The sequence below is a fragment of the Hylobates moloch genome, unplaced genomic scaffold (genome assembly GCF_009828535.3).
Source record: "Hylobates moloch isolate HMO894 unplaced genomic scaffold, HMol_V3 SCAFFOLD_5, whole genome shotgun sequence".
NCBI lineage: Eukaryota > Metazoa > Chordata > Mammalia > Primates > Hylobatidae > Hylobates > Hylobates moloch.
Window position 1 is genome coordinate 113,425,483 of NW_026652280.1, and position 72,089 is coordinate 113,497,571.

Here is a 72,089-nt window from a genome sequence, read left to right on the forward strand (position 1 = left end):
CTTTAATGGAAAAGTTTGCGCCATCCAATATTCCCTTTGCATTTTATGTCACTATTAACTGTCCTACTAAACCTCAGAGTCACTGATGCCCAGTTCTCAAGAATCACTTCTTGCTTTGGGAACTTCTCACAATCTGGAAAGAGCTTTGGCCATTTGGGAGAAATGCTCAGGTGGCTAATGTGCTTAGGAGGTGGAAGGATGAAACTGTCTTCATGTGATGGGCCTGCTCTCCTCCTGCCCCGCAGAACTCCGGGGAACAAATACAAGATTATTTGACGGAGTAAAGTTCTTAGGTTCCATTTTTTGTTTTCTTTTCTGTGAGCACTGAACCCATCCATTTTCTCAGAGGGAAGCTCATTTCTTCTGTGCATTGACCGTCAGTGTGGGTCTGCTGTTAGTCCAGTTGCATAGCCAAGTGGCTTTGCAGAAATCCCTAGAGCAGGTCAGTGGCTTATTTTGTGGAAGTTCTAGGCGGTCCTGGTGTCCTGGTGACCTATAATTCTTGGCGACATTGTCCTCAAAAACTCAAACTTTAAGAAGTCAGTGTCTGGCCTTAATGAAGTAAAACAAAGACATAGGCTTGGAGTAGCTGGTGGAACGCAAAGCTGGGTTATTGGTAAGGACTAATGTTATACTACCTCTTTTCATCTTCTGTGCCACTCTTAGTGTCTTTTCTTGAATATATTTTTTTCTATCCTGGGGGAATTTAAAATTTTTAAAAATCTTTTTGAGAGCCCATTATAATACCAAGCTTCCTAAAGTAAATCTAACCCAATGTGGAAAAATTATTAGCTAAGTTTCTTTTATTCACATTAGAGGGTATTTGAAACATTGATCTTCTGACCACCTTTGATAGATCACGGCCATTGATAAGTCTCCAGGGATGGATTTACTGCTAGTGAAACACATGATGTATCTGCACTTCAGCAGAGCAAAGTTGGCCCCACACATAGCTGTAATGGAAAATGAGGTAGGGGATTTATATACTTAATTAAAAATAGCAAACTCTCAAATCCAGACACACAAATTGACTTTTAGAGTTCTGGTTGCTGAAAGAGTTGCAAATCAAAGCAATTTCAGGTGAAAGTTCATTTTTCCTTCAGTCCAGTTCTTTAAAAATTGAAAGCTTTAACTTGATATTAATTTCACTGATAACAAGAACATAAATGTAGCCTGAATTATATGACTATATATAAATCTGATTTATGAAAATCTGTCAAAGAAGCTCTAAGGATCAGTAACAGACATAGCTTGAGATGGAAAATCACAGAATTGTCTAGCTTAATAGCCCCTAGAGTGTATAAGACATATAATTTAAAATTTGTTGTGTTTGGATACAATGATCAAAAATAAACAAATCTGGAAAAAATGCAGAATTCCAAACAAGGGTGGGAAGCTGAAGTTACTGGTATTATCCACATAAGGCCGCAATAAATTTGTTTTCTCTCTTATTCTGTTGTTCTGAAAACATTGTTTTGAATTGATAGCTGGTTCGCATGTCCTTGGTGTCGCTCCATTTGATTATCATTCTGGGCCTTTTGAAGGACATAACTGCTTTTAATCACACCAGCAACATAAACCATAATGACCTATTTTTTTCCTCATAAACGCCTTAAGACTGTCAGTACCTTAATATCCTGTGAGCAGTTTGAGGACAGGGACCATGCCGTTCAGCCTGTGTGTCCAGCTCCGGGCTCAGTGCAGGGCACAGAGGGGCTTGGTGACCATAATGAGTTCAACTGGATTATAGGAGCCAACACATGCAGCCTTTGGTGGCCCCTGAGCCTCAGGAAAGCAAGTGATTGGATTATTCCATTGTCTGGGAAGTATCAGAAACTGGGCTGGGGACAGATGTGGAATTTGCAGGTCTTGGATCTTCAGTAACACAGGGCCTCATTTTTTTGTGACTTGAAGAGAGGTAGATTCAGAGGCAGAGAAACTAAATAGGCAAAAACGTAGAACACAAGAAAGATTGCTAGAGAGCCTCTAAATGCCTTTGTCACGAAAAAAAAATGTGAACCTTATCATATAGCCTAAAGTCTTTAGCTGGTCTCCTTCAAGGTTGAGCGATTCTCTGCCAGAGGGAAAAGGGATGACTAGGGGGAGCTAATGGTTTCCCTGTTATCAGCTGTAAACTTAATGCTGTGTTAGTTTCCATAAATATTTGGCACGTGAGTAGTAAGCAGGGAATAATGATCAGTCCAAATTACTCATTTGTTACTCTATTAGTGGAAAATATAGTGTCAGCTGATGCAGTCAGTTTGACTCAAGTCTGTGATACAAGCAGCAGGCAGACAGACCATCAGGGGCTGCAACACAGGGTCCAAGGTAGCCTGTCTGGGTGAGAAGAACCCTCCTGAGCCTGCTGCCTTCCCTTCTGTACTATACCCCTGCGGTTAATCTTCAAACCAACTCCAAGCCCTGCCACTCACAGTTCTTTAAACCACCCCAGTCTCTTCTGTAGGACTTTAAGCTACTCCTCATGGCACTGCGACAGTGCCCTGGGGCCACTTGCTGGGGCATACCGGAGCCTTTGACCAGGGTGCCCTGGACAAACTCCACTTTCTTTTTCTCCTATACTCTAATCTGTCCTATTAATAAACTAGTTCCATACTCCAGGCAGGCTTGGATTTGGATCTGTAAGACAAGTTGGAGAAGGTAACTCATCTCTTTGAGACTCAGTGGCCTCATCTCTACAGTGTAGGGTGATCAACCGTCCAAGGTTTGTCTGGGACACAGGACTTGTAGTGTTAAAACTGGGATGGTCCCCAACAAAGAGGGATATGTGGGTCATCCTATACAAGCAGGAATACTAACACCTCATTGTGTGGATGAGCTGAAATATTGTTTGCAGAGTAGCAAACAGGAAGTAAGTGGTCAACAATGGTAGTTCCCACCCTCCTCCCTCAATTTGGTGAATTTTGAAACAAGGGTTTGTGAAACACCTCCAGGCACCGCTTTAGGTGTTGGGGGGCTGTGAGAAAGTGAAGTCTAAGACACAAAGCTTGCCTTCGAGGTGTCCCCAGTCCATTTGGGAATGTAACAGCAATACACATGAAACTGCTATTTTATTTACCTATACTTTTATGCTTCATTTTCTTCCAAAAAAGGATTGAATTGGAGGAAGCTCATAATAAACGTACATGAAAATAAGAGTTGAAAGACAACAACCATGTAATTAAGGGAGACAGTGGTGGAATAATTATACTAGAAACCCAAGGCTAAGGAAATCTACACCAATTGAACACAAAACAGCCAGAGAACAAAACAACACAGGGAAGACTAAAATGAAACAGTAAATTATACGGTGTCGGCACCACACATTCCAGATAGTGCTCTAGAAGTTCAAGGTGGTGTTTGGTGATGATTTTCCTCAAACCAGCTGCATGACTATGGGCGGGTTACCCACTCCAGGCCTCAACTTCTTAATCTAGGAAACAAGAACAATAATTTTCATGACAGGACATCACCTATTAATGCATGTGTGTATCCAAACTCTCCTCCTCCCATGCCCATTAGGTGGGTGTGCCATCCAAGTTTCTCCCACGGTGCAGGAAGAGGAACAAGGGCAAACTGCGAAAAATAATTGTTTCCTTTTAAAAAATGTCCTACTTTTATTTTAAGTTCAAGGGTACATGTGCAGGATGTGTAGGTTTGTTACACAGATAAGTGTGTGACATGGTGGTTTGCTGCACAGATCATCCTGTCACCCAGGTACTAAGCCCAGCAACCGTTAGCTATTCCTGATATTCTCCCCTTCTCTCACCCCCACCCTCCGACAGGCCGCGTGTGTTGTTCCCCCACATTTGTCTATGTGTTCTCATCATTCAGCTCCCATTTATAAGTGAGAACACATGATATTTGGTTTTCTGTTCCTGTGTTAGTTTGCTGAGTATAATGGCCTCCAGCTCCATCCATGTCCCTGTAAAGGACGTGGTCAGTTTCTTAAAAAGTTAAACTTACAAGAGAATCCAGAAATTGCCCTCCTGGGATTCTACCCAAGAGAAACAAAAATATATATCCATACAAAGAAATGTATGTGATTGTTTATAGCAGCATTATTCACAATAGCCAAAAACTTGAAACAATTCAGTTGTTTATTGGCTGGGTGAACAGATAAAATGTGATTTATCCACATAATGGAATACTATTCAGCAATTTAAAAAAAAGCTACAAATCCACAGTACAACGTGGATGAACCTTGAAAACATAACGTAGCCAGATGCAAAAGAATACACGTTGCATAATTTCATTATGTAAAATGTCCAGAAAAGGCAAATTTATAGAGACAGAAAGTAGATTAGTGGTTGCCTAGGGCTTGGGGTGGGAACAGGGATTAACTGCAAGGAGGAAACATTTTGAGGTGATGGAAATGTTTTCAAACTGAATTTTTATGATGGTTGCAGAGCTCTATAAATTTACTAAACATCATTGAATTATATACTTATAATGGGTGAATTTTATAATATATAAACTGTACCTCAATGCAGCTGTTTTTAAAAAAATTTGAGAAGCACTCTTCAAGAACACTCCTCCTGCTCACTTGATACTTAAATGACAGTTTCCCTGGAGTTTGGTCCTTAACCCTCGTGCTTCTTATTTTTGTCAATTATTCTCAGCTTGGGAGTTTGTATGTTCCCTGTGGAACCATTTCAAAATATAAACACTGAAGAGTACCTCCTCCTTCCTGTAGCTCCCTACATCCCAATTATGATAGGCCCCAGGACAGAAAAGTGGTTAACACACACATTTTGCAAATGTTCCGCCAGACCACTCTGATACAAACCATACTCCCTGGGTGAGTTAATCAAAACCAAGGGATGCTTAATTGATGGCATCCTAGGTAACTTCCTAGATAACTATTGATCCAATTATATTGGTGCATAACAAGTTTATATCCAAACTTAGTGGCTTGAAACAACAACATTTATTTTTCTCATGCATCTGTAAATTTGGCACAGCTCCGTGGGAATAGCTTGTCTCTGTTTCACTGAGCATCATCTAGGTGGCTTGAAGGCTGGGAACTGCAATTATCTGACAGCCATTCATTCTCATGTTGAGTACCTGGGCTGGAAGACTGAAAAAGCCAGGTGCAGCAACATCTGGGGCTCCTCATGTATTTCTACCTGTGGTCTCTAAGATGTGGTCTTTCCATGTAGTCTCTCCAACATGGCAGCTTCAGGTGGCCAGGCTTCTCACATGGTGACTCAGGGTTCCAAAGACACATGTTGTGAGAGAGAGAGAAAGCCCAGGTAGAAGCTGCATTGCCTTTTATGAACTAGCCTTGGAAGTCGTGTGGTGTCATTTCTGTTGCATTCTATTGTTTGAAACAGTTACAAAGTACCTCCCAGTTTCAAGGAGGTGGGAACACAGACACTTACCTCTTGATGGAGAGATCTCAACATCACGTTGTAAGAAAAGCATGTGGAATGGGATCTATACTGTTTTGAGTATCTTTGAAAAATACAATCTTCCATAGCTGTTTCAAACTCTTTTCTTTCCTCATACTTCCAACGATTCCAACTCTATCCTTGCTTTGAGTTCATGACCTTGCTTCCAATCTTACTAGAGAAGCAATCATCCTGTCTCTGCACATTTTTTCTTTCTTCCCTCCAGAAATAGTGGATGGATGACCTCTCCATGCTCAGTTAAGGCCATTGCCTGTGATATGGTTTGGCTGTGTCCCCACCCAAATCTCATCTTGAATTGTAGCTCCCATAATTCCCATGTGGTGTGGGAGGGACCTGGTGGGAGATAATTGAATCATGGGGGCAGTTTCCCCCATACTGTTCTCATGGTAGTGAATAAATCTCACAAGCTCTGATGGTTTTATAAGAGGAAAGCCCTTTCACTTTGTTCTCATTCTATCTTGCCTGCTGCCATGTAAGACATGCCTTTCACCTTCTGCCATGATTGTGAGGCCCCCCCAGCCATGTGGAACTGTGAGTCCACTAAATCTCTTTTTCTTTATGAAGTACCCAGTCTTGGGTAAGTATCAGCAGCATGAAAATGGATGAATACAGCCTGCATTTATACACTAGAGTTCACCCCACCCTGCCTCCTATCCCCTCAAGCATATTGCTTCAACATTCCTCCAGCACAATCAGATTTTCCTTTTACTGGATCATTCCCTTCTCCATGCTCCCTTCTTCCTTTATTCTCAAAACTCACTTAATCCCATTTTCCCTCTAGTCACTAGCTTCTTTCTCACCTTCCTTTTTTAGTAAAACTCCTTGGTTAAATGTGCTATCTTCAGTGTGCTCCCATTTTCTCTTGAACCTATTCCAATAAAGTTTGCTCTCTCATTCCACTAAAATCATTCTCTTGAAGGCCATCAGCGATTCCAACTATTATGTTGGAATATTCAGTGACTGCTTCTTAGTCATTGTTTTTGACCCATCAACAGCATTTTAGATTCTAAATTGTTCTCACTTGTTTGAGACGCTTTTCTTCACCTGGGTGCTGGACAACAAACTCTCCTAGCTTTTCCTTTGATTTTTCGGGCAGCCCCTTTTTTCCAGTCATTTTCCTTTTTCCTTCTCTTCTTCCTGACCTCTGAAAGTTGTGATGCCCCAGGTCAGTCTTTGGATGCTGAGGTGGTTTTTACTGTGTCATTTAATTAATCTGGGAACTGAGTTTCTCAGAGCCCTCTTTTCTGTATGATTCCAAGCTAGAGTAGGCCAAAAGAGGAACTTGTGTGATATTTGGAAGTTAGAAATAAAGCAGTAGCCATTACTGTGCAGGTCATCATAGTCAGATGTAGTTGGTCAGGAAAGGCACACAGGTGCCAAGCAGTTTCTAGCATATCCTTGCCCTCCTCTTCTCCAAGTCCAGCTCTTCTCCTCAACTGCTAGCCCTGCTGCCAAGAGTGGCCCAGGCCCACTACCAGACACTTGACTGTGGACCCACAGAAGCATTAGCTATACCAAGGCTAAAGTTTCCTGTAGACCTATCCATGAGTCCCCCCTTCATAGAGGTTGGACATGTCTGGCTTAGATTGACTGACTCCTTTCCTGATCATCCAACACCACTTGTATACCTTTCCATCCCTAGCTCCTTCCACAATTGTGAGGTCTTATTACTATAATAAATCCTTTATCCCGTAACACCCATAGCAATTCTGCTTCCCTAACTAAAGCCTTACTGATACAGTTATTGGTATCAAATGTGGTTCTAGGGGAATAGAATCTTAATAATGGGAATCTGGAATTGGTTCACTGATCCGACTAGATTTAAAGGCATGAAAGACCCCATTACCGATGATAAATTGGACAATGGCAACCCATGGCATATAATGACAAATCTTTATTTAAATGACCACCTGTAGCCATTGCAATCAAGCTCAAAGCAAGGCATTGAGTACCAAATGGCTGCTGCCATATAAGATTTTAGAGCAAATAAAAATGATGAAGAACTTGGTTGCTTCCAATTATACTGGACAGCTTGGCTAAAGAAAATAATGAGCTCAGTGCTCAACAGTCCCAGATCAAGGTCCACGTGATGAGCTAGAAAGCCCCTCTAACTTCCCTGAAAGAAACCCTTATCATCTGTAGGTTCAGGGCTAAGATCCTGAAATCCAAACCCATGGTCTAATTTTGAAGATTGCTGAATTACAGGGCAAAAAGAATTTACACCTCTGAATGTACAAAAAAAATCATTAAATTGTACATTTTAAATGGATGAATTGCACAGTGTGTAACTTGTATCTTTAAAAAGTTGTCATCAAAAAATTCACAAACTTGAAGAGTCTTATGTGAAAGTCAGAGCATTGATTGGGACAAAGAGGGATCCTGAAAATTGGGATAGGGACATATGGGCAGTTTCTGATGAAATAGAGGACCTCAATTTCCAAATTCTGCCAAGCCTTTTTTGTCAATAAAAGCAGTCCTTCTTCTTCTGTCTGGGGAAGTTAGTCTCACCTGTCTTCAGGACCCATAATAATCTCTTCTGAATGGAGTGATTTCATGGGACTGGTGAGGTCCATTAGGATGTACCTTCATCATAGACCCTGTTCTTTTCCCATTCCAATCACTGATGTAGATGGGACATCCAGTGATGTCTTATCCAATCACATGGTTTTAAGTGCCATCTCTATGCTGAAGATGAAAATTTATAGCTTCAGCTTAGACCTCTCTTTTGAACTTCAGATTTATATATTCAATTTCTTTCCTTAAATCTCCATATATTCAATTTCTTTCCTTAAATCTCCACTCAATACCTAATAGGCATCTCAAAACTGATATGTCAAAAATGAGCCCTTTTTATTTTTGCTCTTCTTATAGTGTTCCCTATTTCAATCAAAGGCAACTCCATGGCTGGCATTCTTGATGTCTTCTCCTTCTCTCACATCCACATTTAAAACTTTATCTCATCTAGCTGTACCTTCACAATATATCCAGAACTTAGCATTTCTCGCAGTCACCACTGCCATCATCCTAGTCTCTATCATCTGTCACCTGTGTTGTTGGAATGGCCTCTGAGTTATCCCCTTTTCAGTCTATGTCCAACAGAGTAGCCAGAGTGATTCTGTTAAAAAGCAAATGATTCTGTTAATATCACATTACTACTTCATTCAAAACCTTGCAATGGCTTCCAATTTCCCTTAGAGTGAAAGTTAGAGTCTTTACGATGGCTTGTGGGACCCTGGGTGACCTGTCTCCCCATGCCCCTCCCCATACCTCTGACCTCATCTCTTTCTACTTTTCCCCCTCATTGTTCCACCCAACCACACTGGCTGTTCCAGCGGTTCACTTCACAACAGGGCCTCTACTCAGAATGCCTGTCCCCCACAAGAGCCACATGCCTCACTTCTCAGCCACTTTCTCAGTAAGGCCTTCCCTGGGCACCCACTTTACATTTTAAACTCTTTCCACTCCTGATGTTCCTATTGCCTTTTTTGCCTTATGTTTCTTCCTCATTACTTATCATTTTCCTGCATACTCTATATAGGCAAGAGTTTTTACCTTTTTATTTTTCTCTCTACTGTTGTATCCCCAGTACCTGAAACTGTGCCTGGCACATAGTAGTTTCTGAAAGAAATGACTGAATGAAAGAATGAAAGCATGCAAAGCATTTAACATGGTGTATCATAAGTAGTACAGTGGGCTGTTACTATTTAGCTAATTGTTTTAACCACAAAGTTGGGAGATGTTCTCGGCTTTCTCACTTTCTCTTTCTTTCTCTCTTCCATTTTCGTATCTAACTACTCATGAAATTCTATAGAATCTACCTGGGGTTAACCTCTCATCATTTCTTACCGGGATTATTGGAACAGGTTCCACACTGACTCCTGTCCTTTTCTCCCCACTTCTTTCTTTTTTTTTTTTTTTTAAACACTCCTGCTAGAGTTTCAGAATCACAAAGCTGATCATGTCAATCCTCTGCTTAAAATTCCTCAATGGCTCAGCAGACCTGTCAGGATAAAGTTTCTAGTCTTCACTTGGCACACAAATCCTCTCCTGACGCAGCCCTCTGACCCCTTCCTGGCCTCTTTTCCTGAGATTCTTCCTCACACCCTTTGCTCAAACCAAACAGAGCCCACTGAAGTTCCCCAATGACCAATGCCAAGTTATACCTTGGTGTAACTTGGTGAGCCCATAAACACATGGCTTTTGCATATGCAGTACCTGCTGCCTGCAATGACTTTCCTCTTCCTTTCTCTCTTTTTAAAATCTCACTAATCATACTCATCTTTCATATCTCATCTCAAGCATGACAGACTCCAGAATTCTTCCTTGACCTCTCAGTTTGATTTAGAGAGCACTTTTCTCTGTATGTCCCCATAATAACACTTACAATCCTTTAGCGGAATTGATAGTTTACTGTCTGCCTCCCCCATTAGTAAAAACAAACTTGGAGGGTTGGGGGTGGAAGCTTCACACTGTACTTTGCACCTCTGTGCCAAACACGGAAAGGCAGGGGTCAGAAATGTTTGCTAAATTAGTGATGGCTGTATGATTAAGACTGCCAGCTTCTTATGGCTGCCTTGTTGAGAGGAAGAGAGGCAGGCTGGAAGGTGGGAAGCAAGACATTCATGCGAGGGACATTTAGAGTTGGACTTCTTTGGGGGTGAGTGAGTAACCATTTCAGATAGCATAGGGAAGGGTCAGGCACTGAAACAGCAGTAATAGGATAAGCATGCTGCACTTTGTACTCTTGATTTGAAAAAAGTTTCTGGTGTTTTCTTTGTGCATTGCCTTTTTATTGTCTTTTAATATTTAACATAGTCTAATGGAAAAATCCCAGCCTGCCTTAGCTGCTCTAAAATAATCCAACAGAAACAGTTTGGGTCCATGATTGAGTCGGCGTTTTAGAGGGGTAGCCACATCCCTCCTGGTGATGGCAGCAAGAGTCTTTCCCAAACAGAAAAGGATGTCTAGTGCTCATCACTTTGAAGGGGGTGAGACTTCCCTGTATGCCTTCACCAAAGGAAAGGTAAGACTTACAGCGTGCAGTTCAGATTATCTTTCCTGAGCAGACACCTCAAAGCTTCTGTGCTTTCTTTTGTCAGAGAGGCTTTGCCCATTCACAGATGCTTAATACATGTTTGGAAGAAGAGGCTTTCTGATTGGTTCCAGACATGAAGAGGCATTCTGATTGGTGGGTGCAGAGGTAGAGGTAGGTAGAGTGGGTGAGGGCAGGAGAGTGGAGATAGAAAGGTGATGGAAAGGCCCAGAAAACTCCTGCTGAGGGCAAAGCACAAAGGCACCACAGATGGTGAGCACATAAACACATGACTTGACTGTGAGGATTTCATTCTTTTGAAGGAAGTTGTCTTGGGAGAGGGACAAATATTTAAGCAACAGTTGGAGTGTTGGCAATTACATCTCCCACAGATGAATTTAAGATGGCAAAGGGGTGACAGAGGACAATTTGGCTTAGAACAGAGTGTTAAGACTACGGTAATAGAAAGCAATCTGTTCAAGGAGAGGTCTTGGAGGGCATGAAAAATAAAAATAACACCAAGCAAGTGAAATGGAGAAATAATGGAGAGAGGCAATAACGGCCACCTTATAGTCGGTGAGAAAACACCAACATTAATAAATCTTGAAAGACACATACGGGATGCTGCAGACAAAGGAGGGGACTCTCACAACAGCGGGTGACGAGGGTGGGAAAGTGGTACAAGTTACAAAAACTAACATTTGACAGAAAAAAACCAACAGGTACTAGTCTGCCATTTGTTTTATGTGGCTATAGAGCCTGTCTATGTAGTTTTCTTCCTTTAAAAATGTCAGCCATTATAAATATTCATCATCAGGTAGCTAGGAGAGAGTGATTTTAAACTCATAAAATTTTAGTGCTGGGGTTTAGAGGTCAGCTCTTCCAACTGCCATCCTTTACAGATGAGGGCACTGAGGTCCAGGGAGAGGGTGTGATTTGTGCAGGGTCACACTCCCAGGCAACATACTTGACTTCCTTCTAGTGTTCTTTCCATGACACGAGGAGTTTCCAGCTTTTGAAAGTAAGAAGATGCCCTTTATAATGTCAAACGTTGAACACCCTCACATGCGTCTTAAGTGTCCTGCATTGTATTCATCACAGTAGCCCCACAGATATTTGAAAATGCATAGTACACCTATGAGTGACACGTGATAGTTTCTGTCTCTGGGCAGCCTGGTGCTAAAATAGACCATGACCCTGGCAGCTTCCAGGTTGGCAACAGGGCCCTGCAGCAGGCAGCGTTGGCTCTTTTTAAACTAAGAATGGAAATAAATAATTCCATTCCCTTAAGAAAAAAGAAGGTATCAAACGAAATCAAGTACCTTCGTTTGGAAAGGTTACATAGGACTTTGGGTAATTTCAGACTATAGAAGACGAGGGTCCTATTCTTTGGTCTTGTCAGGACCCTTGGCAGGGGCTCTGTCAGCCAGCAGATTGAGAATAAAGCCGAGTGGAGAGGCAAAGGCTGCTTTTCTATCTACATAGTAGGAAGGAAATTCACCTGAAAGTGGGTGGGGGAGACGGAAAGTGTGTCACAGCTCAATCCAGGGAATTGAGGAAGGGTTGGAGACAGGGGTTGGAGGGAGTGTGGGTGAGGCTGTAACAGCCCCCCACCGGGAAACCACTGAGCCCAGGGACCCTGCAGGTCACCCAGGTGGGGACACTCAGAATAAGCTACTACTTATTGAGCACCTAGTATGTGCTGGTCACTCTGCTAGATGCATCATATACACCTTTTCATTTAATCTTGATAATAGCACTTCAAGATAGAGGCTTTTTTTTTTTTTTGAGACGGAGTCTCGCTCTGTCACCCAAGCTGGAGTGCAGTGGCGCAATCTCGGCTCACTGCAAGCTCCGCCTCCCGGGTTCACGCCATTCTCCTGCCTCGGCCTCCCCAGCAGCTGGGACTACAGGCGCCTGCCACCACACCCGGCTAATTTTTTGTATTTTTAGTAGAGACGGGGTTTCACCGTGTTAGCCAGGATGGTCTCGATCTCCTGACCTCGTGATCCGCCAGCCTCGGCCTCCCAAAGTGCTGGGATTACAGGCTTGAGCCACCGCGTCCAGCCGGTAGAGGCTTTTATTATCCCCATGTACAGTTGAGGAAAGGAAAGCTTACAGGGACTTTGAAACCTGTCTAAAGATCTCAGGGCTGGAACTGGAACCCAGGCAGATTCTAAAGGACCTGTTCCTAGCCACAATCATGGCAAACGAGTGTAGCAGGTCATTGTTTGGCTCAGTTGAGAAAAATCCATGTAAAGTGCTTAACATTGTGTCTAGGTACATAAAAGAGGCTCATTACATGGTGATGCTGATTATCTGTATTTTCAACATCATTACTTTGGAAGTATAAATCATGTAAGAGATTAAAAATACTAAAGAGTTGTAAGAAAATTAAAGTGTGAAATCTCCTAGGATGGGGTTTAATTTAAAAAAAAAAGGATTTGTGTCACTCTGGTTTAGGGATGGAAACCTCTTCCCACCTCCGTGTGGTGACTGTGAGCCCAGAGGTGTGGCCAGGGTACAGAGTTTCAATGTGGACATTGGTACCTGCCAGGGTGATTAGGTTGCTTCCACCAGGGCGATAATAATCGTCAGCAATGCAGGGGGCAATGTAGGGTGGGAGGCAGGCAGAACGTGGTGTGGGCCATATGGAGAAGGGTGCAAACTAGGGGAGGGGAGCCCCTGGGATTTGGAGGGTGAGGTTCTGAGACAAGATTATTTCATCACCCTTTACTCTTATTTATTATTAGCCATCTCCTTGTGTGCAGGGTGTGAAGGGGACATCTGCCAGCAAGCGACATCATAATGGAAAAGAGAGACGTGGCCAGAGTCCAGAAAAGTTGAGCTTCGGTGATAGAAGGAGTTTGAATACATGCTAAATTTAGGTAATCCGCTTACTAAATCAGGACTGGCTCTTTGAAATGTTACTCAAAATCTCTGTTTTAAAAAACATGGGGCACTTCAAAAGTAGTTCTGCCATGGTATGTAAAAAAGAGGTCATGGTTTGTAGCTTAAAATTTCAAATATTGTAAGTTTCACTTCAGAGAATTAAGATAGTATATATGCAACAAAAATGACTTCTCTTAACATTTCAAGCAGAGCCTAGAAACCTCCCACCCAATTGAGTTCATTCATTCTCCAGGGGAAAAATTTATTTTGCAAAGGACAGTTTAATCCATGAAACTGGCTGTTACGGTCCCTGTTAGGGGATAAGATTTTCTACTTAATTTGACTATATGATTGAGTATGTTTTGCAGCATTTGGCAAATTTCCCTGTAGAAGTTTTCATTTTTTTCCTTTTGTTAACTGAAAACGAGGAGGTATACGTGAGAACATCATGAAAGAAAATGCATTGTTTTCATCAATTGGTTAATTTGAGGAGGCTCAGATGGTATGTTTTCCTGAAAACTGCTCAAAAATGAGACTGATCCATCCTGAAAAGCCTGTCAAGGTGGAAAACCTCATCAGTTTGAAGGCCTCTTTGGTGCGCTGTGTTTAGAGTTTATGGTGAGAAGGAGGAAATACATTAACACATCGGTGTTTTCAGGTGATATCAACAACAGCTGTCTAGAGAATGATGAGACTCAGTGTGCCATATGAAGAGACCAGTCCTCTGATGACAGGACTCCCAAGCAGAAATGTATCATAATAGGGACAAATGGGGGTGAGTCACATAAATGGTCTAGGACAGGTCTCCATGACAAATAGGGCCATTGCAAATCCTGACCAGGATGGGAAACTCATAAGGACAGAAAATGTGTCTAATCCTAACATATGGTACCAGTGAGGGGAAGCTGGCCTGAAGAGTTTGCTGTGGAAAAGAATGTGTGTATTTCTCTCATAAGCCATGATTCTCAAACTTTGGCAGTCTGGGGTCTACTTTGCAGAACAATGGATTCCCCCATGACCTCAGCCTGAGGGCTACTGTAGACATCAAGGCAGCCTCTGTGTTGCCTAGGAGATAGTGCCCCATGCAACAAGCCCTATCCCTGCAAGCAGCTCCAGCAAGAAACTCCAGACCTCTTGAAGAATCCTGAAAGACACTGGGGTCACTTGTATGATTAATTTTATATGTCAACTTGATTGGGCCATGGCGTGCTTAGATATTTGGTCAAATATGCTTCTGGGTACTTCTATGAAATTGCTTTTGGATGAGATTAACATGTAAATGGGTAGTTAAGTAAAGCAGTTTGCCCTCTCTAATGTGGGTGGGCCTCATCCAATCAGTTGAAGGCCCAAATAGAAGAACAAAAAGGCTGACCCTCTTCCCAAAAAAATGAGAGAATGGTTCTTGCCTGACTGCCTTTGAACGGAGACATTGGCTTTCCTCTGTCTTTGGACTAAAACGGAAGCACTGGCTCTTCCTGGGTCTTGAGCCTCTTGTCTTTAGACTGGAACAAAACCAACAGTTTTCCTGGGTCTCCCGCTTGCTGACTCACCCTGCAGATCTTAGGAGTTGCTAGCCTCCATAACCATGTGAGCCAATTTTTTATAATCCACATCTTTCTGTATAGTATGTACAGGTGCAGCCTACTGGTTCTGTTTCTCTGGAGAACTCTGACTAATACTCTCCAGCATCCAATTCCTTTCTCTGGTTTTGGGAGTTTCTCAGTGTGTATCATCCCGGTGGGAGACAATGTCTCATTTCCTCCTACAGAAATCCAAGGGTCAGGTGGTCTTTCTCCCCACACCTTGGCTGCAGGGTGCAGGCACATGACCTGCACTGGGCCAGTCAGATGCCCCTGCCTGGGACTTTGAACCTGGGGAGGGGTGAACCAAGAGAAAGAGGCAATTGGAGTTCACTTCAGGAGCAGCAGAGAGTGACTGCCAAAGGATGGCTGCCTTGACTTTCTGGACATGAGTAAACTCTTGTCATTTTCTATGCCTGGTTCTCCCAATACCAGTGGATTCTGTAAGTTGCTTTTATCTTTCCAATAAATGCCCTTTTCTACTGACGATTGCAGGTTAGTCTCATGCTTGCAGCCAATAGTCTTGACTTGTGCAGAGGTGAGACCTGTCTTTAAGGTTGGACCTTGGAGCCAGGAGAGCTCTTATTTCTGTCTGTGTCATGTGTTAGAATTATACACAGATGCCACAGACTGTAATTGAACCAGTGAGTCATTGGAGGGGTGTTCATCACCAAAACCAAAGGTAATAAGAACATCAACAACAGCAGCCAAGAGCCTTTCCTATGTGCCAGTGCTTTGCTGTTTCTCTTGCATTATTCCATCTGATTATGATGACCTTCTGTGGTTGGTAGCCCCATTTTGTAAATGATGGAACAGAAAGATTAAGGAATCTGCCTCAGTTTGTATTGTATTAAGTGGCAGTTGCAATTCAAACTCAGGACAATCTGAGTCTATAGTCTGTGCCTGCAAAAGTGTAACTAGGTGGCAGGTGCAGAGAAACTGCTGAGTCCAGTTTGGAAAGATTGGAGGAGCACATAGAGGCAGGAGGTAGAGAATCAGGTAAGAAGGACAAGGGCCAGGCACATTCATAAGGGCCATCTAAGAGTCTGCTCTGGTGTTTCTTGACCAGTGCATTCAGGTAACAGAATCTACCCTCACTAGTTTAAACAGAAAGGGATTTGTTACAGGGTATTATTTAGTTTAGAGTTTCCAGAAGAGGCTCCAATCATGCTTGGATGCTACCATTTCAGGATTTATGCATCCAGGGAAAAAGCCCAAGCAGAATTCCAGAATGGTCTAGAGGAAGCCCACTGGTGCCATGACTGGTCATCCAGCGCTGATGATGCTAGGAACAGGACCATCATCCCCACTGCTCCAGAAAAGTCAAATGCTTCTGCTACTGCACTTGCTGAAAGATCCAACCTCCCTGCACATGAACACTGACAACATTGCTCACCTTTGCCTTTCAAGTCTCATGTTGATGTCTTTGCGTGGTGGACCTGTGTCACATATGGAACACTAGCTGCAAAGAATCTGGAAATGTAATTTTTAGCTTTTCAGCCTCTTTAGTTCAGGAAGGCTGTTTAGAAGCAGGTTGAAGTGGATGTTGAATGCCTGACTCAATGGCATTATCATCTTTTAACCCTATTGCCCTCACATCCATGTATGGTGGAAAATGTGTGTGAGGTTCCTATACTCCAAGTTGGTATCACACAACTTCACATCTGGAAGGGGTCTCAGAAATCACCTAGGTCAGAATTTTTCAAACTCTCGTTTGCAGGTCATGGAAGTTCCTTGAGGGGAATTAGAGACTGCCACAGTCATCAAGGAGAAAGGTCGGAGAGAGGAGCAAACACACAAGGTTTTATAACAGCTCAGCTTTAATGAGTTGTAGGTTATGTGCTTAAAAAATAGTACCAAACCACCGGCTAATCTAAGTTCTAAGAATGTTAGGTATAATTATTATGACATACAAACAATGCCTTCGAGTATTCCATTGTATGGTTAACCACAATTTATTCAACTTATCTTTATTTGTTGAACATTTATATTGTTTTCATTTTTTCCTAATATAAAGAATGCTGCAGTTATCCCACTATATACATCTTTGTCTGTCAATTGGAAAAATTCTTAATAATGTAATTGCTGGGCCAAAGTAAACATTTTAAACAAGGATCGATACTACCAACTCACTTTGCAAAGCAGTTATTCAATTTATTTCCATTAATAGTGTGTAAAATGACGTTTCTCTTCACCATCACCAGACCCAAGATTATTTTAATGGCTCCATAATGGTCTATCATAATAGGTGCCATCATTTATTTGACCAGTCCTCATTATTGAACACTTTTTTTCCCCATTATAAACAAGACTGTCATTAACATCCCTGTAGATAAATCTTTTCTCACATTCATGATTATTTCCTAAGAGTAAATTCCTAGAAGTAGAAGTTCTGAGTCACAGGATTTGCACATTTTAAAGACTTTTGAATTTATAATACTAAATTATTCCCCAGAAAAATTATACCAGATTATACTTATGTGCAACCTTTTAAAACTTTTATTTATGGGAAATTTCAAAAATATACAAAAGAACAGAGAATATAACAATGGCTCCCCACATGCAGCCATCACTCAGATTCAATAATGATTAACTTATGGCCAATCTCTTTCATCTACAACTCTCTCATCTGGCTAGATTATTTTGAATCAGCTCCAAAGCGGGCATTTTTAATATACTTTTAGTTGAATAGCTGAGCATTCAGAAGACAAATGAGAGGCTCCTTTGAGAGGGCCATGGTGAGAATCTCTTGGAATCTCATGTGATCCCACTCCAAGGTCCTAGGCCAGGAGAAGGCCTTGCTGAGGTGCCCAGGGCCCCCTGGGTAGCTCTGGTGCATTGTGTTCATTCCCTGCTTCATTGGAGCCAATGATTCTTCAGGAAAAGATTAATCCATCCCACTTCTGAGGGTTTTCAGGGCTTTTTCTGTGTCTCTGTATTCCCCAGCTGCATGTCGTTCATCATCTAAATAAAGCAGAGGTAGATAATGTAATCCATCCATGGCTCATGTAAGTGCAAATATTGTGATTTGTGTTTACAGTGATTGCTGCTGAGTGGGAGGTTCTTCTTTGGCTTCTGCGGAAATTTTCTAGGCTGATTGAATTTTGTCATACAGTTGGTCACACTGCATGAACAATGAGTTGGTGCAACCTTAGAACAGAAATACAAGTAATTTCCTTCAATGAGAAAGTACAGTAATGGTTCAGTCTCTTTCTAGCTCTTCAGGGCATATTACTAGGACTGTACCAGGAAACAAACTGCACAATAGCTGAGGTGTTGTACTTAGGGGAAAGAAAGAGGTAACTTGAAGACCTAAGGCAATTTGCAGATAAAAGAGCAGGAAGAGGTCTGTCTTCTAGACCAGAATAGTAAGTGGCGGGATGAGTACTCAAAGTTGATTTCAAAATGTCAGATTCAAAACACCCTCAAGAGTTCACTGCAGTTATTCCCAAGATACTGTATTAGTTCCAGAGGTCATCCAGCCTTGCTTTAAATAAGCCACATGATGATGCTTGTGTCATCAGAGTGCAAAGGAAAGGCCACAGGCTTTGAGACTAACAGGACTGGGTTTCAACTGCAGCTCATCATCTACAAGCTGAGCAACTTGGGGCAAGTTGCTAATTCATTTGTTCACTCATTCACTCACTCAACAAAAATGTTTTGAGCACCTGCTGTGTGCCAGATCTTGTGCCTGGCACTAAGGACTCAATGGTAAGCAAGACGTTGTTTCTAGCCTGGTGCGGTGGCTCAGGCCTGTAATCCCAGCACTTTGGGAGGCCGAGGTGGGCAGATCACGAGGTCAAGAGATGGAGGCCGTTCTAGCCAACATGGTGAAACGCCGTCCCTACTAAAAATACATAAATTAGCTGGGCGTGGTGGTGCATGCCTGTAGTCCCAGTTACTTGGGAGACTGAGGCAGGAGGATCGCTTCAACCTGGGAGGCCGAGGTTGCAGTAAGCAGAGATCATCACACCACTGCTCTCCAGCCTGGCAGCAGAGTGAGACTCCGTCTCAAAAAAAAAGAAAGACGTTGTTTCTGTCCTTAAGGAGTTTACAGTCCAGTGGGGGACAAAGTGATGCTGTGAAAAGGGTAGGAGCAGAGTGATGAGGGACACGTAAGAAAGAGGCATCTCAGCTGAAATCAGAGTCAGCAGGAGTCAGCCAACCACGGTGAGGGTTGGATCAACCCTTGGGGTGAAGGGAGGATCAACATTTGTGAGTAAGAGGATTCCAGACAGAGGGAAGGGTCTTCAAAGTTTTGGATAAAGAAATAAAAAGCACACTCTGGGCTTAAAGTCGTTACGTGCATGGATCACAGCACGCCAGGACCGAAGTGACAGGGTGACTCATTCATGAGGGAGTGGAGCTAGATCATGAGGGGACATCCATGACAGATGCGGGACAACTTGGGGAGCTGTAAAGTTTCAAGTCGGGTGGCAATAGGATCAGGTGGCTGAGAATTCCAGCTGCAATCCACAGTGGATGGGAGGAAGCAGTTGTGGCAGTGAAGTGGTCTGAGCCAGTGCAGTGGTGGGGAGTAGGTGAGCTGTGGATGGAGCCAAGTGCCTTTTCACAGGGAAACGACTGGATGTGGTGACCGTGGGATACGGTAGGTGAAGAAAGAAGGACCCAGGACAATCATGGGGGTGGGGAAGATGGGGTGTTAGTGCTGAGCTTGAGGCTGAAGAGGTTCTGTGGGCAATTGTGTAAATGTGTTGGGGGCTCAGAAGGATGACAGTGTTTGATTGTAAGTCGCTGACCCACGCAGGGTCACTGAAGCCATGTGAGTAGAGGTGACTACTAGGGAGAGCACCTAGTTAGCAAAGAGACAAAATTTCTTTATCAGTGAAACAGCTAAGGTCAGAGATTCAAAGAATAAGTGAGCTATCATATGTAAAGTGCCAAGGAGGGTGCCTGGCCTACAGCTGGGTGGCAGTCAGTGGCAGGGCCCTTGTCTTCAGCTCCCCGTGGTGCAATGGGGCAGCTTTGTCCCACACCCAGTGCCATTTTCAGACTCTTGCCTGATCTCACTGCTCTTGTCTGCCTCTCGCTTTGATTTAATAATGTTAGAAGAGCCCCTGCTTACCAGGCCTCTGGTTTAATAAAACACGACCACAGTGATTTCATCTTAAAGTGAGTAACTAGGCACTCACACAGCACCTATAAGGTTAATACTTATGGTTTGAAAATAGCCACATTCTAAGCTGGCCACCACTTATAAGTGCAGAATATTTGTGGCCATACAGAACGTCTTTCACCAAGCCCACAGAACGTCCACATGTTCTGAGTGCACCCCACTTGACTTAAAGATAATGTTAATGAGCAGGCTTAGGTTGAAAGATGAGTGGTCACTGAGAACACCAATAGCCCCTACCTTTAATGCGTACATCTGCACATTTCAAGCTTAATTATAGCTCCTTATAGTTTCTTAAAAGTAGCAACACTAACAAAGGAAGGACACGAGTTCCTCCTCCTGCTTTCCAAGGACTCTCTACACCATAATGGAGTAGTTTCCAATAATCTTACTTCTTTCACTGTGCTCCCAAGCCCTGTGACTTGGCCTGAGTTCTTTCCTGCACAAGATCCAAGAACCCTGTCTTGGGGTCTGGATTGGGACCCCTTTTTACGGCAACAATACCACCTGTGAAAATCTAAGCTTGTCCTCCCGTCTTACCTATGTCCCAGAAAATGAAAATGGGCTGCTTAAAATGCAAGCCCTGACCCAAATCCCGTAGTGTTTAGAAACAAATTCCCAACCAAGCAGGACTCGACTCAGAGACGGTGGCTGCCTGCTGCTCCAGGGATGAATCTTAAAGCCATGGTTTGCTTCATGATACTTAGGAGAGAAATCTGGTCAGGAAACTCCAGAAAATCATTTCTCAGCCATCTGTCTTCCCCTGAATGGCAGCCAGAGATGGCTCCCCAAGTCGTGTGCGGCAGCTCAGTTGGAAAGGGGCTGGGGATGGGGTGCCAGGACAGGGTGCTAGTGCACTGTGTTTGGTGAAGGCACCGGCTGACAGGTTACGCCCCGGAACAGTCAGCAGTACCAGATTATCCAAGGATGGGAAAATTAGCTTCTGAAGCCTTCCCAGATATCGTATTATTGAAATTAACTTTTCATCTGATGAGATGTAGTTGTGTGGAATCGACAGCCAAGCCCTGACTCCAGGTAATGGCAGACTCTACTGATGCTGTTTTTTCAACTTAGTACTAGTTTGAGAGAAAATGTGAACTGGATACCTAGAATAGACTCTTCCCCAGGGCTGCAGGAGTCTCAGAGAGATTCTATTATGCCCAGTTGCCCTGAGGGTCTCAAAGCAGGAGTTAACTACTCTTCCTTAGAGTCTGTTGAAAGTGGGCTGACCCAGCGAAAACCCTGAATCAATGAACTGTGCTTTCAAGCAGGTAAAAGGAAAGAAAAGAAGAAACAGGTGATGCTCTTCAGGAGAGGCAAAATGTTTGTATTATAAATAAATACTTTCTTATAAAGAAGAAAGCTTTATGGCTTCGTGCTCTCCACTCTCCCCTCCCCGCTATTCAGACTGCAGCATTGCTGACTCTGTGCTCTTCTTGGTATACACCTGCCATTGATTTAGAGCCACAGGGAGAAGGCAGACATCCTTGGTTTATCTAACTGGACTGTTTTTCATTTATGTGCCTCAGGGACAATTTTGGCTGAACTGCAACCCACTTATTGCAAGTGTTCTTGTCCCCTTCCGCTGTCACTATTTATATGCACGACACTTATGCTTTGTAATTGGGAGAGGAAGAAAGAAGGGGTTTCATGGATCTCTTCTCCACCGTCTGTCCTTGGCCTGGGCTTCATCTCTACAGGGATAAGGATCTGAATTGGATGGAATTATTTTCATGGTAGACTTGGTGATATTCTGGGCACAAGCTGGGATGCTTTAGGACCCGGGTGACAAAGTGCGGCCTGGGAGTAGGGAAAGGCCATTCTCTTCCCTCTGTACAGAACTCAGGATTGGTGGCCTTTGAAGGCTTTTTCAAGCTGCTTAACAGGTGAGTGGAAGCCAGAGGAAGAGGCACCTCAGGGCAGCTCCCTGCGGTTGGTGCTGCTAGAAGCCTGGCCTGTACCCAATGTGAAGCTTTCCTGGGGCAGTTCCCAGAATTTACTAGGGGCCCCTTGAGGGGCTCAGTTCTGGTTGGGCAAGGGGAGGGTTGCTCAGAGTCATTGAAATTGGGACATCAACATAAACGTGACCTTGTTTTATGTTCCCAAACTGAGAGGCCATGGGACCCAGGATACTTTGTGGGGAGAGTGCTGGCCTCACATCTTCTGGCCACCTCTCTGGCTCCAATTGAACTTAGCGGCGACTTTGAAGGACCTGCCCTGGAAGAGTAAGAGACATTTCCTTAAGTCACTCAAATGAGAGATTTCTCATCCAAGCACAGCCCTGCTGCTTGTGTGGGAGGTCTCATTGTGTGGGCAGGGGGTCATTGCAGAGAGGTTGGTATTGGGGGTGGAGTCAGTCTGGGGAGGAAGGAAAGAAGGAGGGAAGAAGAAATGGTCTCAGGTGATTACTTCAGGCTATAGTCGTTGCCACTGATAGAGTTTCATTTTTTTCTTTTTTTTAAATTATCCTTTATTTTTTTTAATTATCCTTTTTTTTTTTTTTTTTTGAGATGGAGTCTTGCCCTGTTGTCCAGGCTGGAGTGCAGTGGCACGATCTCGGCTCACTGCAAGCTCCGCCTCCCAGGTTCATGCCATTCTCCTGCCTCAGCCTCCCGGGTAGCAGGGACTACAGGCACCCACCACCACGACCGGCTAATTTTTGTATTTTTGCATCCTTGTCTTGTACCAGTTTTCAAAGGGAATGCTTCTCGCTTTTGCCCATTCAGTAGGATATTGGCTGTGGGTTTGTCATAAATAACTCTTATTATTTTGAGATACATTCCATCAATATCTAGTTTATTGAGAGTTTTTATCCTGAAAGGGTGTGGAATTTTATTGAAGGCCTTGTCTGCATCTATAGAGATAATCATATGGTTTTTGTCATTAGTTCTGTTTATGTGATGGATTACATTTATTGATTTGTGTATGTTGAACCAGCCTTGCATCCTAGGGATAAAACTGACTTGATCGTGGTGGATAAGCTTTTTGATGTGCTGCTGGATTCATTTGCCAATATTTTATTGAGAATTTTTGCATTGATGTTCATCATGGATATTGGCCTGAAATTTTCTTTTTTGTTGTTGTGTCTCTGCCAGGTTTTGGTATCAGGATGATGCTGGCCTCATAAAAGTGAGTTAGGGAGGTGACCCTCTTTTTCTATTGTTTGAAATCGTTTCAGAAGGAATGGTACCAGCTCTTCTTTGTACTTCTGGTAGAATTCGGCTGTGAATCCATCTGGTCCTGGGCTTTTGGTAGGCTATTAATTACTGCCTCAATTTCAGAACTTGTTATTGGTCTGTTCAGGGATTCGACTTCTTCCTGGTTTAGTTTTGGGAGGGTGTATGTGTCCAGGAATTTATCAATTTCTTCTAGATTTTCTAGAAGAGTATTTATACTCTTGCATAGAGGTATTTATAGTATTCTCTGATGGTAGTTTGTATTTCTGTGGGATCAGTGGTGATATCCCCTTTATCATTTTTTATTGTGTCTATTTGATTCTTCTTTCTTTTCTTCTTTATTAGTCTGGCAAGTGGTCTATCTATTTTGTTAATCTTTGCAAAAAACCAGCTCCTGGATTCATTGATTTTTTGAAGGGTTTTTTGTGTCTCTATCTCCTGCAGTTCTGCTCTGATCTTAGTTATTTCTTGTCTTCTGCTAGCTTTTGAATGTGTTTGCTCTTGCTTCTCTAGTTCTTTTAATTTTGATGTTAGGGTGTTGATTTTAGATCTTTCCCACTTTCTCCTGTTGGCATTTAGTGCTATAAATTTCCCTCTAAACACTACTTTAGCTGTGTCCCAGAGATCTGGTACATTGTGTCTTTGTTCTCATTGGTTTCAAGGAACTTATTTATTTCTTCCTCAATTTTGTTATTTATCTAGTAGTCATTCAGGAGCAGGTTGTTCAGTTTCCATGTAGTTGTGTGGTTTTGAGTGAGTTTCTTAATCCTGAGTTCTAATTTGATTGCACTGTGGTCTGAAAGACTGTTTGTTATGATTTCTGTTCTTTTGCATTTGCTGAGGAGTGTTTTACTTTCAATTATGTGGTCAATCTTAGAATAAGTGCAGTGTGGTGCTGAGAAGAATGTATATTCTGTTGATTTGGGGTGGAGAGTTCTGTAGATGTCTATTAGGTCTGCTTGGTCCAGAGCTGAGTTGAAGTCCTGAACATTCTTGTTAATTTTCTCTCTCATTGATCTGTCTAATACTGACAGTGGGGTGTTAAAGTCTCCCATTATTATTGTGTGGGAGTCTAAGTCTCTTTGTAGGTCTCTAAGAACTTGCTTTATGAATCTGGGTGCTCTTGTATTGGGTATCGGGGGAAATTCAGCCCCCAATATTTCACGTGGGTCCTTTTCTATTTTTCCTAAGTGTCAGCCAGTCTGAGAAATAAAGGGAAAGAGTACAAAAGAGAGAAATTTTAAAGCTGGGTGTCCGGGGGAGACATCACATGTCAGCAGGTTCTGTGATGCCCCCTGAGCCATAAAACCAGCAAGTTTTTATTAGCAATTTTCAAAGGGGAGGGACTGCATGAATAGGGTATGGGTCACAGAGACCACATGCTTCAAGGGTGACAAAAGATCACAAGGCAGAAGGTCAGGGTGAAACTAGAATCACTAATGAAATTCCATGTCCCATGGTGCATGCATTGTCAGAGTTCAAGAGCAGAGAACTGGTCTGACTAGAATTCGCCAAGCTGGAATTTCCTAATCCTAGCAAGACTGGGGGTGCTGCCGGAGACTAGGGAGTGTTTCATCCCTATCTACATCTGCATAAGGCAAACACTCCCAGGGTGGCCATTTTAGAAGCCCCACCCTGGGAATGCATTCTTTTCCCAGGGCTGTCAATTATTAATATTCCTTACTGGGGAAAGAATTCAGCGATATTTCTCTTACCCATTTTTGGTAATAAGAGAAATATGGCTCTGTCCTGCCCGGCCCACAGGCAGCCGGACTTTAAGATTATCTCCCTTGTTCCCTGAACATTGCTGCTATCCTGTTCTTTTTTCAAGGTGCCCAGATTTCATATTGTTTAAATAATTTGTGCAGTTAACACAATCATCACAGGGTCCTGAGGCAACATACATCCTCGGCTTATGAAGATGATGGGATTAAGAGATTAAAGTAAAGACAGGCATAGGAAATCACAAGAGTATTGATTGGGGAAGTGATAAATGTCCATGAAATCTTCACAATTTATGTTCTTCTACCATGGCTTCAGACGGTCCCTCCGTTCAGGGTCCCTGACTTCCCGCAACAATTGGGTACATATATATTTAGGATAGTTAGCTCTTCTTGTTGGATTGATCCCTTTACCATTATGTAATGCCTTGTCTTTTTTGATCTTGTTGGTTTAAAGTCTATTTTATCAGAGACCAAGATTGCAACCCCTGCTTTTTTTTGCTTTCCATTTGCTTGGTAAATATTCCTCCATCCCTTTATTTTGAGCCTATGTGTGTCTTTGTGTGTGAGATGGGTCTCCTGAATACAGCACACCGATGGGTGTTGACTCTTTATCCAATTTGCCAGTCTGTGTCTTTTAGTTTGGGCATTTAGCCCCATTTACATTTAAGGTTAATATGGTTATGTGTGAATTTGATCCTGTCATTATGATGCTAGCTGGTTATTTTGCCTATTAGTTGATGCAGTTTCTTCATAGTGTTGATGGTCTTTATAATTTGGTTTGTTTTTGCAGTAGCTGGTACCGGTTTTTCCTTTCCATATTTAGTGCTTCCTTCAGGAGCTCTTGTAAGGCAGGCCTGGTGGTAACAAAATCTTTAAGCATTTGCATGTCTGTAAATGATTTTATTTCTCCTTTGATTATGAAGCTTAGTTTGGCTGGATATGAAATTCTGGGTTGAAAATTCTTTTCTTTAAGAATGTTGAGGCTGGGCTTGGTGGCTCACACCTGTAATCCCAGCACTTTGGGAGGCTGAGACGGATGGATCCTGAGGTCAGGAGATCGAGACCATCCTGGCTAACATGGTGAAACCCTGTCTCTACTAAAAATACAAAAAATTAGCCAGGCGTGGTGGCAAGTGCCTGTAGTCCCAGCTACCCAGGAGGCTGAAGCAGGAGAATGGCATGAACCTGGGAGGCAGACCTTGCAGTGAGCCGAGTTCGTGCCACTGCACTCCAGCCTGGGGGACAGAGCGAGACTCAGTCTCAAAAAAAAAAATAAAAAAAGAATGTTGAATATTAACCCCTCACTCTCTTCTGGCTTGTAGGGTTTCTGCCAAAAGATCCACTGTTAGTCTGATGGGCTTCCCTTTGTGGGTAATCCGACCTTTCTCTCTGGCTGCCCTTAACATTTTTTCCCTCATTTCAACCTTGATGAATCTGCCAATTATGTGTCTTGGGGTTGCTCTTCTCAAGGAGTATCTTTGTGGTGTTCTCTGTATTTCCTGAATTTGAATGTTGGTCTGTCTTGCTAGGTTGGGGAAGTTCTCCTGGATAATATCCTGAACAGTGTTTTCCAACTTGGTTCCATTCTCCCAGTCACTTTCAGGTACACCAGGGGAGTACCTACAGTCAAATGTAGATTTGGTCTTTTCACATAGTCCCATATTTCTTGGAGGATTTGTTCATTCCTTTTCATTCTTTTTTCTCTAATCTTGCCTTCACACTTTATTTCACTAAGTTGATCTTCAATCTCTGATATCCTTTCTTCTGCTTGATTAATGTGGCTAGTGATACTTGTGTATGCTTCACAAAGTTCTTGTGCTTTGTTTTTCAGCTCCATCAGGTCATTTATGTTCTTCTCTAAACTGGTTATTCTAGTTATCAATTCCTCTAACCTTTTTTCAAGATTCTTAGCTTCCTTGCATTGGGTTAGAACATGCTTCTTTAGCTTGGAGGAGTTTGTTATTACCCATCTTCTGAAGCTTACTTCTGTTAATTTGTCAGACTCATTCTCCATCCAGTTTTGCTCCCTTGCTGGCAAGGAGTTGTGATCCTTTGGAGGAGAAGAGGCATTCTGGTTTTTGGAATTTTCAGCCTTTTTGCACTGGTTTTTCCTCATCTTTGTGGATTTATCTACCTTTGGTCTTTGATGTTTGTGACCTTCAGATGGCGTTGTTGTGTGGATGTCCTTTTTGTTGATGTCAATGCTATTCCTTTCTGTTAGTTTTCCTTCTAACAGGCCCCTCTGCTGCAGGTCTGCTGGAGTTTGCTGGAAGTCCACTCCAGACCCTATTTGCCTGGGTATCACCAGCGGAGGCTGCAGAACAGCAAAGATTGCTGCCTGTTCCTTCCTCTGGAAGCTTTGTCCCAGAGGGGCACCTGCCAGATGCCAGCCAGAGCTCTCCTGTATGAGGTGTCTGTCGACCTCTGCTGGGAGGTGTCTCCCAGTCAGGAGGCACAGGGGTGAGGGACCCACATGAGGAGGTGGTCTGTCCCTTAGCAGAGCCCAAGCCCTGTGCTGGGAGATCTGTTGCTGTCTTCAGAGCTGGCAGGCAGGAATGTTTAAGTCTGTTGAAGCTGTGCCCACAGCCGCCCCTTCCTCCAGGTGCTCTCTCCCGGGGAGATGGGAGTTTTATCTATAAGCCCCTGACTGGGGCTGCTGTTTTTCTTTCAGAGATGTCCTGCCCAGAGAGGAGGAATCTAGAGAGGCAGTCTGGCTACAGTGGCTTTGCCGAGCTGTGGTGAGCTCTGCCCAGTTCAAACTTCCCAGTGGCTTTGTTTTCACTGTGAGGGGAAAACCGCCTACTCAAGCCTTAATAATGGCAGACGCCCCTCCCACTCCAAGCTCGAGCATCCCAGGTCAACTTCAGACTGTTGTGCCAGCAGCGAGAATTTCAAGCCAGTGGATCTTAGCTTGCTGGGTTCTGTGGGGGTGGGATCCGCTGAGCTAGACCACTTGGCTCCCTGGCTTCAGCCCCCTTTCCAGAGGAGTGAACAGTTCTGTCTCGCTGGCATTCCAGGCACCACTGGGGTGTGAAAAACAACTCCTTCAGCTAGCTCTGTGTCTGCCCAAATGATCACCCAGTTTTGTGCTTGAAACTCAGGGTCCTGGTGGTATAGGCACCCAAGGGAATCTCCTGGTCTGTGGGTTGTGAAGACCGTGGGAAAGCGTAGTATCTGGGCTGGAATGTGCCATTCCTCATGGCACAGCCCCTCATGGCTTCCGTTGGCTAGGGGAGGGAATTCCCTGATCCCTTGTACTTCCCGGGTGAGGCAACGCCCCACCCTGCTTTGGCTCACCTTCCGTGAGCTGCACCCACTGTCTAACCAGTCCCAATGAGATGAGCTGGGTGCCTCAGTTGGAAATGCAGAAATCACCTGCCTTCTGCATTGATCTCGCTGGGAGCTGCAGACCAGAGCTGTGCCTATTCGGCCATCTTGCCAGCCATGGGAGTTTCATTTTCTTTATAGCAGAGAAAATTGACATGTCAATTCAGCAAAGCAAGAAAAGCTGCCTCTAGGAAGTGCTTCTTTTATTCCAGAACTTCCATAGTGGGTGTTAGGATAGGAAGTTGTAGCTTAGGGACCAAAATAATCTAAGTCAAAAAATGGCCTAAGACTGACTCCTCCAAGATACCCTAAACCCATTTAATAGCAACTCGAAATGTGGTCCAAATTTCAACCTGTATGAGAAGTTCCTGTGGTGCTGGTTCAAAATGCAAATTCCTTGGCCCCACTCATATCTACTGAATCTGAGTCCTTGGAGAGGAGCCTGGGAATCAATTTTTATGATAAGTACCCAGATCATTGCTATGCACACTAAAATTTAAGAAAACTTTGTCTATACCTGCACTGTTCAATATAGTATTAAATAGCTACTAGCCAGGTATGAGTATTTAAATTAATTAAAATTAAATAAAATTAAAAACTCACGTCCTGAGTCATACTGACCATATTTCAAGTGCTCATAGCCCCATGTGGCTGGTGGCTACTGTATTGGAAAGGGCACAACATTTCTGTCACTCCAGGAATTTCTATTGGACAAAGTGGGCTATACTATAAGGTATATTGTAAAGATGATTTAGAAAATTACAAATATTTCAATGCTAAGATGTGAAATTAAATCAATTTTTCTATACAAACTCTGCTTCTAACAAGTGAGCTTTGTATTGGTTAGCATTGATCTGTGAGGGTATTATGGTCCCTGTGAGTCATCCCTTTTCTGCCTTTTGGGTAGCCCACACAGAGCCTCTGCAGGAATTAGGTGGGTATAGCCTAACACATCTATAGGTGGGTACAGCCTTGTGGCCACCCCTAGTTGAGCATGGCAGGGTCAGTGGAGCCTTTTTGCAAAGCAAAATGCTCCCACCACTCTGGGCTGATGCAAGCCCAGGCCAAGACATGTGGCTTGGCAAGCCAGGTGTGGGTTGGACTTCAGATCCTACCTGCCTCCTCAGCCAGGTGCCTTTGAGCAATGCACAATCTATAAAACCTTATGCAGTGGCCCTGGGTGGGGAGTAGTTTTATTGGTAGTTGCAGATTTCTTTATCCGAAACTGCAAAGCTTTAGTGTCCTGTTTCAAAGTACCTGCTAAGGCTGGGCCCCATGCTGGTCACCAGGGACCCAACAGCCAAAGAGAGAAGGTCACTGCCCTCCAGCTGTTTGTGGCTGAGTGAGGAGATGTGCTAAGTGGAACATCAAATGCAGCACTGTAAGTGCAGTGGTGGAGGGGTACCAGGGAGCTTCAGTTGCTTTCAGATGGGGTGAATTAACTATCTTGGAGGAGGCAGGGAAATCTTCCTGGGTGCCTGAGATGATGCTGAAGAAAACCCAGGAGCCCAGTGAACAAGGTGGGGAAAGGCAGTGCGGGCAGAAGGACAGAAGATGGAAGGTAAGGAGAGAAACAGCATGGTGTTTAGGGGGCTACAGGTCTACACTGGTGTTGCTGAAGCTTAAGGTTTGAGTCAAAGAGAACTGGAGATGAGGCAAGGGAGGCAGGCAGGGTCTGGCTCTGGAGCACAAAGCTGCGGTTTTATCCTGCTTGCCATGTGGAGTCCAGAAAAGGCTTTTAGCTGTGGCGATTGTCATTTTAAGTAGATCCTATTGAAAAATACGTCATAAATAATAATATATTTGTATGTTATATTTTTATTTTATCTGATTGACTTTAGTCTGCATAACACCCTCTAGAAAAGCAAGATAGGCATTATTTAGCAATTTACAGAGGTGGAAAATGAGGCTCAGAGAGATAGCATTACTTTCCAAGGGTCACATGACCCCAGTGTAAGCATTTTGTTTTTTTTTAAATTTAGAAGTTATTTTAGGTGGCTCGCACCTATAGTCCCAGCTACTGGGAAGGGTGAGGTAGGAGGACTGCTTGAGTCCTCTAACATCATGCCTGTGAATAGCTACTCACTCCAGCCTGGGCAACATAGCAAGAACCTGCCTCTAAAAAAAATTATTTTAACATTATTATTTTCTAATTATAAAAGTAGAATATATTCATAAAATTTTTGGAAAAATATATAAGAATATGAAGAAAAAATTCATGCATACATCTACATTTACTATTATAATTCTATTATTAACTTTTGGTCATAGATAGATATACACATAGATATATAAAACTGTACCACAAATATAAATTTTTATATATAAATTATGTATATATTTATATGTTATGTGTACTATTTTTATGCACTTGGTTAATGGGTTTTCTTTTTTTTTGAGACAGGGTCTCCCTTTGTCACCCAGGCTGTAGTGAAGTGGTGTGATCTCAGCTCCCCACAACCTCTACCTCCCAGGCTCAAGCGATCCTCCCACCTCAGTGCCCCCAAGTAGCTGGGACCACAGGTGCGTGCTACCATGCCTGGCTAATTTTTTTTTTTTTGTATATTATGAAGAGACAGGGTTTCGCCACGTTGCCCAGGCTGGTCTCAAACTTTTGAGCTCAAGTGATCCACCAGCCTCAGCCTCCCAAGGTGCTGGGATTACAGACCTGAACCATTGCAACCAGCCGGATAATTTATAATTTTTATATACTAATTTTTTTACTTTATGAATTTATCACAAGCAATTTTCCATGTGCTTAGGTAGTCTTTGGTGATAAGATGTTAATGACCACACATATCAGATTGTATGATACTTTCTTTAATTAATTCCTTCCTGTTAGACGTGTTTTAGATTGCTTCTGACTTTTTGCTAATACAAGCCTGCTTTAAGGAACATTACTATTTACCTTTGGATAAATTCCCTTAAAAAAAACAAATTACTGTGTCAGATGTATAAGCCCATTTAAAGCTCTTGATACATGTTGCCAATGCCCTGCAGAAAGTCTGTATCAATTTGCACTCCTGCCAGCTGGGTATGACAGTGCCCTTTTTACTGAAGCTTTGCCAAGCCATAGTCACTCTATTATAACTCAGCTCAGGCAAACACTTCATGTCATTGTTACTGTAATGCTTAGAAAGAAGAGGGCAAGAGCCACAGTGCTGGTAAGTGTGTGCGTGTGTGTGCGTGCACGCATGTATGTGTGTTTATAGGGGTGTTGTTCCAACGGAGATTTGCCAGAGCAGGGTGTAGACCGGAAGTGGGAGGAGAAAGGTGACAATTAAAGCAACTTGAGCCAGTCAGGACTTTAACAGGGCACACTTGGCACTTGGTAAGAGGACACAGGACACACTGCCTTATCTTTCTGTCATTCCATGATGTTAGACTTTCTCCCCAACACGTTTCCAAAGCCAGAGTTCCTTAGCTTTTGGTACCTCATGAGGGGGGCTTTTAAAGCCTTGGATAAATATAGGAAACAGATTTCTGTTTGGAGCCAGGGATAACCTCTTTTCAACCAATAAGTCCTATGAAATGAAATCCATTCATCTGATCCTAAATCCCATCTAAAGTAATTTTCATAAAATTGAGGGCATATTTGAGTACAGTGCATCTTACTTGAATGAAGGAAAAAATATGGTTTCCAAGGGAAGGGGAAAAAATCTTGTAATCAAATGTAGAGAAAACACTCCTTGGCTTCCCATACTAGGTAGGGTCTCGTTCTAAAAGGCCCCAAAGCAAATGAACTGTGTGTCAATAGAATGACCATTGTGGGGCTCCCTTTTGCTGCTCTAGTCACTGATGCAACTACAAACCAGAGAGCATACAGATGCTCCTCCAGCGTTGCCACGAGCACCAGTGGACATGTGAGCCTTAGAGAGATCCCAAGACCTTGAGTGTCACAGGGAGCTGAGAAGGGCACTACTAGAAAGCCAATGGGGTGGGAGGGATAACTGTAGACACATCATGGCCACCTCAGGGCTTCTGGAGAAAAAGAGGTACAGTTGGGTCTTGCAGCCGTTAGAACTGAGGACTGGAAAGTCAGGGACCTAGACCCTTTTTCTGTCTCACAATAGCGGCTTATTTTTGTTTGCTCTCTCTCTCTCTTTCTTTCCACCCACCCCCAGTTTCCTCTAATCATCTTTCAAATGGTCCCCAAATAGCCACTTCAGCCCCTAAGTCAGCCTGAGTTTTCAGTTCCAAGATTCTCCATCAAATTAACAATACCCTCTGCGTCTCTCAACTTAAAATCCTGGAAGAGAGAAGCCGACTGCCCCAGAGCATTCTATGGATGACCCTGCCTCTAAGTCAAGTGACCACTCTGGTTCCTCAGTCACAGGCAGGGAACAGATGGGCCGCATGACATACAGGGCTGTGGCTGTGAGTAAAGGTGTTATGGTCAATTACAGAAATTTTGAAGTAGGAAAAGAATTTTACTTCCTCTTGGCTGGGCGCAGTGGCTCACGCTTGTAATCCCAGCACTTTGGGAGGCCAAGGCGGGCGGATCACGAGGTCAGGAGATCGAGACCATGGTGAAACCCCGTCTCTACTAAAAAGACAAAAAATTAGCCGGGCGTGGTGGCGGGCGCCTGTAGTCCCAGCTACTCCGAGAGGCTGAGGCAGGAGAATGGCGTGAACGCGGGAGGCGGAGCTTGCAGTGAGCCGAGATTGCGCCACTGCACTCCAGCCTGGGTGACAGAGCAAGACTCCGTCTCAAAAAAAAAAAAAAAAAAGAATTTTACTTCCTCTTTTAAGATAGCCTCACATTGCCCACGAGACCAAACCAGAAGAAAGAAGAGAAAGGAAAAGTTAGGGGCCAAGGCCCATTTCAGGTGCAGAGATAATGTGCATGTGAAGAGAAAGGGCTCTGGGTTTGAAGTCAGAGGACCCGGGTTCAAACCCTGCCTGTCCCACCTGGAAGTTGGCTGTGGCACCAGGTATTTTACTTCTTGAGTCTCAGTTCCTTATCTATGAAAGATTCTGCTGGCCCCTTAGAGAAGGGTTGAGAATAAAATGCTATCATCTATATGAAAGTGAATTTTAATTGCAAATCATAACCTCTACTCAGCCCCCACCTCACTGTTCCTGTTATATGGCTTTGATCTTTCTGGGCTCTCCAGAGAAGCAGAGTACAACAGGAAGGACTTGTTCTGTATCAGAGTCTTTTTTACACTCTTAAGAATTGAGTACCCCAAGCTATTTATGTATGTCACAGTTATTTACTATATTCAAAATGAAATTGAGGATTTAAAAATATGTATTTAGCAATTCATTGTAAGAAAAAATAAGCCCATTAGGTAGTCATATAAATGTATTTTTTAATTTAAAAATAACTATATTTTCCAAAGCTAAAATATCAAGTGAAAAGAGTGGTAGATACTGTTTTACATTTTTACAACTCTCTTTAATGTCTGGCTTATTACATTCAATCTGTTAGGATATATTGTTTTGGTTGAAGTATATGAAGAAAATCTGGCCTCCATACATGTACAGTAGGAGAAGAGAGAAGTATTTTAACAGCCTTCTCGGATAATTATGGATGTTCTTTGTTATCATACCCACCCCACAAGAAGTAGTTACTCTAAGTTGCAATGGAAAATCTAAAATCACATCAATGAACTTTTCATTGTGTAGTATATTAAAATTCATTAGCCTGTCTTACATGTTTGCAATGTCTTTTATCCATGCATTATTTTGTAACATGATTCATTGGTCATCTGGGAAATATTGGTTGAATAAGTTCTATAGATCATCCAAATATTGATGCGTTTCTTTATACAACATAAAAAAATTCTATTCATTAATTTCACCACCAATCTCATCAGAAAAGTCTTCAAGTACTGGGAAACTGTCAAACTTACAGTAGTGGATGCAAAGTTTTCAAAAAAACTGTTAATTTTTGCTTGAAAGCTCAAATTCTATCATTGGCAGCAAATAATGTCAGTTGGTTTCTTTGACATGACAGGCTCGCTTTGTTCATTTCAAAGAAAAATTCTGCCAAATACGTAAGTCTGAATAACCACATTTTGTCGATCAGTGATGCCTTTAAGTAAAAATGGTGTTCTATTTAAAAAACAAAACAAAACAAAACAAACGGGCTTCTTCAGCTCACAACTCAAACCCTTCCCACAGAGCTTTTCTTCAAGACAACCGCCACACCTGGGCATGCAGCAGAACTGCCTCGTGCTCACTTTCCAGTTGTCACAGAGAATTATGTGGACTCCAGGGTCATGATTAAATAACATCAGTAATTCTTGCTGCTTCATCAAGAACATTCTCAAGTGAAACTGGCCACTGTTTTAGTATATGAGGCAGACACAGTGACGATGAGTGCAGGGTGGTGCCTGAGTCGTGATGGGAGACCTCAGTTTCCCCCAGCCCTGCTTTCCACATCTGTGCAAATGGCAACACAGTAAGAAGGGTAAACAACATCTTGGTATTATTATGAAAATAGTTTGGCCTCTAGGGCCTCCTGAAAGGGTCCTGAGGACCCTTGTAGATCCATAACTTAAACTTTAAGAACCACTGTTCTAGGGCGTTTAGGTTGAAAGAAATGACACATTTCATTATTTTCTAAACAAAACTGATTGTGGCTTGAGGAAATCAACTGTGCTTAGTTTTCTGGGATTCTCTCCCCCTTGCTTGGATCAGACAAGCTTGGCGTAGGAAACAGGTGAGGGCCTTGGTCCCTGACGGTGGTTGGTGTGGACTCTGCTCTTTGCCCTGGCCCTCCTGGTCCGTTCCAGGGCAGGCAGCTCTGCTGGTAGCTCCACCACCCCAGTGCCACGCTCAGCTGTAGGGCCTTCCCCAGATCCTGCAGGCTCTGATGCTTGGTGCCCTGTCCGCAAAGACGCTTGTTCCTAGATGCCGCCTCCATGGGTGCTGCACTTGTGTTCGTTCAGGTCTTTGTCACTCTGAAACCTGCAACTCCTCCTGTCTTCCTAGTTTCTATGTCTCCAACCTCCCTAGATCAGGCCTTCCCCTTTTCCACACTGAAGTCCTAAGCCTTTAAAACCCTTCTCTTTCCTAGCATCCTGGCTTATTCACCCAGTGGACCTAAACTAGAAGTCCATGGTTCACATGCTGTGCACAAGTGACTACACAGGTTTTTGCTTTTTTTAAATTTGAATTAATTGTGTAGACTTAGAAATCTGGATATTTACAGAGAAATGTGATATCTGTCTTCTCTGGAAGCATCGGACATGCTTGAAAGCTCAAATTTTTGAGCTTTAAGCCTGCATTGTCACATGGTGGCAATTGGCTGCAGGTAAGGATGCACACTCTGTTTTGTCAAAGACCCTACCACACCCCATCATCTCACAGCAGCCCAGTTTGCTCTCTGACTTACCTGTATGGCCCCATTAATATTTGAATTTGTTATCCCTGTCCAGTCCTTTGAAGGACAAAGCCTTTTTCAGGTTTATATTCTCCTACAGGGCAACCGTACACAAATTAGTATTTTAATTACTCTGTGATAGCCAAGAAGATAGGGGTAAGCCTACCTGACAAAACTTTATGAAAGGATTGCTGTGTTGTCTCAAGGCCAGTTTAGAAGTGGAGCTTCTGTAGTTGAAGTGTGTAGGGGCTCAGAGTGCTGACTCCTCTGTGGCTCTTGAGCCACCTATATGGAACCCCTGGGGGTCCACAGAGCACCAGGTAACAATCACAGATCTAATTTATGCAAAGCTCACAAGAGGAAATCAGGAGTCCTTAATTAGCCAGGTGTGGTGGTACACACCTGTAGTCCCAACTACTTGGAAGGCTGAGGCAGGAGGATCACTTGAGCCCAGGAGTTCGAGGATTCAGTGAGCCACGGTTGCACCACTACACTCCAGCCTGGGCAACAGAGCAAGGCCCTGTCTCTTAAAAAAATATAAAATAAAAATTAAACTTAAAAAGGAGTTCTTGACTGACCTCAGCGAAAGATAGCTGAAAAAGCACTGTTGAGGAAGACCACAGCTTGATGCTTACAGGACAAGATGGGTTGAAACTAATTGCTGACTGCAGAGCTTTGCCTCACCGGCCGGGTGCCCAGATAAATCCCCCCAACTCTCCCAAAGCATGCCCTGTTTTAAGCCTCCTCAACACCAACAGTCATTCCCAGTGTATGGTGTTCTTATTCAGGTGGTACTGGGGGAGCCACTTTGGCCAGCTCCTCTTAGAGTAGAAGCAGGCCCTGTCTGGGGGGTTGTGTACTGTGTTCATGGTCTTGAGAAAACCCTGGCTCCAACCATGGTCTGTGCCTGGGTCAGGGCAGAGCTCAGGTCTCACCAACGCCATCAAGTCAAGGCAGCTTAGGGAAATGCGGGGCGGTGTGTGTGTGGGGCGTTGGGGAGTTCAAACAGCATCACTGTTCCTTTTCACCCTCCTTTTGTATAAAAAGATCAATCTCATGTCTAATTCATTTGAAAATTCTCCACTTCTCTGTGTGTGTTTTTGGTAAAAATAGAAGTCTCTGAGGATTGCAGGCTCCTGCTGAATTTTATGAGCAACTTTTCAAAGCTTAGTAACCAGGTTCTTCTAATCTTTTCTTGAGTGAATTAAGCACCAGTGGGAGGCTTGCTTTCCAGATGACTGGTTTGAATAAAAGACTTTCAGGCTTGGGGGTAGGAGGCTTTTAAGGTCATTTAATTAATCTGCAGACCACAGTAAAGCACCACTAAAAGAGTGGGCAAGTTGGCAGAAAGTTGGCCTTATGACCCCCAGCTCCCATCCCTGTCCCTCCTCTTCCCTCCCGTCCCCTCTTCCTTTCTTCCATCCCTGTCCCTTCCCTCCCCTCCCCTCCCCTCTCCTCCCCTCCCTTCCCCTCCCCTCTACCCCCCTCCACTCCCCTCCCTTCTCCTCCCCTCCCTTCCCCTCCCCTCTACCCCCCTCCACTCCCCTCCCTTCTCCTCCCCTCCCCTCCCGTCCCCTCTTCCTTTCTTCCAGTTTCACTTCCCCTTTTCTGGTCCCAGCAATCATAGTCTCTGAAACAGACTCCCAGTTTGCTTCCCAGCCTCTTTTTCTCTTCCTAGACAGAAAGTACTTTCCAAAAGACAAATATGATGATATTTCCTCTCTGCTTAAAACCTTTAGTGCTTCTTTGGTTCAAACACTTCTATGATGTTAGAAGTTGCCTTTGATGGGGAGAGTGGGGTTGGTGATAGGAAAGGGCATGAGGAGGGCTCCTGCACAGCTGGCAATGTTCTATTCCTTACCTTGGGCAGTGGTTACATGGGGAGTCATATTGTGATAATTTATTGAGCTATGCGATTATGATGCTCGCATTTTTCTGTATGCATGCTATACTAAAATAAAAAAATTTTAAGTTGGTTCAGTGCTTAACATCATCCTCCTGTGCTTTCCAAGGTGAGAGTGGGTAATGGCTTTGAATGCTGGGGAAGGGCACTGTTGGGATTCATGAAGAGGGGCCACTGAATCTTGTGGCAGCTTTGATGCAGAAGTATCAGAATCATGAGCTAATTTCAGTGACTGCTGGTGTGGCAGACTTGTAGACTGTCTGATGTATGGTGCCATGGAACTGCAGAGTGCTAAGATAAGGATGATTCCGAGGAGCCTCTAGAATCCTTTCTAGAGGTTATGCTTTGGTCCTGAGCAGGAGAATTAATCTTGGCCTTGTTTCCATCCAAGAAAGGCTGTGTTTTAGATGCAGGTTGGTTAGGCATGGGCTTGGAGAACCTCTTAGCAGGGTATGAGGTTGCTCTCTAGGAAAGCTGGCCTGAAATTTGTGTTCAGGGCTACAGGGGACAGGAGGCCACGGGACCTGGGAAAGATGCCAGGCCTTCCCCAGTGGCAGGCTGGAAAACTGTCCCTCAGAAGTGACCCTAATGGGTAGGTCAATACAGGAACCTTGGAGGAAACAGTGGAGTGGGGTGGGAGGAGGTTGCTGGCTCCCCCCAGCTGGTCCCACGGAAGAGCTGAGGAAGTCTCAAGCTAAAGAAAGAATTGGTGTTCAGTGAGTTGTGGGAACAGGCAGAGAGGGAACGGCTTCCCTTGCCAACTGAATCAGCAACTTACTGAACCTTTGCCATCATTGGACTTTTTGTTCTTTGCATTTTAGGGGAAAAAACCACTCTTGACAACCTGGGTCTATCTCTACTTAGCGCTTTGCACATCACGTTGACATTTACCTTCTCCTGAGTTGTCCTTCCTGGAGGCCTTGCCCGCCTTGATGGCAGAAATGGCCCTTTATGACATTGCACCCAACCTCAGCACAGCGTCTGGCACCTTGCAGTGTCAGTGAGTGTTTATAGAACAATCAGAGCTGTGCAGGCCATCAGAGGGAGCGCTCACAGGCTGCACAACCACCCTGAGGAACAGGACTTGTCTTCCATAAAATTGAGGGAAGTTTACTCAAGGCACACGGCTCATCAGTGGTAGAACTGTGGGTTAAACCTTGGTCTCTCACCAAAGCCCTTTTCTTGAATCTCTATAATCTGCTAAGCCTCAGTTACACTATCGTAGTTATTTCCTGCTCAGCAATCCTATGGGTTGCTGACTTTTTATTCAGGGCAACTTAATCCTCTCATCAACGGATCCCAAATATTCCGAAGACCAGGTTCCCCACAAAGTGTATGAATCTCTCTGAGACCTGGCCTCTGCCTGCACCTCTGGTCCCATCTCTAGCCACGTGGCATCCTGAACTTCATGTGTTAATCGTGCTGAAACGCCTGTCACTGCTTGCATGAATCATGTTTCTTTGATGGGTTCCTCTGTCTAGAATTATAACTTTCCCATTACTATTGGTCTGGATAATTAAAAATAGATACTATGATGTTCTTGACTGAAAGCAGAAGAAAACCTACCCTTAAATGGCATAAAGAGTATTCATCATCTCACGTAGTAAGAAATCCTGGCCAGGTGTGGTGGCTTATGCCTGTAATCCCAGCACTTTGGGAGGCCAGGGCGGGCGGATCACCTGAGATCAAGAGTTCGAGACCAGCCTGGCCAACATGGTGAAACCCTTTCTCTACTAAAAATACAAAAATTAGCTGGGCATGGTGGTGTGTGCCTGTAATCCCAGCTACTCTGGAGGCTGAGGCAGGAGAATCGCTTGAACCTGGGAGGCGGAGGTTGAGGTGAGCTGAGATCCAGCCGTTGCACTTCAGCCTGGGCAACAGAGCAAGACCCTGTCTCCAAAAAAAAAAAAAAAAAGAAAGAAAGAAATCCTGAGGGAGGAGGAGGCTGCCAGTGCAGAGTGCGAGCTCCTGTCTTCTGTGATTCTCTCTGCTCTGCCCAGCTAATTTTTGTATTTTTAGTAGAGACAGGGTTTCACCATGTTGGCCAGGCTGGTCTCGAACTCTCGATCTCAGGTGATCCACCCGCCCTGGCCTCCCAAAGTGCTGGAATGACAGGCATAAGCCACCATGGCCGGCCAGGATTTCTTATTATGTGAGATGATAAATACTCTCTAAATTGATTTTCTCCTCAGGCTAGATCACTGCAGTGGTTTCAGATCTCATATCCAGACACATCCTGCACAGGAGAAAGATGGACTATTTCTTCCCAGAACCTTTAAAACATATCACCTGTATGGCTTACTGGCTGAGACCTGATTACAGAGCCACACTCAACCAAAGGCAGTGGTATAACTGAGCTTAGTTTAAACCAGTTGGGATGTACCCCAGGAGCTGGGAATTGGTGTATGCTGGGAAAAGTTGGGCACCTGAAAGAGTGGGACTGTCTGCTAGGAGGGTCTCAGGGTTGGAGTGGATCTTAAATGGTCCCCAGCCCAGCCTTCCTAAGGAAGGCTCCTCCAGCTAGCATTTTGGCCTCCTCACTGCCCTAATTCTCATTTCTCCAGTCCTTTTCCCCATTGCCCTTCCACACAGTGTCCCTCTCACTTGACTGCCCCTCCTTGCTGTCCTTCCCACACACCTCGCCAATTCACTTGCTCTGGTGCACTGCTTGCCCCGACAGTCTTCCCTCTGACCTGTCCCCAAGCATTTTCTCTAGGAGGCCATGCCCCTGCCCCGATTAACCCCATCCCATGGGAGTCCGTCCCCTCATTCCACAATCCTCTCTCCTGTGGAAGTCTCTCCATGTGATGTATCTGCTGATGCTTCGCTTGCAAACTTTCCAAGTTCCTAAGGCACTTCTCATGCATTTCACAGGTAAGTTTTTCTCCCAAACTTGTACGAGTTCCTAGACAAGGGTGATATTTTCTGACGTCTTCTCCCACATTACACACACGCATGCACGTGCACACACACACACACACACACACATTCTTTATCTCTTCTGATTTCCACAACCACCCTGGGAGGGTAGGTAGCCAATCAACGCCACTCATTAACTAATGAGCCAGGGTGTCCTCAGCCTCCCCTCCTGCTCTTGTCCTTGCTCCTCTGAATGTTCTGAAGGTTGCTGAAAGGCACAGCTCCAGCACCGAGGGCCAGAAAATCTTAGGAACAATTGCTCTTTGGGGCTAGGGTGTTACATCTCTAGGAATAATTTAAGCTCTGTCATGAACAAACCAGGCACTGTCACTCGGCCAGGATACAACAGAAGGAAACCGGAACCCACGGAGCACCTACTCTGTGCCAAGGGCTGGTTCCCTGCTTTTGTGGCTTGTCCCTTCCAAGGGTGCATTTGCCAGGGCTGCCTCCTCTGCTCGCCCTTTTGCACCTCTGCCTGGAGGGGTTCTGCATACCCTGCACGACTAAGCTCAAATAGCACCCTTGGTGAAGCTTCACCTGAATCCCCCAGGAAAAGTTCATTTCCCACCTCCTCTGTTGTTACACTTCATGCAAACCCTTTGTGCAGCCCTAGCCCAGCATAAGAGTGTTTCTTACTTACCTGCCTGCCTCTACTGGTGTGTGACATCCTTAAGCCCAGGCACCATTTTTTTTTTCCTGAATCTTTGGGTTCCCTGAGGACAGTTCATGTCTGTCAGGTAACAGGAGCTCAATAATTTCATCCCTGTGGCATTAAATTAAATTTAATTGTTCCTTAGCACAGCAGAAAGCAAGATTATGAAAAAGTGAAGGTGCAACTTAACAAATACGATGGTTCCTAAATATGTATTCCTCCCCTTTATTATGGCTTCGGGATAAAAGAATTATAGAAAGGGAAAGAGATAGAATAAGTGGGAATCGATAAGGTTTTTCTCCCTCTTGCAATGACCTGCGTATTTAGAGCAGAAACTTTTATATCCCATGGCCCAGCCTAGTACCTAGAGAAGAGGAAGAGATCCATAAATACTTGTTGAATGAATAAATGATACATGGGTCAGGTTGTATTTGGGATTTAATTCTGAGCCTTGACTGGGGTAGGGTGTGAGGAACCTGGAATCTAAGGTGGGCTAGGGAAGCCCCCAGTAAGGGAATTATCACCTTTACCTATTTAACCATTTTGCCCAGGGCGTGCCTGCAACTCAGGCCTGTGGTTGATCAACAAGCCTCATCCTCCCTTTATGCCCTGCCCCCATCCCATCCTGGGCTCAGTGACTGCACGGTCCCATTTTAGGCCCTGGGCTGAGGCCTCAGGTCAAGTGGATGAGACCTGGTCCTCATGCATGCCAGCCCCTTGGCAAAAGATAAGCAAAGGCCCAAGGACCATATATCATAAACCAAGAGAATAAATGATTTGATGAAATATATTCTAGCTTCCTACTTTGACAAACATGCCTCAGCAAAATATACAATATGTACAAAACTAGTTTCTACGTGATTGAAATTCAGCCAAATATCAAAGGTGACTAGATTAAATTATTCTTACATGTGTCTTGGTGTTTGATTGATGGGCCAGTGATATTGGGGTGAGTAATGAAATAAATATACACATAATTCATAGACTATTACATATTCATCCATAGATTTTAGTTTTCATGTTTTTATTTTAGCAAAATCATAAATTATGTTGTTATATAATCAAGATATTCATGTCATATGTGTTCTATTGATGGTAATGATCTGGACTTTAGAGAAATGTGATTGTATTCAAAATGCCCAAAGTTTTAACATATTTTTATCATAAAGTGTAGATTAAACTAAAGGTAAACTATATGAATGTACATTTTTCGTGTTTTCAAAAAAATGAATTTTCTTTGATTGTATTAAAATGTGCCTATTAAAAATGAGTGAAAACTTTTATAATTAATGGATGTGAAAATTTTTAATCAAAATTATTTAAATAAAACTAAGTAAAATTCTAGTGTGTGAGATCCTTGTCATTGCCAGTGTGAAGAAGCAGCATCACTTTTCATGCACTTATGTCTATGAACATGTCTATGTCTAGTGGTTCTCAAAGGGTGGTTTTGCTTCCCAGGAGCATCGTCTGGGTACATCTTTGGTTGACACAACTTGCTACTGGTATCTAGTGGATGGGGACCAGCGATGCTGCTAAACATTCTAGGTCAGCCCCACAACAAAGAAGTAACCAGTCTAAAATGTCAATAGTGCTAAGGTTGAGAAACCCCAGCTACACACACACACACACACACACACACAGGTTTTATAAACTGTTTAATATTGCAAAAGGTTCCTTAACTGCTACAGAAATTGTTGTGAATTCCACACTAGTTTATGGGTAACTCCAGAATCACAAATGGGAACATGAAGAAAAGCAAGAAAATGGACATGCGACGTATACTGAATTTTGCAAGAATCGATTGCATTCTTGGCTATGTGAGAGGAAGAATTTAACATGTTAACATATTTGTGTTTTCTTTTACCCAAAAAGGGGAGGTGATCAGTCACCTCCCCTTCCCCAGCTGACACACATTCTGAAATAATGTCCATCTCCAACACTGGAAACACCACAACCCACAACTCTTCAGACACAGTCACCTTTTGTTTCAAGGACATAAGAGATGTGGAGAAGCATTGTCCTGAGGCTGGAATGGTGTCATTTCCAAGAGAGGGTGTTTAAGGTTCTGCGTCACGCTGTACCAGAGTTGAGCAGCAGATCCTGAGAGGCAGAGGCGCCCAGGTTTCCCTCCGTACATAGAGTTGGTGTTATGGGGGTGGGGCAATAAAGCGTGAGGCCCAGGGCCTTCTCTGGTTGGAGCAAAAGGCAGCGTGCTAAGAGGCCCCATGTCCCACTGTCAAACTTGGCCTCTGAGCAGGAGCCCGGGAGAGCTGGGAGGCTGTTCATATCAGATCATTAGCAGTTTCCCAGCTCCTTTGCAGAACAGCATGCTGTTTGGCTGCCAAAATATTAGGATTGAAAGCAGCTGGCAAAAGTGTTCAGTGAGGAAGTGAGCCTGCTTGGAGAAGCAAAAGGAAAAATTCCTCTTAGTCTGTGACCTGAGGGGGAAACCTTGCTCTCAGACCCTCTTTGGGATGCCTTCAGTCAGCCAGGTGGGCACTCTCTTTGACCCCAGGCCGCTGGGGCTCCTTTGAAGCAGGTGGGCTCTGGGCCCAGTGCTGAGCACAGATCCTTTCTGGGGCAGTAGAACTGAGGAGACTCTGTCACTGCCCTGCAGAAATTCATAGCCTAATAGTAAATTTATTCTCAGCATATGTTTAATGAGCTTGCAAAATAAAGAGAACTAGATGGAGAAAACCACTGCAACCTAACCTCAGTTGGTATTTCTAAAGACGTAGGCCAAAGGGGTAATTCAATGGCAGCAACTGTGCAGGTGAGCGCTGAGAGGAGAGACTGAAGACAATGGGTTCACTAATACTTCATCTTTGTGTATGTTTATGAGCCCCTTCACACGAGTCTCAGTTGATCCTCACAGCAACCTTAGCACAGGTGGGTTTCATATTTCCATTTGACAGACAGGAAACTTACCTTTGAAGATGGAGTAACTTGCCTAAAGAGGCACAGCCAGTTAGGTGGCAGAACCAAGAGTGCAATTGGGTCTTTGAACTCTAAGAACAATGCACTTTCCGGTGACATCAGCGTTTCAAGGCCTGTGGACACCGACAGTTTCAGTTATTGTAAGGAGTCTGTGAATCCAAATGCACAGTAAGCCCCATCTGTAGCCTCCATCACTAGATAAGTGACCATTATCATGTAAGAAGGGCCTAGAATGTTTTGACACTGATACAGAGTTCTGCAGAAGAGTCTGGGAAGCACTATATTGCCCCTTGTGGCATCAAAGATCTTCTGGCAGAGATGGGGCATGCTTTAGCACTGGGGACACTGGCTACAAAAATTCCTCAGAGTGAGATAACTGGGACTGCGTCACCAACATTTGGTTTATGTTTCATGGTGCGCAATAGACTTATGATTCAAAGAGAGAAACCTACACACAGTACACAGTAGGTGCTCAAAGATTTTATCAACTGACTAAGTGCTGGCTGAATCTGAGAAGAGGAGAAGCCAAGTGACATAAGGAAAACCAGCCTCCCGATGGTGATTAGAGTGGGGAAATCAGCCATCGAATCCCCTTACCCATTAGGGAAAAAGGAATGGAAACAAACAGCAAAAGCATTTAGCACATTGTTAAACACTGGAAAGCTGTTGCTTTTGAAATAATAACAACCGTGCACTCTCATTAGAGGTTGTAATGGGAACAGAAAAGAAATGCTTACGGCTAATTTTCTTTCTGTGCCTGTAATTAGTGGCATATTTTTAAAGCACTGAGTAGGCTGTTGAGTCTTTTTCAATCACTGCTAGTTCATTCATTCATTCATTCATTCATTCAACAAATGTTCACTGAGTTCCTATTTCAGGCCAGGCACTGATCCAGGTTTTAAGGGTATAACAGTGAACAAAGCAGACAAAAGACCCTGCCTCATGGAGTTTACACTCTAGACAGCAAACAAAAGGCACACTACATAGTGTATCAGATGGTGGCAAGCGTTATAGAGATAGTGAGGCAAGGAAAGGCGACGTGGGGCAAAAAGCAATTTTAAACAGGATGATCAGGGAAAGCCTCATTGAGAAGGTGACATTTGTGAAAAAATCTTGGGATATGAGAGAGCAGCCAGACACATATCTGAGGTAGAACATACCTGCTGTGTTCTAGGTCAGCCAGGAAGTCACTATGGAAAGAGTGGAGTGAGAAGGCAGAGAGAAATAGGATGAGATGCAGAAAGAAACAGAGACCCAGGTTATACAGGTTCTTATGAGCTTTTCGAAAGACATGGGCTTTTATTCTGAGTAAGATGGGAAGGAGTGACATTATCTGATTTGCATTTTAGCAGGTTGCCCTGGTTACTGTTTGAGAATAAATGCAGAGAGTCAATGGTGGGATTAAAGAGACTAGTTTGGAGGAAAAAATCCAGGAGACAGATGATGGTGGCCTGGACCAGGATGGTAGCAGTGGAGGTGGTGAGAAGTGACTGGATTTTGGATGTATTATGAAGGTGGAAGAGACAACATTTGCTAATAGATTAGATGCAGAGTGAAAGGGAAAGATTCCTCAAGCGTGATACCAAGGTTTTGAACCTTAGCAGTGGTAAGAATACCATTGCCACTAACTGATATGAGGAAGGCAGTGGTGGGAACATGGGTCTGGGAAAGAGGATAGGAAGTTTAATTTTGATTAAGTTTGATTAATTTGATATCTATCTGTCTATCAATTTATAATTTATCTATCTGAAGTTCAAGGAAGAGATTCATATTTACAGAGGAAAAGAGAACAGAGAATGGAACCCTGGGGATTAGAGCAGGTTATAATCAGCAGAAGGAGACAGCAACTATGCGGCCTTTGCGATAGCAGGAAACCAGGATTGTATAGACTCCTGAGAGTCAAGTGAAGGAAACATTTCAAGAAGTGTTGGTTATTTCAGCTGCATCAAAGGCTGCTGAGAGGTTGAGCAAGATGAGGACTGAGAATTGATTACTGGACTAGTAACATGGAGGTCAGTGATGAGCTTGATAAGAACAATTTCAATGGACTGGGGTACCGTGACAGCTGACTACTGAGGTTTAAAGAAAACAGGAGGAAATGTAATCAGTGAATATAGACAATTCTTTTGAGTTTGTTGCAAAAGCTGGTGTAGAAAGAAGGAAGTGTAGCTGGAGGGTGCTGTCACTCAAGAGATAATTTCTTTTTTTTTTTTTTTTGAGACAGAGTCTCACACTGTCGCCCAGGCTGGAGTGCAATGGCACGATCTTGGCTCACTGCAACCTCGGCCTCCCAGGTTCAAGCAATTCTCCTGCCTCAGCCTCTCAAGTAGCTGGGATTACAGACACCCGCCACCAGGCCCGGCTAATTTTTTTTTTTTTTTTTTTTTGGTATTTTTAGTAGAGACGGGGTTTCACTATGCTGGCCAGTCTGGTCTCTAACTCCTGGCCTCTTGATCTGCACGCCTCAGCTTCCCAAAGTGCTGGGATTACAGACGTGAGCCACCATGCCCAGCTGAGAATTTTTTTAAATGTGGGCAATATTATAGCATGTTTATATGCTGATGGAATGATCCAATAGCGAGGGAAATTGAAGATGTGAGATAGAGAGGGAAGACTTGTGGAGAAATGTTGAGTAGGCAAAAGGAGATTGGACTTGCAGCATGAGTGCAGAGGCTGGCCTTAGAGAGGAGCACAGGTTGAGTCATCTGTAACAATAGCAGGGGAAGCCAAATTTACAGGCACAGACGCAGATAGGAGGTTGAAGCAATAGCGGGAGAGTATGGAAGATGTCTTCTTATTGTTTTCATTTTCTCAATGAAATAGGAAGCAAGACCATGGGCTGAAAGTGAGGGGAGGGGAAAAGCATTGGAGCTATGAGAAGAGACATCCCTCCCAAGGCTATTGTGAGCCTTGTGACACAACTCCAAGACCTGGCACATAAGAGGAGGTACTTAGAAATGTGAGTGCCTTTCCCTCTAATTGAAAGAAATTCTTCTACTGTCTTTGTCATTGTTGTTCATAGGAATGTTTTATTTATTTCTTTGTTTATTTTTTGAGACAGGGTCTCACTCTGTCACCCGGGCTGAAGTGCAGTGGCACGATCACAGCTCACTGCCTCCTCAAACTCCTATACTCAAGTGATTCTCCTGCCTCAGCTTCCTGGATAGCTAGGACTACAGGCATGTGCCACCATGCCCAGCTAATTTTAAAATTTTTTGTAGGAATGGGGTCTCAGCTGTGTTGCCCAGGCTGATCTTGAACTCCTGGCCTCAAAGCAATCCTTCTGTGTTGGCCTCCCAAAGTGCTTGGATTACAGGCATGAGGCACCATATCCAGCCTCAGCCTTATTTCTTAAATTATATATGTTGCTTTTATTATTTATCATTATAATATTTATTTCCCAGTATATAAAATTATGGAAAATGCACAAAAGCATAAAGAAAAAATCACTTATGCCATTTCCACAAAGAAAACAGCTATTAAGTTTGATGTATATCTTTTCAGCCCCTTTTTCTATAAATATACATTATATATATACTTTTAAAATATTTCCTTTTTAACTTTACATTGTATTTGACTATTTTCACACCTCATTACGTAGTGTCCAAAAATATGATTTTTACTGTCAACACAGTATTTCATTACTTAGAAGGTACATTTATTTTAGGCTTTTCTATTTTGAACATCAAAGTTAATACCAATTTTTCACATGTATAACTAACACTGCAATGGACATCCTTACAGAAATCTTTGTACTCTGATGAGTTTTTAAAAATAAACTCGTAGAAATGGAATCACTGAGCCAAAGGGTAGAAACACTTTTGAGGCTTTAACGCTCTTGATAAGTGTTACCGAACTACCTCCCTTCCAATGTGTGCTTCTCCCCGCAGCATGAGACTGCCCCGACATGATTATTTTAAAGAACTTCACCAAGTCAGCGTCAATTATTGTTTTAATTTGTATTTCCTTGATGCCATGAATGTAAACTTTTTTCCATATGTTTACTTCATTTGCATTTCTCTGGAATGCCTCTCTGCCAGGGAGCTTGGCTTGAAGAAAAGCCTCTCAGTGGAAATGCTTTTGAACCTGCTGGATTTGTCTGGGCTGAGCCCTTCTGAGACACTCCCCTGCACAAGGACCCCAGCTCCAGAAAGCATGTGACAAAATCCTTTGGCTAGATGACTCCTTTCCTTGTTCTTCAGGAGCCTCCTCCAGCCCCTTCTTGCCCCTAGGTGGCACCTCCATATCGGGGTGACTTCAGTTACTTCTGTTTGGAATGCCAAACCCTGGAGACCAAAAGTCCTTTTCAGTATTCCACAAAGGGAATTTCATCCCATCCGCGACCTGGAAACGGGAGCTGTCAGGGGAGCAGGGATGAATCTACAAAGGGGCCGTGTGTTGTTGTCTCCTCTACCTTGCTGCGTAGGGCCTGAGCCTCCACCGGTTTCAAAATTAAATATTCTTTCTCACTCAATGGAAGGAAACTGAAACCACTGCATTGTTAGCACTGGGTTTGTAAAAATGCTTCTCCCCAGAGTATCTTTAACATTCATTTTATTTGGTTGAAACCCAGCTTGTCCTTTTTTATCCAGAGCATCAGAGACCTTCTGAGCAGAGGCTTTAGCCAAAAAAGGAAGATATTCTGGCAAATTTCTAGGGATAGGGATAGAAAAATTCCCTTTTCAAGCAGCTTATTTTGTTAGAGATGCTTTCATTCTTGCTCTGCCTCTTTTCACACATGCACATGCACACATATACACAGGCACCACCATCACCACCATCACTACCACCGCATTCATTCCTCCACACTCACCACACCACACTGCACAACACACACACTACACAACATGCACATGCTCATCCATAGAACCCAGACCCCGCTGTACATGCACACACCATACACACACAACACACTTGACCTGCACAACACAGCACATTTGTACATCACACACCGTACCACACATACACACATATACCCCTCACACTCAGACCACACCACATTGCACACGAGCACACACACACCATACTCACACACAAAACACACTTGACCTGCACAGCAACTCATACCACATCTCACACACAACACATGTGCACACACACAGACACCATCACACACTTGACCTGCATAGCACACCCACATGACATCACACACACACCGTATTACACATAGACACACATCACTACCACATCCATAGCCCCCACCACATACACACATCCCTTCTCCCCTAGCCTCTCCTCCATCCCAGCCCTCCACTCTTGTGTTTTAAAAAACAGATGTGGTTCTGTGACTTCCCTGAAAACGAAAGGGATGTGCACTGCCCTGGCTATTTTTCCTGTCCCAACAGGCACTGAAGCAGCCCAGACATCTTTCTTCCTGCTTGTGAAGCATGGGGGGAAGAGGCAGAATATGCACAAGCCAGGGTTCTGGGATGGATCAGAGCATTAATTAAAAATTAGTGAGTCATTCATGAGGCAATCACTTTAGGCCAGAGCAAGCCTTGGACTGAGACCTTCTCCCTGTTTGCTCATTAAGATGGCTCATGGAACTGGCAATCTGGAATAAATTGAGTCCAGGGCAGATGGTCAAAGCTAGACAATAAGAACCTCGAAGCATCCACCCTTCTAATTTTCCTCCACATTCCTCATTTAAAGATAAAGAAATTTAAAAAATAAAGTCTCAGAGGGATGAAGGAGCTCCAACCATCCAGCTCTGCTAATTAGAAAGGGCAAATCTAATAAAGGTTGATCATCAACTTTACAAATTATCTGTAGTCAAATTTTTATGCCGCAGTAGTTTCTCCATTCCCACCCCTCCTTCAGAGTCACTCTCCTCTCCCACCTAGCCAGAGTAGTCTCGGAGATCGTGGCTATTTTTAATACCCGTCTGGAAAAACATAACTCAGAAAGCAATTCTGCTGCAAACTCTCCCAGTTAGGCCATCCACAGCCAAGTCCAAGTGACTCCCTGAGCACCTGTGCATTGGTACTATCCATCCCACTCTGTCCTTCCATCAGCTCGGATGCTTGAAAAGTATTCCCTCTTGCCTAGAGGTGTCAAGTTTCAGTTACTAATACTCAGCTATTTCAACCATTGAAACATTGCCAAGTGGCAGTAAAGGTGGTAGATCACAGTGGTTAAGATCTTGGGCTCCAGATTCAGTCTGTGTTTGGATCCTGGCTAGAACACTGGGCCTATTGACCCTGAGCCTAAGGTCTCTCATGTACAAAATGTATAAAATGGATAGTAGGATTCACTTCATAGAGAAGGTGGAGAGGAGTAAGTGAGGTGATGCACAGTGCCTGGTGCATAGCAAGGCTGCAGTAAATGGCAGCTACTCTTATTATGAAGGCCTCCAAAATACCTGATGGATGAGCTCATTGTTCTAGAACGTTTTGTTGCCCTGATAGTGCCCTGCAACTGGAAACACAGAGGGGAGATTTTAGCAGCATATTTTCAAAAAGATGAACTGCTGTTTCTTAATTGTAGTGAGAAAACAGCAGGCTAATCAAGAGTTTTACTCCACTTGTTCTCAGCATCAGTGATGGGGGTCATCATAGTGAATGACCACGTTGTAATCATGTCCTTGCCCTTCCCATAGTCACCCTCATGAAACCCCCTGGTCTATTTTGCTTGTTCACCCATCTGGAAAGAGGTCTCCTTCTCCTTTGTATGAAATTGGCAAGTTATTATTAGAGTAATAATACCTGTTATTACCAGCCAATCTCTCTTTCAATAGTAAATTATTATGATACACTTGGCTAAAAAAGCCTGTGCTGTTGTAATTTGTAAAGGCCAGATTAATCAGAACAATGAAATTCGAAGTAATAATAATGACATCTTGCATTTCCACGGTACATTTATTTTTCAAGTACATAGTATGTCAGCAAGCTGCTCTCTGACCTCCCCTGGCCAAGAAATCCTGGCGTGGTGCCTTTTATTCTGTTTGGAAACCTAAGTTTTCAGGTCACATGTCCCCTTGGAAATCTCTGTGCACTGCATCCTCAGGCTCCAGTGACAGCTGTGCCAGGCAGAGCCAGACCTGGTGGGAGGAGGTGTAGGGGGAACTGTTTTTCTGCAAACAGGCACCCCTGACCCCAAAGAAGCAGCCATTTATTATTTACAAAGCACTGCAGGTGTACACGCACTTTATGAGATACAAAGACAAGGTCCCTGCCCTGTGGACCGAAAGGTTTTATCCTGCGTTTCATCTGTCTGAGCTGAGGAGTGGGAATGCAAGGCAAGCAGGGCGGAAGATCCGAGAGCAATGTCTGGGACGTCAGAGTGGAAGGAAGGATTTCTAACGAGGAATTTTAAATGGGGAAAGTCAGAGCAGGTGCGTGCAACTCGCAGCATCATTCCAGGATCCAGAGAAATCTTAGTGATATCCTGTGTTCCAGCCCAGGGGAGACAAATTCTGCCCCAGTGCCTTTGAACAGTTGGACTGGAATAAGGCCAAAGACTAGGAAGAGACAACAAATGCTCTTCCAAGAGCCTCTTAAGCAGCACGTACCTCCCCTTCCCCAACTTTCCTGAAAGTTATCTTGTTTTCTTTTGTGTGGGGGAGGGATGGAGGTAGGGAGGAGCATTAGTCAGTCTTTTTTAAAAATTATTATTAATTTACTGTGTAGCTTTAAGCAGATTTGTTTTCCTTCTCAAGTAGGGTAAATTTCAGGCTTTTTCAACCCCTAATATTCAGCCACCCCCTACCACTGGGCAATTACTCTTCTTTTATCTGTATCTGTCTCAGCCAGGCCAGCCCTAATGGTGCTTCCCAATCCCTGTACGTTACAATCACCTACCTGCCTCATTCTTCCACCCACTGAGAGGCAGGCCCTGGCCTGAAAAGATGAACAAGATCCTTGTCCCCCAGAGGCAATAGAGAAATGGAAATGAGGATGTGAAGGGCCTCACAGGGAGTCTGGGGCCAATGCTGCCCTCTCCTGCAGGAGGAGATAGGTGGTTTGGTGATACGAGCACAGATTCCTTCAAGGCTTTCAGTCATTCACTTGGAATGTTCTTGGGTTCCCACCATCTAGAGCAAGGGCTGAAATTCTAGGAAGGCTTGGAAATCCAGGCTTGCCCCCAGGATCAGCAAAAACTGATCACGTCCTTGGCATGGGATTCTTCCTGCTCAGAGCTCAGGGCTTAGTCTAATACCAGGCAAGTTCTGCAGCCAGAAACAGATATAAATTTGGCTGAGTAGCACGAGTGAAAATAAAATAGATTCTGTAATGTACCAAATATGCACCAGATGGCTCTACTTCCTACCAGCCCTGTAAAGCTGGTTAACAAAGCCTACTGCCCTCCTTCATCGCCATAATGATCTTCATCATCTCTTATTAAAGCCCTCTGGTACATGGTGTTCTGCAGAGCCCTCCAAGTCTGGATATCAAGCTGAGAATATCTCCTGCCTCCCTTCTCTTTGCTTCCCAATTGTGTTTATGGTCTGGGTCATCATTTCCTCCACAATCCTCTCTCCCCTTGCCTCACTCCATTTCCCACCACTCTCATCCCGTTTTATCTTCATCCCTTCCACTTTCCGAGCCAGTGACTCTCAAAGTCTGGCCCTCACACTGCCTGCATCAGAATCATCTGGGGAGTGTGTTAATGGTGCAAATTTTTGGGAACCCTTCCACCCCTATGCTAATTCAGAGTGCCTAATAGCAGTCTGTGGGCATTTGCATTTTAACAAGTTCCCTGCTATGGAGTTTGAGAAATGCCATCCTATACTCTTTCTTTCCAACAAGAGTCAAAGACTTAGTCTTCCAGCTTCCCAGTGTAGAGTGGTACAGACCAGAAGTCAGCTCTAGAAGGGACACCACAGTGATGTACCAGAGCTGGCTTGTACCTGATTGCAAAAGTAAAAATTTCGGGAAATTAGAAATTCTGGTTGTTAAACCATTGGTAGCTTGAAAGTTAGCCATGGAAGGAATATTTATACCACAGAAATTATCAAACACTATTAATCAAGGCTTTCACTTTTTTTTTTCACTGGAAACATTTCAATAATTATTGTTGGGCACACATTTTGGAAATTTTTTACTTCAAATGACAACAAGTTAAATAAGTGTTTATAATATACAAAGAAAATACAACCAAAAGTAAAACTTGCTTTAAGTGTGCCTTGTGCTTAGACCAGTGTTCTCCCCCCTTAATATACCTTTATTTTTGAGCTGCACAAACACACTTAAGACTTTGATCTTCATAGTATGGCATTTAGGAAATAAAAATATCCTCCCACCTTAAAGAAATAAAAATGTTGTGCATGATTATATGCCAAACAAAAGAGAGAACGCTAGAATACTCTGATAGTGCAGATATCATTAAAAAGGAAAAGAAAAAGCTTGAGATGCTCATTAATTCTCTATGTTTTAAGGAAGCAGATTTTTGACCAAGTAGCTTAAAAGCCAGCAAAACGCTTTATTTTTTTATTTTTTTTTGGTTTTTTTTTTTAAAGAAACAGTTTGCCAGCACCCCACTGGACACCAAGTATCATCCAATCCTACACTGTGATTTGCAGATGAGAGCACTAAGGCCTGGAGAGGTGAAGGAACCCATTCAAGGTCTTGTGACAAGTGAGAATAAAGTCACAGCTAGAATGATCCCTGTTCCAGGGTGCATGACAGCCCCATTCCTTTTTCATAAATGCTTTGCACCTGTTGGGAGGTTAGTTTGGAGGAATTCTTATACACAGTTGACTTAAGTGCCTGTCACTCTGTGAGTTGGGGTTGATTGCAAACCACAGATTCTGACTCCCCCAAGCAGAAAAAATTCAATTAAGAGTCTCACTGAGTTCACAGAGTAGAAGAGAAAGCTAGAAACCAGATTTAAAGAATAATTGAGCTAGGGCAGCTCAGGATTCCATGGGGCAGGAATCAAGGGGTGGTTTCCTTAGGGAGATGCTGCTGGGTTGAACCAACTCCAAACTCTTCTTTCCAGCCTTGCTTCACTCAGCTCAAAATAAGAAGTCCTTGAAGAGACTCTGAGTGCTCTTGGGCCCCATGCTCACCTCTTAGCCAGGACCGGACAAGTCACATTGATTAACACCCCCAAGACTACACAGAATGGGTGAGAGGGGATTCCCCAAAAAGAAATCCTGCTCCATTACAGTGAGAAGAGGAAATTGAAGCAGGTAGCCAAAAAACTACAACGCCGTCTATGTGTTTCAACACAACAATGAGCTCCAGGGAACTTGGATCAGGATCTCCACCCTCTTATCCCTAATACCCAGTGTTATGCTTTATGGCCTGGGCACATCCTGCCTTTGTTTGCTGCTGGGATTGGGAAACCTGACTTGGGCTTTCTAATGCTTAACGGTAAGGGTTCCCAGTCATCTTCTGTTCACCCTCTGTGGCCTATCTTATTGTACTGACTACCATCTAAAGCTAATGATCCCCAACTCTGTTCCAGACCCATAGTTTGGGTTTCCCAGTGGGCAGAGCAATTTCTCAGGTTCAACTTTCCCTTCCTTCCTGCTGCCACTGCCTTAATTCAGGTTTGCGTCATTCTCACTTGGTCTTTCACACCAGCCTCTGGACCCTGTCTCCATCTTCATTTTCTTTCCTATCCAAGCCACCCTCTACATAGCACCAGGTAATCTCTTAAAAACAAAAAGATCACATTACTCTCATCCTTCAACAACATCCAATAACCATAAAAGGCTTTTGTGATCTGATCTTGACCTGTCACTCTCAGCCTATCTGCCCCTCGCTACCAACACTCAGCCTTTGCCTTTACCACGTGGAGCCTCTCCGCAGACCTGCCAAGCCTTTCCCACTCTCATCCCTTTTCACATGCTTTTCCTCTGTGTGCAGGTCCCTTCCTCAGAAACCTTCCCCAGAAATTTCTTAAGCATCCTTTATGACCCAGAGAATAAGATAGTAAATGCTGGCTGAATGATAACACATTAGGTGGGTGGGACAGGTGGATACTAGACTGCCTTGGTGAAGTCTTCTCTGACCTGCTCTGTTAGGCTTTATTTCTCTGTCCTCTGTGTTTTCACAGCTCTGTTCATAAAGTTCATAAAGCCCATATTCCATTCTAATGTATTCATTTGCATGTATTTTTCACCTCATCATGGACACTTATCAGTTTGGCCACCCAGAACCATTTCACATCTTCCCTATGTTTGGGGAATTCTGTTTTACGAATCTCCACATCCTAACTCAGAAGGCAGTTACTCACTCTCCCACCTTCCTTGCAGCTAAGGCACAGCTGCATCAGAAGGACTCTGAATCAGAAGCTAGCACTGCAAAGCAGCGAGAACTGGGAGGAGTATGTTCTGGCTAAGATGGCTTGTATCTGCTGCAATCTCAGAAGATTCTGATGAAAGCATCTGAGGTCCCACATAGGCAGGGTCACCAAGCTGTGTGTCTGTGCTGACAGGGGGGCCAGCATAGTCTCTTCTAGACTATTCTGCAAAGCGTTTTGAGGCATTATTCCTAGCTTCATAGCTTCCCAGAGTTTTTGTGACCTAACTAATATTATTTAGTAAGTTCACTTTCTGCTGAGAGTAGCCAGACATGGTTTCTGATATTTGCAACTAGGAATCTTTGAGTCTGAACGACCTTCAAGAGTAGGGCCCACAGCTTGTTTATTTCTTTATTCTGCACACAGTGCATGGCACTGAGAAGCTTCTCTCCACATGTTTGTTGAATGATTAGATGAGGTTGCTTATCAGCAGTGCTTGACTTGACTTTAAGAGCTGCAAGCTGGAGTTTAAGGGCTGACCATAATGCCTATGTTACTTGCGTCAGAAATCTGAGTCCTATATCTCATTTCAAGGAGCTCAGGAATGTTCAAAGAGAAATATTAAGCAATCTTTAAGATTATTTTAATTTTTATGTATAACTCCTTTTCTGCTTGACTTTTCCATAAAGCTCTTATACTTGGAATTTCATTTCATTTCATTTTTTAAACACCACTATGTTTCTGCCTTCTTTTTGTTTCTTCTCCACACAGATTAATGGAAGGATTAAATGAATTTCACTGCCCCAAATGTAAAACCTTTTCTCAGACAGAGTGTGGGCTGTCTGTGTGCCATCTCCTCATGAGGCCCTGGAAATGGTTTCCTTTCTTTGCTAGTAGCAGAGCAGAATGGTGAAAGCCTTTGATTTCATAAGGTATTTGGTAGAGTCTCACCTTACTTCCTCGAGGACAAGATAGAAAATTGTGGCTTGAATGATAATGCATTAGGTGGATGGGAGAGGTGGGAATTCCTAGGTCTCCACCAAAATCTCCTGCCCTTCTTCTGTAGGAACAGCAGTGGAGCTGGCCTCTGGCCGCTAAGCTGCCCTGCCTTTCCCACCTTCCCTACGGTGTGGTGCACCTTTGTGTCTAAGTTCTCCCCCATGTGCTTGTGAGCAGAAGTGATCCATGCCCCCGGCAGGCCAGCACATATATCTCCTCCACTTGCTCCTCTGCACTCTTCTCCCGCTTCCTACTGGTGGAAATGGTGGCCAGCAGAACCACTCAGAAAGTCACATGCTGAAGACAGAAGAGCTGCCATCAGCCTGGGTCTCTGGCTAATGGTGGGAGGATGGACTCCTGCCAAAGTGGGGCGTCTCCAGACTTTCATGTGAGAGAAACATAAACCTGTATACCTGTTAAGCCCCAGAGGTGCTACTGAACTTACTTACTAAACATACTTTCCTTTAATGCACGGGGTTAACTGGTGTAACAGCCAGATCCAAAGAATAGTGGCCAATGCGTCAACATCAACCTGGAAGGGGAACACTAGCAGCCTGCCATGGGGCTCTGTCTTTGATGCTGACACAGGTTATTTAAGCAACAACTGAGACAAGGCTGTGGAAGATGTACTTCTCAGATTTAAAAATGACACAATGCTGAGAGGGATAGCTGGTCAAATTTTAAAAGATCTCAACAAGCTAAAAATAACAAGTGATATTTTCTAAGCATTTAATGTAAGCCAGGCTCTGGGTTAAATGCTTTCCATACATGATCTTGTTTATACTTATGATGATCCTATGATGTAAAAATGTTATCTCCCTTTCCATGACGGGAAAACAGAAAGGTCAAGAGATTAGGTAACAAACTGGTAAATAATAGCACTGGGATCTGAACCCAGACTCTGTGGTCCTGACCACTTTACTTAGGGTGGTCCTGGGTCTAGGTTTGTTTGGACAGCTCTGGTTGTGTCTGCTGTCTCAAAGTGATTGTTAATAGTAATAATAGCACCTGTTTTCAATCTTAAAACTGTCACAATTTGTATGATAAATTATACGATCACTAGTGATTCTGCCCAGTCTAAACCCTGCAAGATAACATTCAAGACAAATCTCTATGAAGCTCCATATATCAAATGTTCAAATATGGAAAATCCAATGGAGGGGGCTTATTTTCTCTAAGACTACATTGAGCTAATAGTATGATGAGGCTGTAAAAATGGCACTGGGAATTTATATATCATCATTAACAGGTGTGGTGAGCCCGGAACCAGGTACGGATGGTTCTATTGTGCTTGGTGCTGGACAGGCTACATCTAGACTGTGGAGATCCTTTCAAGGAACCATATTTTCAGAGAGGTGAACAATCACAAATGGAGCACATTCAGGGGATGATGTGCTGGTGCAGTATCAGGAAACCAAGTCATATGAGGACTGGGTAAGGGCACAAGGGATTCTTTGCCTGGAGCCAAGCAGACGTTAGGGACATGTGAGCTGTCCTCATATATCCCAATGGCTGCCATGTGGGGGAGGGATCAGGCTGATGCCAGGGACTCCAGATGGCAGATCCAGGACTAGGTGGAATGACAAGGAAGCAGATTCCAGCTCAATTTCAGGAAGAACTTTCTAACAATCTGAGCTGTCTGACAATGTGCCCGACTTGCAAAGGATGGAGCAGCCGGTCCCTGGTTGTATTCAAGCCAAAGCAGGCTAGACCTCAGTCAGAGACGTAGTAGTGGTGGCATCTGCCTTAGGAATGGAGTTGAGCTAAATGACCTCTATGTTTCTTTCTCAAATTCTGTTATTCCAATAACAGTGATAAAATCAGATTGTGGACACAAGAAGAGGGCACAGAATTTATTCAGTGTGTGAGTGGAAGAACCAGTCACAGCCTAGATTTTTTAAAAAGCATGTAGACAGTGCCCTAAATCTGTGCTTTGAGTGGCCCCATGGTCCGTAACAGGCTCCGAGTTACCATGGCCTGCTGAGGCAGGCTGGGGACTTGAATGAAGCTGGTTAGGGATGATTCTATAAGTAGGACCAGGAGGTAGGGATTGCATCTCAGCAGCCAGACAGAAGAGCTCCTGGGTCTTCAGGGCCCAGGGGAGCTGACAGATGGATCCCTGATGTACTGTTGTATAGGAACTGGGAGAAAGAAGTAGAACCAGCATGGTAGCACCTGCCTAGAAAGAGCCAAGTGCTTATGTTGCCCTCCCTGCCGGAGTTGCCAGTCCCCTGATTTCTCACCTAGAGCAAAGAAACTTATATTCACTCACAGCTAGGTGCCAGGCACTGTGCTGAGGGCTGAGGATTCAGTGGTGAATAAGGCAGAATTTAAGGTGTTTTCTTGATTGCAAGTAACGACAACAACAAGCAACCCCAATCTCATTTAAGTATAAAGGTAATTGATTGATCTGTGTAATTGACAAATTTAGAAGTAGCTCTAGTTTCAGGCAATGCTTGATCCAGTGCCTCAAATAATGCGACCAAGACTCCATTTCTTTCTCTCCATTTCTTAGCTCTGCATGACTCCATTGTAGGCCAGACTCCACCACCCCAACCTTCACCTCCACTGGTGAAGATGTTAAGCCCCTGAGTTGTTACTGAACTTACTTACTGAATACACTTTCCTTTAATGCACGGGGTTAACTGGTGTAACAGCCAGATCCAAAGAATAGTGGCCACTACTGCAACATCAACCTGAAAGGGGAACACTAGCAGGATGCCACAGGGCTCTGTCTTTGATGCTGACACAGGTTACTTAAGCATAACTGGAAGAAACCTTGGCTTTCTTCCAGTATCCCAAGAGGCTACATGTGCGGCAGGGGAGAAAGAATCCAGGGCTCATCTTTCCAGGCAGAGCCCTGAGGCACAGCCTGATTGGCCTGGCCTGAGTCACATGTCAATCCTGAGCCACTGTGACAGGGAGAATGAAGGTAGGGTATGCCCATTAACTTAAGCTCTGCAGATGGAGTTGGACATTAGCATCAGTCGCACACAAACCACATGGCTGAAATAAAAAGAAAAGGAAATTTAGTAAACTCTTTCCAGAGGAGAGGAGGTAAATGCTGGGCTGCAGATACCCAACATGTGTGGTTACTGACCTCAGGGAGCCTCTATGAAAGTACAGGTAATTATGAAGGCAAGCTGGTGTTCTCCTGTTATACAGGAAGTCCTGGGTGCCAGTGGAGCCGGGAAGTACTTAACCCACACAGGGGGTAGTTAGGGAAGCTTTCCCTAGGTCAGGAAGTGACATTTACAGAGACCTGAGCGTTAATAGGATTTAACTAGCTGATCAGAGGGAAAGAATCTTCTTGGTAGAGGCACAAGCATGAGCTAAGCCAGTAGGTGAGAGAGCATGACAAGTTCAGGGACTGAAGGGAATTCAATGTGGCAGGAGCGAGGAATACTGGGAGGCAGGTGCTCCAGACGGGTGATGTTGCTGTCAACTGCGCTGACAAGGGAGGGGAGGCTGATTGGGAGCTGGAGCCTCATTTGTCCATGAGCCTGCAGCCAGTGGCAGCAATGGGGCTGAAAGCTCTGACTGGGGCAGCAGCCCTGCCTTGTCCTCTCACTGTCCCTGAGGGACAGCACAGAACTCAGGGAGGAGGACAAAGTGTGGGTGAGCATGGATGAGAAGAGCAGAAACCTGGGCTGCTCAAGTCTCAGCAGGGTCTCTGGGTAGCCCCAAGCTAAATGTCACAGTTTTGCCTAAAGGTGGCTTGAGATTAAAGGTTCTGTTAAATTGTAGACTATTATAGAGGTAGGCGCTGCATTAATACTTGTCACTAGATCTTGAAGTGTGAGACAGGATCACTATCCTAGCCTGTACATTAGGATTTCCTAGGCAACAGTTTTAGAAATAGTCTTATGGTGACTATGACACTACGGTGGTGGGGCCCATGCCCTGTGGGTGCTCCTGTGCACAGCCTGCAGGGAGAGCCACTGTCTGGGTTGCTTTATTGCTGGGGAGACAATGTGGGCTGCAGGGTCAGACAACTGTGGGCTTAAATGTCAGCTCTTCCATTTGTTGTGTGAGCTCATGTGGGTTTCCTGGTCTTGCCAAGCCTTGTTTTCCTCCCCTGTAAGATGAGGATAATGATAGTACCCACCTCACGGGATCTTTGTAAGGATTACATGAAATTATGTTTGTAAATTGCCTAGGATATCATAAGCCCCCCAAGTGGAAAATATTATTATTACTGTGTTAGAGATGACTTCATCTTTACGTACATCCAAATGCTGTTCAGTCACTTGCTTATTCTGGTGACATCCACTGAGACTCTTTTAAGTCCCAGGCACTGGGAACAGAGCAGTGAACAAAATAGACAAAAGTCCCTCCCCTTGTCAACCTTACCTTCTAGTCAGGGAGGAGGACAATAAACAAACAAGCAAATAATAGACCATTTCAGATAGGGATAAGTGGCATTTGGAAAATAAAGTAGAATAAGTGGAGAGGGCTGAAGTACAGGTGGACAGAAAAAGCCCCGTGGAGGAGGTGAGAGCTGAGCAGACCTGAGTGATGGGGAAGGAGGGCCAAGTGGGAACAGTGAACAGGGCAGGAAGGGATTCAGTATATTTGTACAAGAGCAAGAAGATTCCTGCGGCCAGAGTGGTGTCAGTCAAGCAGATGGTGGGATAAGCGGCAGGAGACTGAGGCCACAGCCAGCTAGTGAGCTGCAGGTGTCACTCTAAGGTGTGATAGAGGGTTTGCAGAGGGAAGTGATATGCTCTCGCTTATATTTTGTGAGGACCATTCTGGCTATTATGGGGGAAATTGACAAGGGGATGTCATCCAGGTGCATATTAAGGATGTACATGCCTTTGTTCTACTCTTGGGGAGAGAGTCAACCTCCAAATGGCCTCAACCATCCTCACCTCCTGGAATTCACACCCTTCTGTAACCCCCTCCCCTCAAGTGTGGGCTGGATCTAATGAGTTGCTTCCATCAACTTTAATATGGTAAAAATGATGGATGTCGCTCCTGAGATTAGATTATTGAAAGTCTGACTTCTGCCTTGCTGGGTTTCTCTGTTATCAGTTGCCCCATGGAGAGGTCCAAGCTGCAAGAAACTGATACCTTCCGCTAATAGCCGGTGAGGACCTGAGGTCTGTCAACAGCCACCTGCGTGATCTCAGAGGCAGATCCTCTTCTAGCCGAGCCTGGGGCTGACTGCAGTCCTGGCCAACACCCTCATGACAGCCTTGTGTGACAGACCCTGGGCCAAAGCGATGCAGATAAGCCACACTTGGATTCCTGACTCACCGTGAGACAACGTTTTGTTGTTTTAAGCCACTAAGTTTTGGGGTCGTTTGTTCCATAGCAGCTGATAACTAATACACTTGATAAGAGTTAGTAAAAATATAAACTCTGTGTAGCCAGTCAGAAGCTTGAGAATTACAAAAGATCACTGCGTTTTCTCCTTAGACATGTCAAGGCTCACTCACCTCCTTCAGATCTTTAGCCAAAATTCATCTTCTCATCAAGGGCTTTCTTGGCCACCCATTATGAAGTGGCAAATGATTTGACAGTTTCTTTCTTCAGTTTAACGTTTGTTAAGCATACACTTATGATTGGACCCAGGAATCTCAATTCCAGATATTTACTGAAGAGAAATATAAATGTATTTTTTATACTCCTGAGCCTTCCAAGTAGCTGAGACCACAGGGTGTTCACCACCACACCCTCCACACTCTCCTGCTTTATTTTTCTCTTTAACACTTGTCACCATCTAGTATACCATATATCTTATTTACTTTTTTGTTTTTGAGTCAAGGTCTTGCTCTGTCACCCAGGCTGGAGTGCAGTGGCATGATCACAGCTCACTGCAGCCTCTACCTCCTGGGCTCAGGCTTCAACCCCAGCCTCTGGAGTAGCTGGGACTATAGGCACGTGCTACTATGCTATTTTTTTTTTTTTTACATATATAGCATTTTAACTTTTTTATTTTTATTTTTATTATTTTTATTTTTATTTATTTTCATAGGTCTTTGGGGAACAGGTGGTGTTGGTTACATGATTAAGTTCTTTAGTTGCGATTTGTGAGATTTTGGTGCATCCATTATCCAAGCTGTGTACACTGTACCCAATTTGTAGTCTTTTATCCCTCACCTCCTTCTCACCCTTTCCCCCAAGTCCCTGAAGTCCATTGTATCATTCTTATACCTCTGCATCCTCATAGCTTAGCTCCCACTTACGAGTGAGAACATACGACGTTTGGTTTTCCATTCCTGAGTTACTTCACTTAGAATAGCGGTCTCCAGTTCCACCCAGATTGCTGCGAATGCCATTATCTCATTCCTTTTTATTCCTTTTATGCCATTATCTCATTCCTTTATTATATATATAGTTATATATATACACGCACACACACACACACACACACACACACACCATGGAATACTATATATATATATACACACACACACACACACACCACAATTTCTTTTTTTTTTTTTTTTTGAGACAGAGTCTCACCCTGTCACCCAGGCTGGAGCGCAATGGTGTGATCTCAGCTCACTGCAACCTCTGCCTCCCAGGTTCAAATGATTCTCCTGCCTCAGCCTCCCGAGTAGCTGGGATTACAGGCGTGTGCCACCACACTCAGGTAATTTTTGTATTTTTAGAAGAGACAGGGTTTCGCCATGTTGGCCAGGCTGGTCTCGAACTCCTGACCTCATGATCCGCCCGCCTTGGCCTCCCAAAGTGCTGGGATTACAGGTGAGAGCCACTGCACCAGGCCATACCACAATTTCTTATCCACTCATTGATTGAAGGGCATTTGGGCTGGTTTCATATTTTTGCAATTGCGAATTGTGCTGCTATAAACATGCAAGTGCAAGTATCTCTTTTGTATAATGACTTCTTTTCCACTAGGTAGATACCTAGTAGTGGATGCTGGATGAAATGATAGTTCTACTTTTAGTTCTTTAAGGAATCTTCACGCTGTTTTCCATGGTGGTTGTACTAGTTGACATTCCCACCAGCCGTGTAATAGTGTTCACTTTTCACCACATCCCCACCAATATCTATTATTTTTTTATTATGGCCATTCTTGCAGATGTAAGGTGATATCACATTGTGGTTTTGACTTGCATTTCCCTGATCATTAGTGATGATGGGCATTTTTTCATGTTTGTTGGCCATTTGTGTATCTTCTTTTGAGAATTGTGTATTCATGTCCTTATCCCATTTTTTGAAGCCCATTTTTTGAAGGGATTTTTTTTTTCTTGTTAATTTGTTTGAGCCAGCTGATTTTTATATTTTTTGTAGAGATGAAGTTTCATCTTGTTGCCCAGGTGGGCCTCAAACATCTGGGCTCAAGCAATCTGCCTGCCTCTGCCTCCCAAAGTGCTGGGATTATAGATGTGAGCCATTGCACCCAGCCAATTTACTTATTTTGTTTATTGTCTATCCCTCCCTCACCTCATCCCCTCCAGCAGGGATTTTTGACTGTTTTGATCACCACTGTGTTCCCAGTGCCTAGAATCATGCATCACATAGTAGGTGCTCAAAAACGTTTGTTCCCACATCAACTGCTGTGCCTGAGCAGGCAAGGTAGGAACAAAAGGAAGGATAGAGTTGGCTGAAGACTATATTATTCTGTTCAGCAGTTCTCTACTTACACAGAGAACAAAGAGCATCAATCAAAGTGAACCACAGTGTCTGGGAGGCAGCGAGAATTCCAGAACATAGAATATGAGCAGCAAGAAAGAAAGCACAAGAGATGAGAGAATGAAAGGGAAGCCGGAAGAAGCAATATCTGAGGGCAGGTGCTGCCACAATGAACAAAGCTGCCCTTTTGATGCATGTTGGGCTAGTGCATTTAGCCCCCTGGCTACCCTCACTGTGGCTGAATGTGATCAGTCCTTGGAGTTACTCCATGGGATAAGTGGTGTGTTTGTGGTATTATGGCAGCTCATGCATCTTTGAACTGGCTCCTGTGTTCTGTGGTATGTGCTGTGTCATCTAAGCCCTCTTCCTCCCAATTTCACATGGAAAAAGCAGCTCTTTCTCTTTGAGAAATAATGCAGGGGGAGAGAAGAAAAGAAAAGCGAAGCATCTTCCAATGGAGCTAGGGAGTAAAGCTTTAGATTCTTAATCTTTGGTCTTTGGGGTTTGTTGTTGTTGTTGTTTGAGACAGAGTTTCACTCTGTTGCCCAGGCTGGAATGCAGTGGCATTATCTCAACTCACTGCAACCTCTGCCTCCTGGATTCAAGTGATCCTCACACCTTAGCTTCCCAAGTAGCTGGGACCACACGCACTCAGCACCACACCTGGCTAGTTTTTTTAAATTTTTTGTAGAGATAGGGTCTCACCATGTCGCCCAGGCTGGTCTTGAATTCCTGGACTCAAGCAATCCTTCTGCCTCAGCCTCCCAAAGTGCTGGGATTACAGGCGTGAGCCACTGTGCCTACCCTCTCTTTGGTTTTTTTTTAGAGGGAGTCTCGCTCTGTCACCCACGCTGGAGTGTTGTGGTACAATCTCGGCTCACTGCAACCTCCACCTCCTGGGTTCAAGCGATTCTCCTGCCTCAGTTTCCCAATGAGTTGAGATTACAGATGCCTGTCACCATGCCTGGCAAATTTTTGTATTTTAGTGGAGACAGGGTTTCACCATGTTGGTCAGGCTGGTCTTGAACTCCTGACCTCAAATGATCCATCTGCCTCCGCCTCCCAAAGTGCTGGGATTACAGGCGTGAACCATCACACCTGGCCCTCTTTGGTCTTTTGATTGATCACTGTTGGCTTCCACTTTGGGGATGATCATGCTTACTTTTCCTCCATGAATGATCCTGGTAAACTTTTCTTTGAGCTCTTTAAAACCTAATTTCCCCACCCCACAGCATCTGTTTCAGGGAAGGCTGCTGCCAGCCTATGGAGTGTGTAAATTCAAAAAGGATACTCCTTGTGTGGACACAGCTTCACCAGCACATGGGTTGGTGGGAGCTGTTGCCTTTGTGCAAAGAAAAGGCATTCCTTCCTGCAGGACTGGAATTCAGCCCCACTTGCCTCCTTGGCTGGGCACCTTTGCACAGTGTATAAACTCGTGTCATTACATAGTGGTCTTCTAGTCAAGTTCTTTCTAGTCATCATCTGTAAACATGAAATACCTATAGAGTAAAGCTCTAAAACCAGCCAGGGCCAAAGGTGGATGTTGAATGGGGTTGTGCCAGAAGTTCTAGGGTGTATTTCTAGATTTCCAAAGCGAGAAGATGGGATTCACTCCTAAAGTAATTCTTGCTACCAAAAGGAGCCAGTTTCCAGCCCAGCCCACCAGCAGAGGCAACTGCGCAGAGGCAAGCAGATGCTTATGATGGAGCAGATCAGCACATTCCAAGTAGAGAAAGGAGCCATTTTTGGGTTATAAGTAACTGACAGCAGGCATTTTGCAGAGCACTTTGGACGAGGCAACCTCCCTAGACAGCAATTGATGTGGCCTTTGTTATTTAAAAATCTGAACTTTGATAAATTACAGATGTAGAGATTGAGAATTCTCTGCAATTAGTAACAAGATCCTTGATACAAAAAAAAATCCATATGAACCCAGACCAATATGAGCCAAGAATTAGGAAGAATGGAAGATACAGGTCAGCTAGACTTCAGTAACATAAAATCAACACACCCATCAATTCTTTAGTTTAGAAGGCGTGGAGGTCAATATCAGAATTCAGCAGCAATTTTCCAGGTTAACAGTCCAGTAGATTTTAGGCAGTCCTCATTACGTAATGTGAGACTCAGCCATTCTCAATTAACCTTTGTCTTATCTTTATTAAAGTCTAAATTAAAGAACAACTCTCAGTATTTTCATAAATGGAATCTGACTGGGAAAAGAGCCCCACCTAACTACTGCTGACAGGATCCTGGTGTCCAGAGTGGGCAGGGCAAATCTCACAGCCTCCCTTAGGGAATGCTGCCTCTGGCAGCCTTCTCCCAGGCCAGAAGGGCTGAACAATAAAGTGACACTATGCATGGCTGCTAGCCAGGCTGGCTTTCTTGTAGCAATCTGTGTGACAGAGTTTCCACCAAGTTGTCTTTGTGTGTACCTCATGGCATCAATAATCCAGCACATTCCTCCTTGTATGTTGCAGCTTGCCTTGGGCAATCCCTGAGATTCCCATTGCTGCAACTGAACCAGCTCCCCATGCAGGTTCATCTTTGCTTTGTCTCACCCCTCTAGTGCCCATGGCAGTTGGAGTGGGAGGAAGGCAAGGACTAATAACATTTAAGTAAAAGCTATTTTGATTCTAAGAAGGGAGAAGGCAGAACCAAATTGCAGCATTTTTTTTTTCTAGTGGTAAAATTTGTCTTTGACTCTTTTCTCACCTCTTTTCACTGCCTTGCCCATACTTCCTCTAGTCTGCCAGTAACAGTCTCTTTTACTCTCATCTCCATGAACTTCCCTTCGACTACCCAAGACCCCTGGCTTTAGCCCATTTATCTTCATAAGATTCCATGCCTCCAAATTATATCTCATCTTCCTTCCATTTTCTTATGGTAGGTGTGGGGAAAGCAATCTGATTAAATCCAAAACCCTCACCATTGAGATGGGTGAGATTTTGTTTGAATAAGCCATAAGCTCTCTGTCTCTGCCAGCAACATGAAGAGCTTTTGTGACTACTGTGGCACAATTTTTATACTCAGTACAATGTTGGCTATGAAATCTCTGCATTGTTTTCTTTTTTGTGTATAATTGAAAATAAGCATTTTTTAAGACTGTAATTTCAGCTTCTGCTCACTCCCTCTTCTCTTCCTCTCCCCTCTTCCTACTTCTGCTGTTCCTTTTTTGAAAGAAATTACTCCATGTAGACTTTTCTTTTGCCATTTATTCTATGAGACAGGGGTTTTGAGTGGGGGAGAGAGACAGGTGAAGTTTAAGAAAGCAGGCATTTGTCATTACACTGGGTATAGCCATGGGAGATTTTTTTGCTTATGTGTCCAACCTGGAAAAAGGCTTGAGCATTATTGATTTAAGGGAGGGCTTCTGCCCACAAATACCTCCTCAGTACCACTTTAAATTCCACCAAGTAACTTTTGACTTCTGGACATTCCTAGAATTAGGTTCTGGGACTAATTACTGCCTCTGTGTTCCCTCCTTTTTTTTTTTCTTTCATCTTAAATGACAATAACTCAGCTCTAGTTTTCTGGCCCTTTCTTTTTTTTTCTTTCCTTTCTGTTTTTTTTCCATTTTTGAAATTTGTGGTAAAAAATGCATAACATAAAATTTCCAATCTTAGCAATTTTAAGTGTACTGTTGTGCAATGAATCTCTAGAGATTTTTCATCTTGCAAAACTGAAACTCTATGATCATGGGATGATGCTAATAATTCCTCTTTCCTCACCACCCTCAGTCCCACCCTCTAGCAACCACCATTCTACTTTCTGCTCCTAAGAGTTTGACTACTTGAGATACCTCATATAAGTTGAATCATATAGTATTTTTCTTTCTATTGTTGGATTATTTCACTTGGTATAACGTCCTCAAGGTTCATTCACATTGGAGCATGTGTCAGAATTTCCTTCCTTTTCAAGGTTGAGTAGTATTTCATTGTATGCATGTACCACATTTCTTTATTCTCCCATCGATGACATTTGGGTTGCTTCTACCTCTTGGCTATTGCAAATATGCTGCAATGAATTTGGGTGTGCAATTAAAATATCCAGAAGGTAAAAAGAACTGAGGATAAAGCTCCACTTTGCCACAATGGAAAAAAAAATCAGCTGCCTACTCTGTCACTCACTTAGGAAGCTACTTGCTAGTATGAACGTTACTTTGCATAAAATTATCTATTAACTCAAAAAGCTTTCAGCTCTATTTAAAGCTTCACTTTAAAGTTTGACTTTGTTTTTAGTCCTTCAGAAGTTTTTATTATCTGAAAGTATTCAGAAATGTCTCCATTCATTTGAGGTTTCTAGAATACCTTATTTTTGAACAAGAGTATCCTATAATTCACACTAATATGTGAGTGACTGTTGAACATGCTGCCTACCCAGCATTAGCTTTTAAAACCAGTGTATTTTTTACTTGGTGGAATTGGAAGTAGGTATTGAGGAGGTATTTGTGAGCAGAAGTCTTCCCTTAAATCAATAATACTCAGCCCTTTTTCCAGGTGGGAACACAAGAAAGAAAATCTTCCATGGCTATGCCCAGGGTAATGACAAATGCCTGCTTGCTTTAACTTTACCTCTCTCTCCCACTCAAAAAAGTATAAAAAAGAATACAAGTGAACACAGTGTGTGTTGTTATAGGGATAGCCTTGAATTTTCTCTTGCTTATTTTTATAAAAAGATAAATCATTTGCAAACTCCAGTATTTTAACTATTAACAAAACAAATTACTTGCAACACACCTCACAAATTATTCACCATGCCATTGTGAGCACACTGTGGTTGAGAACATTTGTCTTAAATGGTGGCATTCAGCCTATTCCACATACCTGTGTATCTAGCCTTGGAAGAGGCAATGAGAGGCGTGATTATGGTTCCCTAGCTCTTTCCTTCCAACTAGGGAAAGGCAGAAGAAGAGAAACAGAGCAGATCGGCAAGCTCCTTTGAGGAGCCAGGGGTCTCGAATGCATTGTTAGGCTCCCTGCAACTTCAGTTATTTTGAGAACCCTAAATGACAAGCCCAAGTATTGAGAGTTGGAGTCATGGGGCTCTTGAGGTTGCTGAGCCAGTTGAGCTAGCAGAGTGCTGTGGTTAAAACACGCACTTTTGTGTTGGACAAACATGGCTTCAAGTCCAAGCTCTGTGACTTCCTAGTTTTGTAAACCTTGGTGAGTTATATAACCAATCTGATCTTCCATTTTCTCATCTGTATAATGGGCTTAAAGACATTCTATTTGAGGAAATCTGATGGTTCATCTGGTGGAATCCCTTCTCTACAACTTTTCCTGTAGGTAACCCATTCCATGGGGTTCAAATGGAGCTGACCTCCACTTTATTCTCCCAGTGACAAGGGCGGCATGTGACCCAGGTACATCCAATCAGAGTATTTCATCCCCCAACCACCAAGGCTGATTCAAGAAGGAGCATATGACCCAAATGGGTCAGTCAGTTCTTACTGGTGGGGCTATCAAGAAAGACAGATTCTTTTCTGCTAGAGCTGCTAAAATGGGAGCATAGGAGTCTGGGGGTGTGGTTAGCTATCTACCCTACTATGTGAAACAGGCTGTCCAAAGAAGGAAGCCAAGCAGAAATAAGCAGAGGTTAATACAGAAAGAGAGAGCCCTAATGAAGTCATTTGATTTCCCGGTTCTTGCCATGTCTGAAAGCAGATACATTTCTGGATTTCCCAGCTTTCTGAGCTAATAAATCACCCCTCCCTTTTTTTAAGCTAGTTTAAATTCCTGACATTTGTCACCTAAAGTCTTGACTAGCATACTCCCTCAAGGTTGTTGAGGGAATAATGCCAGTAAAGGGATTTAAGGTTGAGTCATGGTGTTACATCTCCCTTCCCTAAGACAAAGTTGGTGAAGGCTGGGCCTCAGGCATCCACGCTAAAGTCGGTAGAAGCCAGAAAGCTTCTCCTTCTGGATGCTGGGCTGGGAGAGAGGGAAAGGCAGAACCACAGACTCTTTCCCAATCTCCCCTTGCTCCATCAATGTGCATTTGATCCCAGAAACACTTGTTCTGGAGGAAAAAGTACCACTAAGCATAGCTCTTTGAATATACAGGGTTAATTTACTTGCAAGTGTTTCTTGATTTTTACATTAAACTCTACTTATGGAACTATTGAATATTAGAGCTGGGAAGTACCCTACAAGAGGAAATGTCTAGATTGAACCCTTCAGTTCCACCCTTTTGTGGACAAAAGGAACATTGGGTTAATAACCTACTCCAGGTCTTTCAGCCAACTCACCAAGGCAGGTCTGTATCTAGTCTCCTGATTTCCAGTTCACTTCACCATTCAGACTTTGTATTTTTAGCTTAGTCATCTGTCTCACCCTAGGAAAAACCAGAGGAAATCTGGCCAAAATACTTAATCCCCTTCCTTCCTTCCTTCCTTCCTTTCTTCCTTCCTTCCTTCGTTCCTAAGCATCTCTCCCATTGTCTAGGCACAGCCTATGAAAATCTCACAACTGGAGATTGTTTCCTTGCTCTTTCCCCACCTTCCTATACTTTGGGGGAAGGGATAAAAGATTAAGACACTTAATAAGAATAGGTTTATTAGACATCTTCCCTGAAGATGCCTGGAAGGGAGGTGAGAGGAATGATTCCAAAGAAGGACAGAGATGGAGAGGGCTCACAGAAGGCACCCATTGTCAGCTTTGCCCCTTGGACAGGCAGAAATCCAGGCACCACCTGTACGACACGCTCTAGGACTCAAGCCCTGGCTGAACCTCTAGCTGTGGCTACTCTACTCTAGCTGGGGAGCTCCTCTGTTCCACAGTGGAATGTCAGTCATCACACCGGGGTGCCTCTCTTTAAGGATTGCACCCTCAAAACAAGCTGGGACTCTTCTCAGCCTCACATCCAGCCTTCTCCTCCCTCTCACAGAACATCCATATGGAACTGCAACCCCTAGGTGTGCTTTACTCACAGGCCAGGGAGAGTGCTGCCCTGTCCTTCTCCTGGGTGTTCTGAGTGCATGGCCAAGTCCCCACCTGCTGCACAGTGGATTCTCCCTCCCCTCCCCCTCCTCCAATCTCTGCCTCTCCTCTCTTCTCTGTCCCTTTCTCCCATGGTTCTCTCGCACAATCTCTTTCTGCTCCTCTCACTTCCCTGGCTTTTTCCCTCTTCTTCTTGGTTTCTCCCTCACTTCTTTCCTTTCCCCTTTTCATTCTTTCTCTCTCTCCTACTCTCCCCTCCTTCTCTCTACCCCTCTTGCCTCTTGTCTTGCTTACCTGGTCTAGTTGGCCCCATTATTCCTGGGAGGTTAAGTCACATGGAGGCCAATATTCTAAAGTTAGAATTCCCAAAAGGTGATCTAGTGACCAAAATTCCAATAATTGCTAATATAGGCTTCATGTGTTTAAAAAGTTAACAAATCATGAATTATCAAATTTAATGGGTAAGAATCTAAATTCAAACTTTGATGTGCAAGAACTGTCATATTGCCTCATTTTCTTAAAGTCAAATTGACTGAACCTGAACCTCCAACCCACTGGACTAATGGAAAATCCATCCTCAGCTGTCACTGAGAGTTCCTCTGATCCTGCCCTCCCCCTCCAGGGATATGACAATGTACTGAGGTATGACACAGAGTGGGACCCTCTGGGCTCAGGATAGAGTGGCATCAACAATGGTCTCTTGGTCCAGGCCTGCGTGACTGTGTGATGGGGAATGGTTCTGCTGAGCTTGTGCCAGGGTTGGGTTTGGGGAGCTTTGATGAGGCCCGAGCCTCAGTACCTGGTGCCTACTTCTTCACATGCCCCATCAGGTCCTGATGGCTCCACAGGGGCCCTTTCTGGTGTCAACTTCTCCCAGAACCCCCAAACTTCTTCTCCCTTTTCATCTTGGAGAATTTCTAACTCCTCTGTCTGCTTTTGCCTTCCAACCCCTCTCTCTACCCGGCAAAAGCACTTGCCCATTTCCTCCCCCTCTGGGAGGATCGAGCAGAATTTCTCCCAATCAAAGACAGGAAGGGTGTGTCAAACTGACTACGTAGATCCTACAAAACAAATCTCTCAGACAAGAGGGCACCAAAAAAAGGCAGGAAACTTTCTCAGAGAGAAAATGTTGGGGAACAAAACTACAGTGAGAACAAAATGCAAAATATAATCTCAATAAATTTCCCAGTCATTATCAGAGCTGCTGCACATTGTAAACCTCCAGGAGGCAGACAGAAAATAAAGCCTGTCTTGTGTGTATATGACCTGGGAACCACTTCTCTGCCCAGCATCTCAAGGATTTGTTCTACAGAACATACCTTGGGAAATTC